Raw genomic sequence first — 72,089 nt, 5'->3', positions numbered from 1 at the left:
AAATTAGGGGTCGTAGTCTCAGGATGAGGAGTCGGCCATTTAGATCATGGCAGTGGTGGGGGGGTGGGGGATGGCGGTGGGGATGGGGAGTGGGGGAGGGGGGTGGGTGGGGATGGGGAGTGGGGGAGGGGGGCGGGTGGGGAGATCTTATCACAAAATAGCAGAGTGTTGTTTCTAGAGAACGCACCAGTTTTCTCTCCAGATCTTACCAAACTCTGCCTAAAAAAATCCAGGGGGGCGTGTCTCACATCGCCATGCAGAGAGGCGGGGCCTCAACATGCCAGTAAAACCCGCTTGCTGAGCGATCAGGGTGCTATCTTTGTAGGGTGCCCTGATTAGAATCTGATAAACCTCCCCCCTCCCCCCAGCCCATCATGGAGGTTTCAGGGGCTCCTCTCTCCATCCTGGATTGGAGTTGGCACTTCTCTCCCCAACACTATTTGCCCAATCACAGGCCCCTTACCCCCTTTCCCACTGACCATTGGGCCTCTACGCGACTATCCACCTCAACAGCCATCACCAACATCCCCTGCTCCGAAGACCAGAAAACCATAAGATATAGAAGAAGGCCATTCGGGCCATCAAATCTGCTCCATCATTCAACCATGGCTGATATTTCTCTCATCCCCATTTTCCTGCTTTCTCCCCGTAATCCTTGATCCCCTTATTATTCAAGAACCTATCTACCTATGTCTTAAAGACACTCAGACCCCCTGTGGTAATGCATTCCACAGATTCACCACCCTCTGGCTGAAGAAATTCCTCCTCATCTCAGTTTTAAAGGAGTGACCCTTCACTCTGAGGTGGTGCCCTCGAGTTCTAGTCTCTCCCGCTAGTGGAAACATCCTCTCCACGTCCACTCTATCTAGGCCTCTCAGTATTCTGTAAGATTCGATTAGGTTCCTCCCATCCCCTCCCAGCCCACAGCCAAATCTGTGCCAGGGGGCAGTGCCAGGGGACATTGAAAGGCCATTGCTTGGAGGTGTGTCTCTCTGCCAGGTCCTATGCTCACCCTTGCACTCCGGGCAGACCCTGTGGCAGGTTCACGTCCAGGTGAGCTTGTTGTGAGTGGCGCTGGCATATTGCCACGTATCTGGTGAGGGGATGAATCCTGGAAAAAGTGTTCACTAATGGCTCACTAATGTGTTAAAATGAGCTTCCTGAGGTCCCGTAGTGTGTTTCGTGCTATTCCGTCAGCGAGGGAAATGGCAGGTGGGAACTCGGAAGCTTGGAAGTCGCGCTTTCCGAGCCTCTCCGGATTTTGAGTGCACGCTGCCGCATCTGCTCTGGGACATCATGGGCTAAAGATTGGCCCAAGAGAAGTAACCTCTTCGTTCCTCGGAATCCTGAACCCAGAAAGGTTTTGGAGGCTCAGTCGTTGGGCAAGATCGTAAAATCTCGCCCAGGGCTGGCGGAGATTTTGTCTTGGGAACCTCGCCCTGCGCTGATTCCGGGACAGGCGAGGTGGTGGGTTTTCAGCCAATGTGTCCGCTCGAGACCCCGAGTTCACAGAACTTTGACAAGGACATTGGTAAATGGGAGTTTACTCAGCCAGGATCTGATTTGTCGGCAGAGCGGGTACGAGGGGCTAAGTGACAGATTGGGGCTCCACCATCTCGAGTTCTAATGTTCTCAATTAACATCTCCGATGCAGACCCGCTGGTCGTTTGCGGTTTGTGGGATCTTGCTGTGCATGAATTGGCCGTCCTACATTATGAAAGAGGCTGCAAACGCGCCCCATTGTCAATATGCAGACATTTCAGGTCGCAAGAGCTTCTTAATAAATATAAACTCCTTCCGGCTGAATCGGAGAGTTGTGAATAAACAGCCGAATTTAAAGGCCTTGTGGCTTCAAACCTGTTGGGGCATTGGAGCAGTTTGCCTCGGCAGCTCTGAGATGTTCCCTCTCTGTAAAGGTAAGCAGTGATTCATGTCATCATACGAGGTGGTCATTAATCAGTGGAATAGATAATTTTTTTTTACAAGATTATAAGCTGAAAGTAAAAACACCCCCAGCTCTCTGCAGTACGGAGTTCCAAATATTTACAGCCCTCGGAATGAAGAGAGGGCCCCTCATCTCATTCCTGTGTTGCCTGACGGAGAGTTTAAATAACCCTTTGAGAACTCTGTCCCTAAGTGCCCCCTCATTTGATACGATTCTCTGTTTCACCCCTGGACAGGTTTGCAGTAGAATGTGTCAGCCTAGTTCACGGCTAAAACATTACCACTGCCTCACCCGACAATTAGCTTCCTCGGAACTCCCCCCCCCGCCTCGGCCTCTCTGCCCCTCCCTCTTCCTTTCAGTCATTTTTGGTTGCCTATCTTAATACTCTTTGGTACTGCTGCCTCGCCGCCAGGGACCCGGGTTAGAGTCACAGATCACAGAGTCATGGAGGTTTACAATGATGGTAAATATTCGTCATGGAGTTCGGTTACGAGTGGTGTGCCTCAGGGATCTGTTTTGGGGCCACTGCTGTTTGTAATTTTTATTAATGATCTGGATGAGGGTATAGTTGGGTGGATTAGTAAGTTTGCTGATGACACCAAAGTCGGAGGTGTGGTAGATTGTGAGGAAGGGTGTCATAGTTTGCAGGGTGACTTAGAAAGGTTGCAGAGCTGGGCCGAGAGGTGGCGGATGGAGTTTAATGCGGAGAAGTGTGAGGTAATTCATTTCGGTAGGAATAACAGATGTGTTGAGTATAGGGCTAACGGGAGGACTTTGAATAGTGTGGAGGAGCAGAGGGATCTAGGTGTATGTGTACATAGATCCCTGAAAGTTGGGAATCAAGTAGATAAGGTTGTTAAGAAGGCATATGGTGTCTTGGCGTTTATTGGTAGGGGGATTGAATTTAGGAGTCGCAGCGTCATGATGCAACTGTACACAACTCTGGTGCGGCCGCACTTGGAGTACTGTGTGCAGTTCTGGTCCCCACATTACAGGAAGGATGTAGAGGCTTTGGAGAGGGTGCAGAGGAGGTTTACCAGGATGTTGCCTGGTATGCAGGGGAGGTCCTATGAGGAGAGACTGAGAGATTTGGGGTTGTTTTCGCTGGAAAGAAGGCGGCTAAGAGGGGACCTTATTGAAACATATAAGATGATTAGAGGTTTAGACAGGGTGGATAGTGATAGCCTTTTTCCTAGGATGGAGAAAGCTAGCACGAGGGGGCACGGCTTTAAATTAAGGGGGGGTAGTTATAGGACTGATGTCAGGGGTAGGTTCTTTACCCAGAGGGTGGTGAGGGACTGGAATGCCCTGCCAGCTGCAGTTGTAAATGCGCCTAGTTTGGGGGCGTTTAAGAGATCTGTGGAAAGGTTTATGGACGAAATGGGATTGGTTTAGATTAGTGGGTTAGTGTTGTTTTTTTTTAAAAAGCTGGTCGGCGCAACATCGTGGGCCGAAGGGCCTGTTCTGCGCTGTAATGTTCTATGTTCTAATGTTCTATGTTCTAACATGGCAACAGGCCCTTTGGCCCAACTTGTCCATGCCATCCCTTTTTTAACCCCTAAGCTAGTCCCAGTTGCCCACATTCAGCCCATATCCCTTTTTTACCCACGTAACTGTCTAAATGCTTCATAAAAGACAAGGTTGTACCCACCTCTACACTATTCTGGCAGCTCATTCCAGACACTCACTACCCTCTCTGTGAAAAAATTGCCCCTCTGGACCCTTTTGTATCTCTCAACTTAAACCCCCATGCCCTCTAGTTTTAGATCCTGGGTTTGATTCCCGGCTTAGGTGACTGCCTTTTGGGGAGCCTGCACATTCTCCCTGTATCTGCGTGGGTTTCCTCCGGGTGCTCCGGTTTCCTCCCACAATCCGAAAGACGTGCTGGTTAGGGTGCATCGACCCGAACAGGCACCGGAGTGTGGCCACTAGGGCATTTTCACAGTAACTTCATTGCAGTGTTAGTGTTGGCCGACTTGTGACACCAATAAATAAAACTTTTAACAATCTTTCTCGGCGTTCCTCTGAGTCACCGTGGCTGGTTTCTAACGGAGCTCTAGGAAAGCTGAAGGCGTGGGGGAATTGGCATTGCTGCCCTCCCAGCATGCCATCTGAGATGGTCATTCACTGGGGGTGTGAGCCAAGGCTGCTCCCGGAGCCCATTTGCAAGAGGTGAAGACAGCTGGAGCTTTCCTTGGTGCATGACCTTCACCTGAACCTGTGAGCAGTCACTTGGAAATAGTAATAGTCACTGTCTGTGAGCGAACAATTACACATGGGTGTTACTTGCTGGAGTGTCTAACATGTCTGTTGCACCATTAACATTGGTATGTAGCTGATTAATAATTAAGACGCACTTTCCATTATCTGTGCCCAGAGGCTTCAAATTCAACTGAGAGCAGAAATAGCGGCCTGCTACAAAGAGCTAAGTACAGCACAGCAACAGGCCCTTCGGCCCTCCAAGCCTCTGCTAACCATGATGTCCCAACTAAACTAAAAAAAAACTCCTGCCCTTACTTGTTCCGTATCCTTCTATCCCCTCCCTATTCACGCACCCATCCAGATGCCTCTGAAATGTTGCTGATGTGCCTGCTTTCGCCACCTCCTCCGGCAGCCTGCTCCAGGCACCCACCACTCTCTGCATGAAAAGTTTTCACCCCCCACACATCTCCCTTAAACTTTCCCCCTCTCACCTCGAACCTGTGCCCTCCTTGTAATTGTCACTTCCCCCCCCACTCCCCAGAACAAGCCTCCGTCTATCCAACCTGTCTACACCTCTCATAATTTTAGTGACCTCTATCAGGTCTCCCCTCGGTCTCCGAGACTCCGAGAGAAGACCTGACGACAGTTAGTGGGAGGTTGGACTACCAAAGCTTTCTTAAATTACAAGTTGAGGATGAAGATGTGGCCATAATCTATGGTGGCACAGTGGTTACATAAGAACATAAGAAATAGGAGCAGGAGTAGGCCATCTAGCCCTTCGAGCCTGCCCCGCCGTTCAATAAGATCATGGCTGATTTGAAGTGGATCAGTTCCACTTTCCCGCTTTCTCCCCATAACCCTTAATTCCCCTGTCTATCAGAAACCTATCTACCCGTGACTTAAATATATTTAGCAAGGCAGCCTCCACCACTTCAATGGGCAGAGAATTCCAGAGGTTCACCACCCTTTGAGTGAAGAAGTTCCTCCTCAACTCCGATCTAAACTGTGCCCCCCTTATTTTGAGGCCGTGCCCTCTAGTTCTGCTATCCTTTCTAAGCAGGAAGAATCTCTCTACCTCTACCCTATCCAGCCCCTTCATTATCTTGTAAGGCTCTATAAGATCCCCCCTCAGCCTTATAAATTCCAATGAGTACAGACCCAATCTATTCAATCTCTCTTCATAGTCCAACCCCCTCATCTCCAGTATCAGCCTGGTGAACCTCCTCTGCACTCCCTCCAAGGCCAATATATCCTTGCGCAAGTGCGGCAACCAAAACTGCGCACAGCACTCCAGCTGCGGCCTCACCAGTACCCTGTACAGTTGCAGCAAGGCCTCCCTGCTTTTATATTCAATCCCCCTCGCTATAAAGGCCAGCATCCCATTCGCCTATTGACCACCTGCTGCACCTGCAGACTGGGTTTTTGCAACTCATGCACAAGGACCCCCAGGTCCCTCTGCACCGTAGCATGCTGCAGCTTTTCGCCCTTTAAATAATAATCCCTCCTACTATTATTTCTACCGAAGTGGATTAGCACTGCTGCCTCACAGCTCCAGGGACCGAGGTGCAATTTTCAGCTCGGGCTGCGTGGAGTCTGAACATTCTCCCCGTGTCTACGTGGATTTCCTCCGGATGCTTTGATTTCTTCCACAGTCTGAAAGACGTACTGTTTAGGTGCATTGGCCGTGCTAAATTCTCCCTCAGTGTACCCAAACAGGTGCCTGAGTGTGGCGACTCGGGGATTTTCACAGTAACTTCATTGCAGTGTTAGTGTAAGCCTACTTACGACACTAATAAATAAAGTTTGAAAATATAATTTTACGTTGATCGGGCAGGCACACATTTGGTCCACAAGTGGATGAAATCCACAAGCCGGGAAAAAGATACAAAAGTCTGAGGTCACGTACCCACTGACTCAAGAACAGCTTGCTGCCTTCAGCCTTTTAAATGGACCTACTTGGCATTTAGCTGATCTTTCTCTACACCCTCGCTATGACTGTAACACTACATTCTGCACTCTCTCCTTTCCTTCTCTATGAACGGTATACTTTATCTGTATAGCGCAATACTTTTCACATGTATATTAATACATGTGACAGTAATAAATCAAATCAAACCAAATCACACGAGAAGATGCCATTGCGCTGAGGTGCCCAATGTAACAGTCAGCAGGCAGGGAGTCGGGAGCGTGCCCACTGAAAATAAAGTGGACAATTTAGCCCAGCAAGAGGGCAATTTGTGTTGATTCTTTTTTCTGGCCCATCCATTTTTACAGTTGGTGGATGGTCCAATTGTTCACGCAATTTGGAGACAGACATGTTCCAGGCCGGCATTAAACATCTGGGGTGATACAAGAGGAAAGATTATGTGTGAGGGCTGTAATACCGTGTGGTCTGCTGTCAGGACCCGACCGGTGGGTGGATGGCACAGCGGTTAGCACGGCTGCCTCTCAGCGCTAGGGACCCGGGTTCGATTCCCGGCCTGGGTCACTGTCTGCGTGGAGTCTGCACGTTCTCCCCGTGTCTGCGTGGGTTTCCTCCGGGTGCCCCGGTTTCCTCCCACAATCTGAAGGACGTGCGGGTTAGGAGCACTGGCCGTGCTAAATTCTCCCTCTGTGTGGCAGAACAGGCGCTGGAGTGTGGCGACTGGAGGGATTTCACAGTGACTTCATTGCAGTGTTAATGTAAGCCTCACTTGCGACTAATAAATGAACTTCAAACTGAAGCGTAGACACTGCTTGCAGCGTTATCACCAGTTCATTTCATTCACACTGCACTGCCGGTCTCTGAGGCAGCTCCACAGTAACAGTCTGCCCTGCGGGGACTCGCTTTACATTCACTTTACATCTCACCCACTCTCTTCCCACCCCCCCAGCCCCCACATCCCTCACTCCTGATCGTGCCGAACCTTCCTCAATCCGTGTTCCACGCTGGCTGCCAGTTAATTTATCAGTGAGAAATCGCAGTCGACGCATATTACACAAAGTGCGTGTGAATGACAAGGCCACACCACCTTGAGGTAGAGGAGCAGAATTAGGCCATTTGGCCCATTGAGTCTGCTCCGCCATTCAATCATGGCTGATATGATCCTCATCCCAATTCTCAAGGGGAAAACCCAGGCCTACAAGGGGTGGCCGTGTGCTCAGTTAACCCATTCCTACATTGCTAGATGGGAGGGACTATTTAAGTATCTTTTTGTAGGCTTGCAAAGAAATTAAATACAAAACAAGAGTGACATTGAAAATCATTCTTCTGGCCCAGTGAGCTGACCACAACTTCTGGGCTCATTGGTCTGCTGCCAATACTGAGGGAATGCTGCACTGCGGGAAGTGCTATCTATCAGTTGATTTGTTTTAAGTGAGATCCCATCTACTCTTCTCAAGTTGACATGATAGATCCCTTAGTGCCATCTTAATGACAACTACTCAGAACATCTGGCAGCTTTTGCACCAAGGATGCACAATGTGTCTTGGGTGACAGCCCGGGCATCCAATACTCTGTTGAAACAGCTTCAGTAAGAAGTCTCACAACACCAGGTTAAAGTCCAATAGGTTTATTTGGTAGTAAACACCACTAGCTTTCGGACCGCTGCTCCTTTGTCAGGTGAGCGGAGAGTTCTGCCCACAAACAGGGCATATAAAGACACACTCAGTTTACAGAATACTGATTAGAATGCGAGTCTTTACAGCTAATCTGCTGTTCAAGTCTTAAAGGTGCAGACAATGTGAGTGGAGGTAGCATTAAGTAGAGATGGCTTAAAGCTATCTCCACTCATATTGTCTGCACCTTTAAGACTTGAATAGCAGATTAGCTATTCAAGACTCGCATTCTAATCGGTACTCTATAAACTGTGTGTGTCTTTATATGCCCTGTTTGTGAGCAGAACTCTCCACTCACCTGACAAAGGAGCAGCACTCTGAAAGCTAGTGGCATTTACTACCAAATAAACCTGTTGGACTTTAACCTGGTGTTATGAGACTTCTTTCTATGTTTACCCCAGTCCAACTCCAGCATCTCCACATCAGAAATAGCTTCATCCATGGAAAACATTGCTTGGTTAACCTTTTAACCCTCTGCGGTCTATTCTATCAATTCTACGATAATTATTTACATGAGATTAAAAAGTTTCAAGAGAGCTGGCAGTTTCACACTTCAAGGGGTCTGGGTGATTGACATTTTTATATGGCTGTAGTAAAAGTAATTTTGTGAACACATTATTGTTTTCTAAGCTTTATCACACCTGCTATAGAGCTCAGTGATTCTGGGTGAACATATGGAAATGCCAGATGTAAAAGTATTTTTTAAGTTTGTTTATTAGGTGTTATTATAACTAACATTGCATTAAGTTAGTGTGAAAATCTTGATATGGAAGGTGTGAAGAGCCATGGGAGTGGGTGGGTGATAAGGTGACATGAGTTGTCATGGTTGAGACATGGGGTGCGTGAGGGGTGAGGGGCGAGGGGTGAAGGTTGTGTTTTGTTTTATAGATTTTATTGTAGCTGGAACAAATTCCCAGAGCATGAGGTGGGCCTGAGCTACACCCTACGGGGGGGTGACTCCAGTTACCTACTGCTCCTTCACAGTGTGTAAATCCTGCCTCTGGAGGCACCTTTTCCCAAGCCAGGTGCATCGAGCTGGGAAATCTCCCAACTCCCACTGCCCACCTTTTGCATGAAGATCCCACCTGTACTAACGGAATGAAGCCATTCATAGAATGCCTACAGTGCAGAAAGAGGCCATTCAGCCCATCAGGTCTGCACCAATCACAATCCCATCCAGGCCCTATTCCCGTAACCCCACACATTCACCCTGATAATCCTCCTGACATTGAGGGGCAATTTTAGCATGGCCAATCCACCTAACCCGCACATTTTTGGACTGTAGGAGGAAATGGAGTACCCGGAAGAAACCCACACAGACACAAGGAGAACGTGCAGACTCCACACAAACAGTGACCCGAGACCGGAATTGAACCCAGGTCCCTGGCGCTGTGAAGCCATGGGTCTGTTCAGCCATTGAATTAAATCAAGGTGGATCTGCACCTTAACTCCATTTACTTGCCTTTCTTAATAACTCATCTCATTTCCTCGCTTTCCACTCCATCCGTGGCAACTGGCTAAATTGAACCGTCTGTGATTTAATGTTACATTTGACCCTGAGATCAGTTTCCAGCCACACATTGTTATCAGTGCTATTTCTGTAACATTGTCCAATTTCACTCCTATTCTGCTCATTTGTTGCTGAACCATTCACTTACCCCTTTGCTACTTCTGGTCTCGAATATTCCAATGCTCTCCTGGTTGGCCTCCTACATTCTCACCTCCATAAAGCAGAGGCCATTCAAAACCCTTCATGCCAGGGTCCTTACAAGCCCATTCACCTGTCACCCCCTAATGGCCAGGACATAACATCTTGGTAGCTAAAGACATGGCCAGCAAAGCGGAAGATTCAAATTGGGGAAGTGGAATGGGTCAGAATTGGAGGCAAGCAGATAACTGGGGCAGCAAGGTGGACAGTGATTAGCACTGCCAGGGTTCGATTCCTGGCTTGGGTCACTATTTGTGTGAGTTTGCACTTTCTCCCTGTGCCTGTGTGGATTTCCTCCGGATATTCCGGGTTCCTCCCACGGTCCGAAAGACGTGCTGGTTAGAAACATGGAAACATAAGAACATAAGAAATAGGAGCAGGAGTAGGCCATCTAGCCCTTCGAGCCTGCCCCGCCATTCAATAAGATCATGGCTGATCTGTCGTGGCTCAGTTCCACTTTCCCGCTTTCTCCCCACAACCCTTAATTCTCTTGTCTATCAGAAACCTATCTACCCGTGACTTAAATATACTTAGCGAGGTAGGCTCCACCACTTCAACGGGCAGAGAACATAGAAGATAGGAGCAGGAGGAGGCCATTTGGCCCTTCAAGCTTGCCCTACTATTCATTACAATCATGGCTGAACATCCAACTCAGTAGCCTAATCCTGCTTTCTCCCCATAACCTTTGATTCCATTTGTCCTAAGTGCTATATCCAGCCACCTCTTGAATACATTCAAGGTTTTGGTATCAACTACTTCCTGTGGTAATGAATTTCACAGGCTCACCACACTTTGGGTGAAGAAATGTCTCCTCAACTCCATCCTGAATGGTCTACGCCGAATCCTCAGACTGTGACCCCTGGTTCTGGACTCCCCCGACTATCAGGAATATCCTCCCAGCATCTACCCTGTCTAGTCCTGTTAGAATTTTATAAGTCTCTGTGTGATTCCCCCTCATTCGTCTGAACTCCAGTGAAAATAATCCTGGTCAATCTCTCCTCATATATCAGTCCTGTCATCCTTGAATCAGCCTTGGAAACCTTCGGTGCACTGTTTTGAGAGAAAGAACATCCTTCCTCAGAAAAGGAGACCAAAACTGCAAACAATATTCTAGGTGTGCCCTCATCAAGGCCCTGCATAATTGCAACATCGAGGCCCTATATAGAACAAAAGAGCAAAGAAACTTACAGCACAAACAGGCCCTTCGGCCCTCCAAGCCTGTACCGACCATGCTGCCCCAACTGAACTAAAACCCCCTACCCTTCCCAGGACCGTATCCCTCTATTCCCATCCTATTCATGTACTTGTCAAGACGCCCCTTTAAACTCACTACCGTATCCGCTTCCACTACCTCCCCCGGCAATGAGTTCCAGGCACCCACTACTCTCTGTGTAAAAAATCTGCCTCGTATATCTCCTTTAAATCTTGCCCCCTGCACCTTAAACCTGTGCCCCCAAGTAATTGGCTCTTAAAAAGTCCTCTTTGTCTCATCCTGCTTAACAACAGAGCCAGCCGTGGCATCACTACTTTGGCTGCTGCTCTAGTATTCCTGATAGCCCATCTCCCCCAACAGTACCCAAAACGGTATACTTATTAGAGAGGTGGATGACCACAGGGGATATCTGCACTGACTGCCTGTCCCTCTGGCAGTCACCAATCTATTTCCCTGCACCTTCGGTATGACCACGTCGCTAAAGCTCCTTTCTATGATGCTTTCCCCCTCCTTCATGCTCCTATAATTTCAACAACAGGTGGGTGCATTGACCATGCTAAATTCTCTCTCAGTGGCCCCATACATAAGAACATAAGAAATAGGAGCAGGAGTAGGCGATCTAGCCCTTCGAGCCTGCTCCGCCATTCAATAAGATCATGGCTGATCTGAAGTGGATCAGTTCCACTTTCCCGCTTTCTCCCCATAACCCCTATTTCCCTTGTCTATCAGAAACCTATCTACCCATGACTCAAATAAATTCAGCAAGGTAGCCTCCACCACTTCAACGGGCAGAGAATTCCAGAGATTCACCACCCTTTGAGTGAAGAAGTTCCTCCTCAACTCTGATCTAAACTGCCCCCCCTTATCTTGAGGCTGTGCCCTCTAGTCCTGCTATCCTTTCAAAGCGGGAAGAATCTCTCTACCTCTACCCTATCCATCCCCTTCATTATCTTATACGTCTCTATAAGATCCCCCCTCAGCCTTCTAAACTCCAACGAGTACAGACCCAGTCTATTTAGTCTCTCTTCATAGGCCAACCCCCTCATCTCTGGTATCAGCCTAGTGAACCTCCTCTGCACTCCCTCCAAGGCAAACATATCCTTGCGCAAGTGCGGCGACCAAAACTGCACACAGTACTCCAGCTGCGGCCTCACCAGTGCCCTGTACAGTTGCAGCAAGGCCTCCCTGCTTTTATATTCTATCCGCCTCGCTATAAAGGCCAGCATCCCATTCGCCTTTTTGATCACCTGCTGCACCTGCAGACTGGGTTTTTGCGACTCACGCACAAGGACCCCCAGGTCCCTCTGCACCGTGGCATGCTGCAGCTTTTCACCCTTTAAATAGTAGTCCCTCCTACTATTATTCCTGCCAAAGTGGATAACCTCACACTTGCTAACATTATACTCCATCTGCCTCGAATGTGGCGATTAGGGGATTTTCACAGTAACTCTAAAGTTTTTAGGCTAATTTCTCCATTTAAACCTGAGAGTAGTTCATGTGGGGGATGGGGATGGGAGGATGAGGGTTGTTGCACTCACTACAGGCCACCTAATGCAGCCTTCCCCAGTCTCCTAACAACCCAACTGCATCTGACCACTCGACTGACAATGTGTCAGTCTTCTCCCAAGCTGTCGATGGCTGCCAGTGACACTAACGATTGCTACTGCCTTTCAGGCTCAGATGGATAGATTTCTGACCAGTAAGGGAATCAAGAGTTATGGGGAAATGGCTGAAAAGTTAATGTGAATAATGTTGGATCATCCATGATTCTGTTGAACAGCAGGCTAGGCTTGAGGGGCCAAATGGCCTTCTCCTGTTGCTATTTGTTATGGTCATATGGTATGCAATACCAGTCCAACATCATCAGTGCACTATTGAGCAGAACAGGCTGGTTAAAAACACTCATGTTCTCACAACATGGGTGATGAGCAGAAAGAGACTGGAGAATGGCATCACCCCATTTTTTCTGGGTCATTTCACCCCAGTTTCCTGGGTGATTTTATTCCCATTTTCTGGGTGATCTTGTCCCCATTTTCTGGGCGATTTTGGCCCCATTTTCTGCATCATTTCACCCCCAATTTCAGGGCGATCTTGTCTGCAATAAGTCTTGCGGAGGCAAAAGTTCACCAAAATTCCTTTGTTTCCAACTCTTAACAGAGGAATTGACACTCATGGTTAAGTACACGATTGGCCCATCAATTGGATCTTTAATCCGGGATGTCTTTTTTTGCCATTTTGTGTCCAACCGAAACTCCACCGGGCCAACCTTAATGGCCTGATTGAAGTCAGTACACGGTCCGCATTTTCTGAGTCATTTCACCCCATTTTCCAGTAGATTTCATCCCCATCTTCCTGGGAGATCTCGCCTCTGTGATGCCGTATTTTCCAGGATGGGATTTCCCATGAGGGATCACTGGGCTCTTTGTGAGGTTTCACCTCTCTTACTGGGAAGCCGTCACTTTTTCCCCATTACCTCATCCCTCTTTATTGAGCAGAGGGTTCACCACTTTTAAATCCAGGCATTTTTTTTTCTTTGCAATCCATTTACTAACAGCTCCGCAAGACTTTTACTGAGAATAGACATGTGACATTCATCAAGTTGTGGCCAGTTACTGCCTGCTGTACACATAAGAAACCTCACCCCAACATCATCTCAGACACGGGTAATGTTGGCAAATTAAATTCCTACCTCTCCCAGCTGCCGCTTCTCACTCCATTAACGTGAACACTTAGCTTTGTGTGAGAAAGCATTGACAACGATGGGGTTCTCCTGTCTGAATATAACGTCACACAGCAAAGGCAAGAGTCAGCTAAAGCATCTCAATGCACAACTGTCACCCTTAAAACAGGGTGTCACGATGACACAGTGGTTAGCACTGTTGCCTCACAGCGCCAGGGACCCGAGTTCGAGTCCCAGCTTGGCTCACTGTCTGCGTGGAGTTTGCATGTTCTCCCCATGTCTGTCTGAGTTTCCTTTGGCTGCTCTGGTTTCCTCCCACAGCCCTAAGATGTGCGGTTTAGCCATGCTAAATTGCCCCTTAATGCCGAGGGGACTAGCTAGGGTAAATGCATGAGGGGACAGGGATAGGGCCTGAGTTGGATTGTGGTCGGTGCAGAGTTTTTGATAGGCAAGGGGATTAAGGGTTATGGGGAGAGGGCGGGAATGTGGAACTGAGCCACGACAGATCAGCCATGATCTTATTGAACGGCGGGGCAGGCTCGAGGGGCTAGATGGCCTATTCCTGCTCCTATTTCTTATGTTCTTATGTTCTTGGGCCAAATGGCCTCCTTCTGCACTTTTGGGATCCTATTCAATGAAACTCCAAATTGCACTTAAAGTTCATCAGTCACTAGGGCCAAATGGGATGCATCCATGGATACTGACACGGGGATCAGTGCTGGGGCCACAATTATCTGATATATATATTCATGCCTTTGACAGGGGAAGTGAATGTACTCTTGCCAGATTACACAAAAACTGGCAATGCATCTTGGGCAGAGGGTACGATGGGCCTGGATTTGATTTGATTTATTATTGCCACATGTATTAGTATACAGTGAAAAGTATTGTTTCTCGCACACTATAGAGACAAAACATACCGTTCATAGAGAAGGAAATGAGAGAGTGCAGAATGTAGTTTTACAGTCATAGGTAGGATGTAGAGAAAAATCAATTTAATGCAAGGTAAGTCCATTCAAAAGTCTGATAGCAGCAGAGAAGAAGCTGTTCTTGAATCAGTTGGTACATGATGATGAATGGGATGGATAGGATAGAGGTGGAAAGACTCTTCCCGCTCAAAAAAGACAGTAGGACTAGGGGGCACAGCCTCAAGATAAAGGGGAGGCGGTTCAGAACGGAGTTGAGGAGGAACTTCTTCACTCAAAGGGTGGTGAATCTCTGGAATTCTCTGCCCGTTGAAGTGGTGGAGGCTGCCTCGCTAAATATTTTTAAGAAGCGGGTTGATGGGTTTTTGATAAGAGAGGGGATTAAGGGTTATGGGGAGAGGGCGGGAAAGTGGAACTGAGCCACGACAGATCAGCCATGATCTTATTGAATGGCGGGGCAGGCTCGAAGGGCCAGATGGCCTACTCCTGCTCCTATTTCTTATGTTCTTATGTTCTTATGACCTCAGACTTTTGCATCTTTTTCCCAAAGGAAGAAGGTGGAAGGGAGAGCGCCTGGGGTACGTAGGTTCTTAATGATGCTGGCTGCTTGCCGAGGCAGTGGGAAGTGTAGACAGAGTCAATGGATGGGAGGCTGGTTTGCGTGATGGACTGGGGTACATTCATAACCTTTTGTAGTTCCTTGCGGGGGGTCTTGGGCAGAACGGGAGCCGTATCAAGTTGTGATATATCCAGAAAGAATGCTTTCTAAGGTGCATCTGTAAACGTTAGTGAGAGTCATAGCTGAAATGCCAAATTGCTTTAGAGTCTGAGAAAGTAGAGATGTTGGTGAGCTTTCTTAACTACAGTGTCGGCATGGGGGGATCAGGACAGATTGTTGGTGATCTGGACACCTAAAATCTTGAAGCTGTTGACCCTTTCTACTTCATCCCCATTGATCTAGACAGGGGCATGTTCTCTTTTACGCTTCCTTAAGCTGAAGACAGTCAGTGCAGACTCAATGGGCTGAATGGCTTCCTTCTGCTCTGTAGGGATTCTATGGCTATAAACAGCTTAACTGAGTGGGCAGGAAAATGCAAAGTTCTGCGATTTGGTAGGAAGAATATTATTCAAATGGAGAAAGACTGCAGAAAGCTGCAGCACAGAGGGATTTGGTGATCCTTTTACACAAATGACAAAAATCTAGTGTGCACTGTGGCACAGCGATTAGCACTGCTTCACAGCGCCAGGGACCCAGGTTCAATTCCAGCCTCAGGACACTGTCTGTGTGGAGTCTGCACGTTCTCCCCATGTGTGTGTGGGGATGCTCCGGTTTCCTACCACATCCTGAAAGACATGCTGGTTAGATGCATTGATCCGAACAGGCGCCAGAGTGTGGCGACTAGGGGAATTTCACAGTAACCAGTAATGCCATGACCATTAGTGCCACCAAAAGCTTTTTGAGGCACTCATACAGGAGAAAATTAGCAGTCATATGGTCCAATCTGATTAATTACAGAAAGCCAGCATGGATTTGATCATGGCACATCATGTTTAAATAACTTCATTGAGTTTATTTCATGAGGTGACAAGTTGAAGAGGGTAATGTGGTGTACATGGACTTCCAAAAGATGTTTGATAGATTTTTTTTATTATTCTTTAATGGGACATGGGCATCACTAGTTGGCCAGCATTTATTACCCATCCCGGTGAAAATAATTCTGGTTGAATAAACTAGGATTGTTTTCATTGGGAAGACGGAGGCTGAGGGGAGACCTGATAGGGGTCGACAAATTTATGAGAGGCACAGACAGGGTGGATAGTCAGGGGCTTTTTCCCAGGGTGGAAGTGTCAATTATAAGCAGGCACAGGTTTAAAGTGAGAGGGGGAAAGTTTAAAGGAGATGTGCGGGAAACGCAGAGAGTGTTGGATGCCTGGAACGTGCTGCCAGAGGAGTTGGTGGAAGCAGGCACATTAACAACATTCAAGAGGCATTTGGATGGGTCCATGATTAGGGAGGGAATAGAGGGATATGGACCGAGTGAGGGGCAGAAGAGTTTTTTTTAGTTTAGTTAGGACATCATGTTTGGTATCGGCTTGGAGGTTCCTGTTCTGTACTTTTCTTTGTTCTTTCCCTAGTTGCCCAAGGGCAGTTAACAACATTGCTGTGGCTCTGGAGTCACATGTAGTTCAGACCAGGTAAGGACAGCAGATTTCCTCCTCTAAAGGGCATCAGCAAACCAGATGGGTTTTTACAACAATTGACAATGATTTCATGGTCACCAGTAAACTCTTACTTCTAGATATTTGTTAGTGAATTCAAATTTCACCATCTGCCGTGGCGGGACTCGAGCCCAGGTCACTCGAACATTTTTTTGGATTTATAGTCTCACAATAACACTACTAGGCCATCACCTCCACGTTACGTAACAGGCTTTTCAGCAAAGTTAGAGCCCATGAAATAAAAGGGACTGTGGCAGCATGGATACAATGTTGGCTGAGGGACAAGGTGTGGAGATGTCGGTGTTGGACTGGAGGTAAACACAGTAAGAAGACTCACAACACCAGGTTAAAGTCCAACAGGTTTATTTGGTCGCAAAAGTCACTAGCTTTTTTTTCAGAGGCCCGAAAGCTTTTGCTACCAAATAAACCTGTTGGATTTTAACCTCAGTAAAAAGTCTGACAACACCAGGTTTTAGTCCAACCTATTTATTTGATAATATACTTGCAAGCTTTCGGGGTTAGTCCCTTCGTCAGGTGAATGGAGAGTTCTGGCCTCAGACAGAGCATATAAAGCACAGACAGTTTAGAGATTACTGATTAGAATGCGAATCCTTACACCTAACCTGCTGTTCAAGACCTGAAGTGGCTGATAATGTGAGTGGAAGGAGCACTGATCACAGTTTAAAGAGATGTGTATTGTCTCCAGACAGTACAGTAAGTGAGGTTTTGCAAACCCAGGCAAGTCACGGGGGTTACAGATAGTGCGACATGAACCCAAGATCCCTGTTGAGACCGTCCTCATGTGTGCGGAACTTGGCTATCAGTCTCTGTTCAGCGACTCTGCGCTGTCGTGTGTCGTGAAGGCCGCCTTGGAGAATGCTTACCCGAAGGTCAGAGGCTGAATGCTTTATCCTGGACCACAATGTCTTCACCTTCAACAACCAGTTTTTCATCCAGACACATGGAACAGCCATGGGGACCAAATTTGCACCTCAATATGCCAACATCTTCATGCACAGGTTCGAACAAGACTTCTTCACTGCACAGAATCTTCAACCGATGCTGTACACTAGATACATTGATGACATTTTCTTCCTTTGGCCTCATGGTGAACAATCACTGAAACAACTATATGATGATATCAACAAATTCCACCCCACCATCAGACTCACCATGGACTATTCCCCAGAATCAGTTGCATTCTTGGACACACGCATCTCCATTAAGGACGGTCACCTCAGCACCTCACTGTACCGCAAGCCCACAGACAATCTCACAATGCTCCACTTCTCCAGTTTCCACCCTAAACATGTTAAAGAAGCTATTCCCTATGGACAAGCCCTCCGTATACACAGGATTTGCTCAGATGAGGAGGATCGTGACAGACACCTCCAGACCCTGAAAGATGCCCTCATAAGAACAGGATATGGTGCTCGACTCATAGATCGGCAGTTCCGATGCGCCACAGTGAAAAACCGCACCGATCTCCTCAGAAGGCAAACACAGGACACAGTGGACAGAGTACCCTTCGTCGTCCAGTACTTCCCCGGAGCGGAGAAGCTACGACATCTTCTCCGGAGTCTTCAACATATCATTGATGAAGACGAACATCTCGCCAGGGCTATCCCCACACCCCCACTTCTTGCTTTCAGACAACCACACAACCTCAAACAGACCATTGTTCGCAGCAAACTACCCAGCCTTCAGGAGAACAGTGACCACAATACCACACAACCCTGCCACAGCAACCTCTGCAAGACATGCCGGATCATCGACATGGATACCATCATCACACGTGAGAATACCATCCACCAGGTACATGGTAAATACTCTTGCAACTCGGCCAACATTGTCTACCTGATACGTTGCAAGAAAGGATGTCCCGAAGCATGGTACATTGGGGAGACCATGCAGACGCTACGACAACGGATGAATGAACATCGCTCGACAGTCACCAGGCAAGACTGTTCCCTTCCTGTTGGCGAACATTTCAGTGGTCACGGGCATTCAGCCTCTGACCTTCGGGTAAGCATTCTCCAAGGCGGCCTTCACGACACACGACAGCGCAGAGTCGCTGAACAGAGACTGATAGCCAAGTTCCGCACACATGAGGACGGTCTCAACAGGGATCTTGGGTTCATGTCGCACTATCTGTAACCCCCGTGACTTGCCTGGGTTTGCAAAACCTCACTTACTGTACTGTCTGGAGACAATACACATCTCTTTAAACTGTGATCAGTGCTCCTTCCACTCACATTATCAGCCACTTCAGGTCTTGAACAGCAGGTTAGGTGTAAGGATTCGCATTCTAATCAGTAATCTCTAAACTGTCTGTGCTTTATATGCTCTGTCTGAGGCCAGAACTCTCCATTCACCTGACGAAGGGGCTAACCCGAAAGCTTGTGAGTATATTATCAAATAAATAGGTTGGACTAAAACCTGGTGTTGTCAGACTTTTTACTGTGTTTACGCCAGTCCAACTCCGGCATACCCACATCATGGATTTTAACCTGGCATTGTGAGTCTTCTTACTGAGGGACAGGGAACACAGAGGATGCTTGTTTGTTTGGAGGTAGTTATACAGTAGTGCTCCCTGGGGTCGGGGCTGCCCAACAGTCTGTATTAAGACCACTGCCTTATCATATTTACCACAGACTCCTTCAGTGCTTAAGTAGAGATATATATTAATAATCTAGACTTGGATGCACAGGGCACAATATCAAAACTTGCAGATGACACAAGACTCTACAGTATTGCGAACGTTGTTGGACAAAAGCCACTTGGAGTTCAGAGTTATTAGTGGATAGGGAAGCTTTATTATGTGCATGCAGGACGGTGTTATAGAAATCCAAAACATCCATGAGAGCAGTTACAATAACATACATTTATATGCATAGCACATAGGACATTACAGCACAGTACAGGCCCTTTGGCCCTCGATGTTGCGCCGACCAGTGGAACCAATCTAATGACCCTCTAACCTAAACTATAGAAGAAGAACTATATAACTATATAAACTATAGAACAACTAAACGCAGTACAGTCGCAGTTGGCCAGGCTGTTTTGTCTGAATGTTCAGTGGAAAATACAGGATGTCAGAAAAACTGGATCCGACTGGAAAACAGCTCGGGATTATCGGCTACAGCAACTCCATCTCCCAAGGAAAACAATAGCAGATGTATAGGCCAAAGGTACAATATCATAAAATACAATGAGGGAGACAGCTTTCAAGAATACAACCTTATAACTCATATAAACCCTTTATTCCACCACGTCAGTGAACTGAGGGGAGGGTAATAAGGCAGATCGGTGGAGTGGCTGGACATGTGATAGATTAAACTTAATGGAGAGAAGTTTGAAGTGTTACGTTTTGGAGAGGCAATATAAAACAAAGGGCAATTTTGAAATGAATAAGGAAGCCTACATGCATATGTGCACAACTCATTGAAAATGGTTACCGAGCCACGTGGAATTCTGAGCTTTATAAATAGGGATTTAAGATGGGATTTTCCAGCTCTGTCACCCCAAGACTGGAAAATCCCGCCCAAGGTCAACGGACCTTTGAATGGTCCAGTCCTGCCTGTTACGAATCTCGTGGAGGGTGGGATGGGAATAGGGTGGGATTTTCCAGCTGTTCCTGCTGGTGGGACTTTCCAGCCCCGCTGAGGTCAGCCCCCCACGCTGCATTCCCCTGGCGGTGGGACTGGCGAGCCACACAAAATGGCACAGGTGCTGGCGGGACTGGGAGATCCTGCCGGTGGCCAATAGCGAGCTGCCTTCGCTGCCGGGAAGCATGCCGCGGGGAGAGGGGGAGCGGCGGAAACCCTCCCCCCCCAACAACAGCAAGGAAGTTACAATTAACCTTCATAAAACACTGTTTGGATCTCAACTGGAATGTGTATCCAGTGCCCAATGTGGACGGCACGGTGGCACAGTAGTTAACACTGCTGCCTCACAATGCCAGGGACCTGGATTTGATTCCCGGCTTGGGTCACTGCCTGTGCGGAGTCTGCACATTCTCCTCGTGTCTGCTTGGGTCATGATTCCAAGGTGGCACTGGAGTGAGGTGACTTCTTGCGAGCTGTGCCCAGCATACCTTTTAATTCTACTTTTTACTCTCATTCTATGCTTCTAAAACTTCATTCTAACTCTTTTCTATGACTGTAACACTACATTCTGCACTCTCTCATTTCCTTCTCTATGAAAGGTATGTTTTGTCGGTATAGCACACAAGAAGCAATACTTTTCACTGTATGTTAATACATGTGACAATAATAAATCAAATCAAATCAAATGGGTTTCCTCCGGATGCTCCGGTTTCCTCCCATAGTCCAAAAGACGTACTGGTTAGGCACACTGAGCCATGCTAAATTCTCCTCGGTGTTGCCGGAGTGTCGTAACTGGAAGATTTTCGCAGTAACTTCATTGCAGTGTTAATGTAAGCCTATTGTGACAAAAAAAAACTTTAAATTTTGCACCATATCCTGAGAATGGGCAAGACTCTATGGAGAATGCGGTACATGGACACTATCAGAAAAAAATCCAACTATAAAAGATCAGGACTTTCATTATTTGCCCCTTCAGTTTACAGTCCAAGGCTTAACTGTCCATTTCAACTGGCTGTGGTGTTATAAAGGACAGGATGCCAAGTAAGGGAAATCATATTTATTGGTGGCAATTTGCTGAGAATGCTTTGGTAATAAGGGTCTGCAGTCTGTACTGAAACACTGAAGGAGTTTGAAGTAAATAGATCCAGTTTGTTATTGTTGTCTTAAGTAGGGGACAGCTCAGTGGCACAGTGGTTAGCACTGAACATAGAACATAGAACACTACAGCACAAACAGGCCCTTCGGCCCACGAGTTGCGCCGATCACATCCATACCTACCAGGCCTATCTATAACTGTCAATCCCATTAAATCCCATGTACTCATCTAGAAGTCTCTTAAGAGACCCCAGCGAGTTCGCCTCTACCACCACCGACGGCAGCCGATTCCACTCACTCACCACCCTCTGAGTGAAAAACTTACCCCTGACATCTCCTCTGTACCTGCTCCCCAGCACCTTAAACCTGTGACCTCTTGTAGCGTCCCTGCCTCACAGCGCCAGGGACCCAGGTTTAATTCCTCCCACAGTCTGAAAGACATGCTGGTTTGGTAAAAGGAAAGTGAAATTTATTTATCAGTCACAGGTAAGACTTACATTGACACTGCAATGGAGTAACTGTGAAATTCCCCTGGTTGCCACAGTCAGGCGCCTATTCGCGTCAATGCACCTAATTAGTCCATCTTTCGGACTGTGGGAGGAAACCGGAGCACCCAGAGGAAGCCCATGCAGACATGGGGAGAACATGCAAACTCCACATAGACAGTGACCCAAGCCAGGAATTGAACCCGGATCCCTGGCACTGTGTAACCCAAGGTGCATTGGCCATGCTAAATTTCCCTTTAGTGTAAGGGTGACAAACTAGGGTAAATGCATGGAGTTACGGGGATAGGGCCTGGATGGGATTGTGGTCGGTGCAGACTCGATGGGCTGAATGGCATCCTTCTGGACTAAAAGGAATCTATGATCCTTTTCTTCTGTTTTTAATAGACTCCGGAGAATGAACCTAAAAGAAAAACCGCTTCCCTTACTGATTGGTGAGGCAGAACAGTCATCCTAGATAGATCCAAGACATGAAACATTTCTTTCATTTATTGTCCCAGATGGTTTTAAACTTTTCCATCCATAAACTAACAATGCACCGGCAGACATTTTGGGGTTTATCAGTTCCTTGAATAATGAGCATTTTTCCACACAAAATCCAGAGTTATGGCTAGGAGCCTCCTGGAAAACCTGTACATTATAGAGCAGTATATTTTAATGATGGAGCAAAAGCCTTTCTGCAACATGATACTTTTCCAGAAAAGGGTTGCCAGGTTGCAGATTCTCTAATTCACGAAGCCTAGATCCAGACCAATGCTTGTGTTTGCGAGGGAACTGTTAGCACGGCCAATCAACCTAATAAGTGTGGTAAGACCACACTTGGAATACTGTGTACAGTTCTGGTCACCTATTATTAAACTAGAAAGAATGCAGAAAAGATTTACTAAGCTGCTGTTGGGATTTGATGGATTGAGTCATAAGGAGAGGCTGGATAGACTGGGACTTTCTTCTCTGGAGCGTAGGAGTCTGAGGTGTGACCTTATTGAGGTCTATAAAATAATGAGGTGCATAGGTCAACTAGATAGTCAACATCTTTTCCCAAAGGTAGGAGACTCTAAAACTAGAGGATATAGGTTTAAGGTGAGAGGGAATGTCCAGAGGGGCAATTTTTCATACAGAGAGTGGTGATTGACTGGAACAAGTATCCACAATTAAGAACATAAGAAATAGGAGCAGGAATAGGCCATCTAGCCCTTGAGCCTGCCCTGCCATTCAATAAGATCATGGCTGATCTGAAGTGCATCAGTTCCATTTTCCTGCTTTCTCCCCATAACCCTTAATTCCCTTGTCTATCAGAAACCTATCTACCTGCGACTTAAATATATTCAGCGAGGTAGCCTCCACCACTTCAACGGGCAGAGAATTCCAGAGGTTCACCACCCTTTGAGTGAAGAAGTTCCTCCTCAACTCTAATCTAAACTGCCCCCCCCCCCCCCCGCTTAGTAGTAGAAACAGGTACGTCTTTTAAAAAGCATTTAGACAGTTACATGGTTAAGATGGGTATAGAGGGATATAGGCCAATGCAGATAATTGGGAATAGCTTCGGGGTTTAAAAAAGGGGCAGCATGGACAAATTGGGCTGAAGGGCCTGTTTCCATGCTGTAAACCTCAATGACTCTATGTCTCTATAACCTAACCTGCACATCTTTGGACTGTGGGAAGAAACCGGAGCATCCGGAGGAAGCCCACGCAGATGCGGGGAGGACATGCAGATCCACACAGACAGTGACCCAAGCCTGGAATTGAACCCAGGTCCCTGGCGCTGTGAGGCAGCAATGCTAACCACTGACTTGGAACATGGGAGATAGCCAGCATTTTGCAAAGTGTAAGACAGAAGGTAAGATAGTGTGCATTGTCATATAGTTTCAGGGAGACTCAAGAAATTATTTTTAAAATTCCAACTCGGGATGTGGGCATTATTCACAGGGCCAGCATTTGTTGCCCATCCCTAATTGCTCTTAAAACTGAGTGTCTGCCTTGGCCATTTCAGAGGGGCATTTGAGTATCGACCACGTTGCTGTGGGTCTGGAGTCACGTGTAGTCCAGACCGGGTTTTTTAAAAATTTTTACTCCAGAGTGAATCAGGCAAACCCAAATGTTAATAATGTTCGCATTCATGTCGAGAGGGCTAGAATACAACAGCAGGGATGCACTTCTGAGGCTGTATAAGGCTCTGGTCAGACCCTATGTGGAGTATTGTGAGCAGTTTTTGGCCCTATATCTAAGGAAGGATGTGCTGCCTTGGAAAGTGTCCAGAGGAGGCTCACAAGAATGATCCCTGGAACGAAGAGCTTGTTATCTGAGGAACAGTTGAGGACACTGGGTCTGTACTCTTTGGAGTTTAGAAGGATGAGGGGGGGTATCTTATTGAAACTTACAGGATACTGCGAGGCCTGGATAGAGTGGACGTAGAGAGGATGTTTCCACTGGTAGGAAAAACTAGAACCAGAGGGCACAACCTCAGGCTAAAGGGACAGTCCTTTAAAACAGAGATGAGGAGGAACTTCTTCAGCCAGAGAGTGGTGAATCTGCGGAACTCTTTGCAACAGAAGGCTGTGGAGGCCAGGTCATTGAGTGTCTTTAAGACCGAGATAGGGTCTTGATTAATAGGGGGATCAGGGGTTATGGTGAAAAGGTAGGAGAATGGGGATAAGATAAATATTAGCCATGATTGAATAGTGGAGCAGACTCGATGGGCCGAGTGGCCTATTTCTGCTCCTGTGTCTTATGGTTTTATGGTCTTAAATCCATTCCTTGCTTGCTCCAAAATCCAAATTCAAAATCCAATTGAATCCAATTCAGGCGCTGGAATTCTACCACCCCGCCAGTCACGGAATCACAGTGGGCGAGGGGTAGACAGTGGAAATGTCTGTTGATCTCGGGTGGGATTTTCCAATCCCCTTCAAGCGAGGCTGTACAATCCCACCCATGGCCCCCACAAGAGAGAGAAGCAAGAGCCAAGCTGACAAGATAGGGCATTGCATCGATCCCGGGTTTAATCTGATGCTTGATCTTAACTAAAAGGCAGTTAAAAGTCAACCACATTACTATGATTCTGAGTCACATGTAGGCCAGACAGGGTAAGGATGACAGATTTCCTTCCCTAAAGGACTTTAGCGAACAGAAGGGGTTTTATGACAAACATTGCCATGATCATTATTAAGAAGTTTACAGCATGGAAATAGGCCCTTTGGCCCAACTTGTTCGTGCCACCCAGTTTTAACTACTAAGCTAGTCCCAACTGCCCGCATTTGGCCCATATCCATTTGAAGGGCGTTCAAATGGTCAGTGGATAGGCATATGGATAACATTGGAATAGTTTAGGTTCGAGGGTCATTAGATTGGTTCCACTGGTCGGCGCAACATCAAGGGCCGAAGGGCCTGTACTGCGCTGTAATGTTCGATGTTCTCTGTACCCATCTTTCCCATGTAACTGTCCAAATGCTTTTTGAAAGACAAAATTGCAGCGGGTATTGTAATTCCAAAAATTCTGGGGCAAATTCTTTGGGATAGGCATGAACCTCGGGTCAGTGGTTTCAGCTGGGGGAGGGGTAATTATGAGGCTATTAGGAGAGAATTAGGAAGCATTGGTTGGACTAGGAGATTACAGGGACTGGGAACGTCCGAGATGTGGAGATTTTTCAAGGAGCAGCTACTGCGGGTCTGTGATAAGTATATCCCTGTCAGGCAAGGAGGATTTGGTAGGCCCAGGGAACCGTGGTGCACTAAAAAAGTTGATTCGTTGGTTAGGAAGAAAAAGGAGGCTTATGTTCGGATGAGGCTTGAGGGCTCAGGTAGTGCATTAGAAAGTTTTAGATTGGCTAGGAGGGAGTTGAAGAGGGAGTTAAGAAGGGCTAAAAGAGGACATGAGATGACTTTGGCTGATAGGATTAAGGAGAACCCTAAGGCGTTTTACAGGTATGTCAAGAACAGAAGGTTGGTTAGGGCAAGATTAGGGCCAGTTACTGACAGTAGAGGGAAGTTGTGTGTGGAACCGGAGGAGATTGGAGAGGCGTTGAACCAATATTTCTCTTCGGTGTTCACGCAAGGGGACATGAATGTAGCTGAGGAGGACACTGGGGTGCAGGGGTGTAAAATAGATAGTATTGCAGTTGATACGGGGGATGTGCTGGATATTTTAGAGGGTTTGAAAATAGACAAGTCCCCTGGTCCGGATGGGATTTACCCTAGGATTCTCTGGGAGGCAAGAGAGGTGATTGCGGAGCCTCTGGCTCTGATCTTCAGGTCGTCGTTGGTCTCTGGTATAGTACCGGAAGATTGGAGGACAGCGAATGTTGTCCCATTGTTTAAGAAGGGGAGAAGAGACTTCCCTGGGAATTATAGACCGGTGAGTCTTACTTCTGTGGTGGGTAAGGTTTTGGAAAGGATTATTAGAGACAGGATTTATAGTTATTTGGAGAGTAATGAATTGATTAGAGACAGTCAGCATGGTTTTGTAGCGGGTAGGTCGTGCCTTACTAACCTTATCGAGTTCTTTGAGAAAGTGACCAAAGAGGTGGATAGGGGTAAGGCAGTTGACGTGGTGTATATGGATTTTAGTAAGGCGTTTGATAAGGTTCACCATGGTAGGCTTCTGCAGAAAATGCAGATGTATGGGATTGGGGGTGATCTAGGTAATTGGATCAGGAATTGGCTAGCAGATAGGAGACAGAGGGTGGTGGTTGATGGTAAATATTCGTCATGGAGTTCAGTTACGAGTGGTGTGCCTCAGGGATCTGTTTTGGGGCCACTGCTGTTTGTAATTTTTATTAATGATCTGGATGAGGGTATAGTTGGGTGGATTAGTAAGTTTGCTGATGACACCAAAGTCGGAGGTGTGGTAGATTGTGAGGAAGGGTGTCATAGTTTGCAGGGTGACTTAGAAAGGTTGCAGAGCTGGGCCGCGAGGTGGCGGATGGAGTTTAATGTGGAGAAGTGTGAGGTAATTCATTTCGGTAGGAATAACAGATGTGTTGAGTATAGGGCTAACGGGAGGACTTTGAATAGTGTGGAGGAGCAGAGGGATCTAGGCGTATGTGTACATAGATCCCTGAAAGTTGGGAATCAAGTAGATAAGGTTGTTAAGAAGGCATATGGTGTCTTGGCGTTTATTGGTAGGGGGATTGAATTTAGGAGTCGCAGCGTCATGATGCAACTGTACACAACTCTGGTGCGGCCGCACTTGGAGTATTGTGTGCAGTTCTGGTCCCCACATTACAGGAAGGATGTAGAGGCTTTGGAGAGGGTGCAGAGGAGGTTTACCAGGATGTTGCCTGGTATGGAGGGGAGATCCTATGAGGAGAGACTGAGAGATTTGGGGTTGTTTTCGCTGGAAAGAAGGCGGCTAAGAGGGGACCTTATTGAAACATATAAGATGATTAGAGGTTTAGACAGGGTAGATAGTGATAGCCTTTTTCCTAGGATGGAGAAAGCTAGCACGAGGGGGCACGGCTTTAAATTAAGGGGGGGTAGTTATAGGACTGATGTCAGGGGTAGGTTCTTTACCCAGAGGGTGGTGAGGGACTGGAATGCCCTGCCAGCTGCAGTTGTAAATGCGCCTAGTTTGGGGACGTTTAAGAGATCTGTGGATAGGTTTATGGACGAAATGGGATTGGTTTAGATTAGTGGGTTAGTGTTGTTTTTTTTTTGAAATGCTGGTCGGCGCAACATCGTGGGCCGAAGGGCCTGTTCTGCGCTGTAATGTTCTATGTTCTATGTTCTAAGGTTGAAATTTCTGGATTTTAATGAGGTGAATTTAAGATTCCACTAACGAGGTGGTGGGATTTGAGCCCAAAGCCTGGGCCTCAGGATTACTAATCCAGTGACATTATCACGACACCACCATCTCCCCTTGAAGGGCTAGATGGTGATGAGAGGGTCGTCACCCTATGCTTGTATTTTAACAGATTGTAGGGGGGATGGAAGGTTGATGAAGATAAGGAACTTTGCAGTGTTAAAGTCTTGGGAATGAATGAGTCAGATGGGCTAACCTGTCAGCTGAGACTCACCAAGTAACTCTCTCTCCTTTCAATCAAAAGGATTATGTTCCTCTCCAGGGACTTGAGTACATCACCGGTGTTGGAGGTGCAACCTTTTAAATGAAATGTTAAACTAAGGTCTGTACATTATTCCAGGCTGATGTAAAAGATCCCATGGCTCTATTCTGAGGTCTCAAAATGAGATTGGTGTTTTCTATTACAATAGTGCAGCTTCCGCTTTGGGTCAGATTGCCAACCCACCCTCCTGGCCCCCAGGGAATGGAATTCCCAAAAATGGGAATTCCATTCTTTTGCCAGAATTTTCCAGCCTCGGGTGCCCGAGGCTTGTACAATCCAGCCTGAGGCTGATGGAGAATGCCATTCTGCGAGCTTTGCCTATCCTGATTCTGGGGTGGGCAAGCTGGTAAAATTCCAGCGTACTATTCTGGATTGGATTGGAAGCTGGGATACCCACATTGTCAGCGTTCCAGCTCAGCATTCCTGGATTGGGCTGGATCGTTGGGTTGCGGATGGGGTGCATGAGCGATGGACAGTCAACTACTGCCTGCCTCGTGCCCCTGTCAACATCCTGAATGATTTATGAATTCGAGATTCTTGACAATATCAATTAGTTGCAGGTGGAGTGATGCTTGTGTTAATTTATTAAAAAAGGACAGCAAACATTTTTTTTTGTCTGTTACACTCCTAGGAAGTATCATGGATTGTAGGATCCCTACAGCGCAGAAGGAAACCCTTGAGCTTGCACTGACAACAGTCACACCCCATAATCCCATGTATTTACCCTATTGATGGTGGCACAGTGGCACAGTGGTTAGCACTGCTGCCTCACAGCGCCAGGGACCCGGGTTTGATTCCCAGCTTGGGTCACTGTCTGTGTGGAGCTTGCACATTCTCCCCATGTCCTCCGGGCGCTCCAGTATCTTCCCACAACCTGAAAGATGTACTGGTTAGATGCATTAGTCATGCTAAATTTTTCTTCAGGGCACCCGAGCAGGCACCAGAGTGTGGTAAGTAGAGGATTTTCACAGTAACTTCATTGCAGTGTTAATGTAAGACTACTTGTGACTAATAAATAAACTTTAATATTTCAAATCTCCCTGACACTGAAGAACAATTTAGCACGGCCAATCCACCTAACCCGCACATCTTTGGAATGTGGGAGGAAACTGGAGCCACCCGGAGGAAACCCACGCAGACATGAGGAGAACATGCAGACTCACACAGGCAGTGACCCAAGCTGGGAACTGAACCTGGATCCCTGGCACTGTGAGGCAGCAGTGCTAACCACTGTACCACCCTGGCAAACATAATCTGCTTAGGACAGAATCTACTTATATTCTATTTATGACAGCAAGTAGAATCTATTTCCTGCAGCAAACGGCGCACCCACGGGCTTCAAAAGAATCTCCCCAACTCGTGGGCAAAACTGTAGCAAACAAATCCTCCTGAGTCCAGCACTGAGTGGACATGAGTTACATAACGCAAATAATCTGCATTGAATCAAATGTGGACTCTTAACAGCAATCTTGAAGTTTGATTGTCAGAGAGGAATTAACCGATCTTCATCATTTTGCCCAGGATTTGTGGTCTTGACTACTTGCAGCCTTTAGATATTGGCATTGAATAACTGACTTGTGACTCAGCTGCGAGCAGTTGCCTCAGAGCAGATTGCACCCATGTCCTGCTGGCTGGTCTGTTAACCTCAATGAGATGCATGTGTCTCGCTGCTGAAGATTGCAGCCAGACATATCGCCAGAGGTAATATATTGACTGGAGCAAGTTCAAAAAGAAAAGAAAACAAGATAGTAAAACTGTGGTAGTAAAATTAATGCTGTTTTGATTGTAATCATATTGACTGTAAACACTAAAATGGTTTTGCAAAAAAACTGACAAGAATTCTAAATCCAACCAAAAACAGCTCCTCATGCACTTGTTACAGGCTTCAAGTCAAGACTGGCTATACTCTGGGATTTCGCATCAAAAAGTTTTAAGTTTATTTATTCGTCACAAGTAGGCTTAACATTAACACTGCAATGAAGTTAACGTAAAAAGCCCCTAGTTGCCACAGCCTGGTGCTTTTCCGGGTCAATGTACCTAACCAGCACTTCTTTGGACTGTGGGACTAAATGCACGCAGACTTGGGAGGAACATAGTCCTTGAGCTGCCCATTGAGTACGGATAATATATTGGTCACAATGTCAGCAGTTATGCAGGGATTTCTATTCATTTATCAGACATGGGTATGGCTAGTTGGCCAGCATTTATTGCCCATCCATAGTTGCCCTTAGAGAGCACCTGAGAGTCAACCACATTGTAGTGGCTCTGGAGTCACATCTAGGCCAGACTGGGTAAGGACGGCAGATTTCCTTCCTCAAAAAGCATTAGTCCTTTAGATGGATTTTTCCGACAATGGTTTCATGGTCATCAGTAGATTTGTTATTCCAAATATTTTTTGTTAAGTTCAAATTCCATCGTCTTCCGTGATGGGATTTGAACCTGGATCCCCAGAGCATTAGCTGAGTTTCTGGATTAATAATCTAACGATAATATCACTAACCCGTCACCTTTCCTTGAATGTATCCATTGGAGTAGCTGGGGTCAGTGGGAAGTGTTGTGGGCACTGGGCAGTTAGCTGTGGTGAGTGGGTAATACCCCTCCCCACACCCCACCCCGCTCTTTGCCTCAGAGTCAGAAGGGTTGTGGGTTCTAGCCCCATGCTTGGGGTGTTACCACATCATTAAGTACTGAGGGAGAGCCACACTGTCAGGGATAGCTGCGGCAAACTCCACAGTGCTCCCAGTCAAAATCAATCCCTCAACTTGTCTTCATAAAACATACTATTTGTCTAGTATCCCGTTGTTGGATCTTACTGTGCATATTTCCCCCTTTATCTCCATCACAATTGTGACCACACTTCAAAAGTACTTCACTGGCTGATGAGGCCACAGCTGGAGTACTGTGTGCAGTTCTGGTCTCCACATTATCGGAAGGATGTGATTGCACTGGAGGGAGTGCAGAGGAGATTCACCAGGATGCTGCCTGGGATGGAACATTTAAGTTATAAAGAGAGGTTGGATAGGCTTGGGTTGTTTTCTCTGGAGCAGAGGAGACTGAGGAGGTGACTTGATTGAGGTGTTCGAGATGATGAGGGGCACGGACAGGGTGGATAAAGAGCAGCTGTTCCCCTTAGTTGAAGGGTCAGTTACGAGGGAACTCAAGTTAAAAGTGAGGGGGTGGGAGGTTTCAGGGGGATTTGAGGAAAAGAGTTTTTGCCCAGAGGGTGGTGACGAGCTGGAATGTGCTGTCTGGGAGGGTGGTGGGGGCGGGATGCCTCACATCCTTTAAAAAAATACCTGGATGAGCACTTGGCACATCAAGGCTATGGGCCAAGTGCTGGCAAGTGGGATTAGGTGGGCAAGTCATGTATCAGTGGCCGAGCCGATGGGCTGAAAGGCCTCTTCTGCAGTGTAGTATTCTGTGATTCTGAGACATTCTAATGTCATGAAAGTTGTGGCAATAACACAAATTTTCCTTGATGGGAAATGGTAGCGTGGTAGTAATGCCAGCTGGATTAGTAATAGGTGAATCCAGGTGAACACTCTATGGACAGGTTCAAATCCCACTACAGCAACTGGTGGAATTTAAATTTCATTCTGGAATATCAGATTAGTCCCAGCAATGGCGACCATGAAATTATCTTGGATTGTTGCAAAAACCCATCTGGTTCGCTGATGTCCTTTAGAGAAGGAAATCTGCCTTCCTTATCCAGCCTGGCCTATATGTGATTCTAGACTGGCTGATCAAAACCTCTCAGTTCAGGGTGAGTGGGAAATAATGGGCAGAATCTTCCCATAATTTGTCTGACTGTCGGATCCATTGAGAAAACCAGTGTGCGGTTCTCTCTCTGCACAGTTGAGTTTTCTCTCCAGATTTCCTGACACTTACTGAAGAGGGAATCTGGGGCGTGATTTCCACCATCGCTCTGGCAGGGCAGGGCTTCCTTGAGCCAACAACACCCTCTACACAGAAGCCGCCATCTTTAAGAGCACCCAATCTGCATTTGAAATAAACTCTCCACGGACATGGAGAACCACTCCCAATTTCTCCCACAAACGTCTGGGAAACCTCCCCACAACCCTGCACCTGCCCGCCATGCCACACAGGCATCAGGTCACCCCTCCCTCTCAAGCATGGGGTGACTGTTCCTGCAAGCCTGCCCCCACCCCTCCCCTCCTCCCCCCTCTCCCACTCACAGGAGTCGGGGCAGCTTCCCCTTCCCAAACACACACACACACATAAGGAGATTCCCCCTTAATGAGGCTCTCCAGAGGGTCCAACCTGACAGTGCCACACCGGCACTGTCAGGTTGACTCTGCCAAGGGGTTGGGTGGTAATTCCCGCCTGATGTGTCAAAGAAGCTTTGGGAGCAGTGACTGAATGGCCTCAAAGAAGGAGAAAGTGGAGAGACTGAATGAGGAAATTCCAGATGTTTGCAGGAACAGATCCCCAGTGGTGGGACAAAAGGACTGGGGGATATGGAAGAGGCTTTATCTAGAGAAAAACGGCACGGTGGCACAGTGGTAAGCACTGCTTCCTCACAGCGCCAGGGACCCGGTTTCAATTCCGGCCTGCGTCTGTGCGGAGTCTGCACATTCTCGCCATGTGTGCATGGGTTTCCTCTGGGTGCACCAGTTTCCTCCCACAGTCCAACCATGTACGGGTTAGATGGATTGGCCATGCTCAATGGTATAAGAGAGATTGGCAGGGTGGATATGTGTGGTTAGGGGGATAGGCCCTGGGTGGGATTGTCGTCAGTGCAGATGTGATGGGCTGAATGGCCTTCTTCTGCATTGTAGGGATTCTAGGAAAGCAGAGTTTTCAGAGGGTGATATAGGAAAGAGGTGATGTCTTTTACTGTTAGAGTTAATAATTCAAACCTGGGAGGAGATGAAGAGAATGAACAATGTCAGTGCAGTGATGAACATTTATATTTTACAAAGCAAATGGGAAAACTGGATTTAGCTCTTTCTACAAGCTGAAATATCAATTTTTCCTGAGTGCCCTTCAGGGGAAAACCTGTAAATTCAGGACATTGCCAGGGAATGACAGTATAAAGGATCTCAAAAGAGCTTGCATTTATATCACACCTCTTCATCCCGTCAGGATGGCCCAAAGCATTGTACTTTTTGGTATATTTAGCTTTCTGTTGGTGTGGCCGCACAGAGAGTAACACAGTTTGCTTCCGAGTTGAAAGGCAAAGTGTTCAGGTCTCACTCCTGAAACATGTAGGGGGGTAGTGGACATATAGCGCTAGACTATTAACCCAGAAGTCACAACAGAAATGCTGGATAAACTGGGCAGGTCCGGCAGCATCTGTGGGAGAGGGAAACAAGAGTTAACCTTTCCAGTCCAACGTGACTCACTGTTCCAGATCCAATTGAATGCCAATGGACTTAAAATGTTAATGTAGGTCAAAATAATAGAAAAATAGTAGCAGGAGTAGTCCATTTGACCCCTCAAGCCTCTGCCACCACCCCCTTCCCCCCCCCACCCCCAGCCCACCACACCCCCACCCCAATAACTCTTGACTTCCTTGGTTAATTAAGACTCTGTCAGTCACTATGATGGAGCTGTGACTTAGTTGAGTTGACAGAGGCACAATGGCTAGCACTGCTGCCTCACAGCGCCGGGGACCCGTGTTCGATTCCCGGCTCTGGGTTCGATTCCCAGCTTGGGTCACTGTGCGGAATCTGCACATTGACCCTGTGTCTGCGTGGGTTTCCACCGGATGCTCTGGTTTTCTCCTACAGTCTGAAAGACGTGCTGGTTAGGTGCATTGGCCACGCTAAATTCTCCTTCAGTGTACCCGAACAGTGCGGCAACTGGGGGATTTTCACACTAACTTCATTGCAGTGTTAATGTAAGCCGACTTGCGACAAATAAATAAATAAAGTGGCGTCTCGTTGGAATCTTGTTGTGTTGCTGGGAGTCTTGCCAGCCAGCTGCAGAGCCAATGAGAGAACTGCACAGTTTCTTTGCGGGGCAGGCCCTCAGAACCACACATCAATCAGGCAATGGCAACAAGCCTACCCCCTGAACTCAACACCCAGGGAGCGGAAGTCCTGCCTCATCAATGCTGTTGGCCAATTGGAGGCCGATAGCTCCTGTGCTCAGCAGTACCATTGGGAAGGTGGTTGCAGAAATGATGGGCACTGGAGCCCCAGGATCACGGAACAGCGGTGTTGTGAGGAGAAGGAGTTGGGAGATGGAGATGGTGTAGGAAGCAAGGCAGGGGGTGGCTCCCAATGGACCCTAACTTTCCCAATGTCCAGTATCTCCATCAGGCACTGAGCGCCTTTGATCAAGTGCCCATCACAGGTTAAACTACCATGCATGTTGCATGTTGACAGGTTCATCTCCATCTGGGTCAATCCAATTTACTAATCATTAATTGGCCACTTGGCAATGCCGAAGCAGAGGGTAGGAAGATCAACCTTCCCACCCAGAAGGTAATTCTGGTGGAAAAGCAGCAGGGTTCCGCTACCCCAACATCCTGCCTAGTTATACACCCCTCCCACTTCCAAACACACCACCAGTGAGAGCCCGAGATTCCACTCACTGAGTGGCAGCATCTTTTGCTTCTTTCATCACTTTGTTGGAGTTCTGTGAAGAAGTAGCTGGTGCTGTGGATGAGTTCCTCAATCAAGGAGGTCATGGCCTAGTGGTATTATCGCTAGAATGTTAATCCAGAGACTCAGCTAATGTTCTGGGGACCCAGGTTCGAATCCTGCCGTGGCAGATGGTGGAATTTAAATTCAATAAAAAATACCTGGAATTAAGAATCTACTGATGACCATGAAACTATTGTCAATTGTTGGAAAAACCCAGATGCTACAGCAACATGGTTGACTCTCAACTGTCCTCCAAGGGCAACTGGGGCTGGACAATAAAAGCTGTCCAGTCAGCGATGTCCCATTAATGAATAAAAAAAAATCTACCTCAGGCGAGCCTGGAAGGACGAGGTATCTCAGAAGTATGACCCACATGGTCAAGCGTAGCTGTGACTATGTGACAGCAACGCGGGCGTTATTCATCACTAACAGACTGCTGCCACAAGCGAAATCTGTTTCTCACACAGATGAGTAATGTGGATATGAATTTCAAGAGCCAGCGTGATGCCAGGTACGCCCCAAAGACTGATGGATCACATCAAACAGCATGTCCCAGCCGCTGTTTACATTGGACATGATACAGACCGCACCCAACCAGCCCACGCGTGTAAAACTCAGAACAGTCTCCAAGACTGGATGCGATTCACCGTTCAACAACATTTGTTAAATAATCCTCAGTGTGCTAAGAATTACATTGACAACCAGTTTAGATTGTCACTCAGGCTGGCGGTGTCGCACATTGAGTGCACTGAAATACTGGAAGCTACATCTCATAATCCGCAGCCTCTTGTTCTTTGCAGACAGAAAGGACAGATGCACACATTGTGCTTGTTTCAGCTGAACAAAATAAATGACAGTCATCCGCTGGTTCATTCCTCAGGGCAATGCCTTAACCAATCAGGGTCAACGTGCCTATTTTAAATTTCCAATGCCAAAAATTATGAGGCTACTATCTCAAACACACAAACTCCGCAATGTCTGACTTACTTCTACAAGGTTTTCCATAGTTATGCAGTGCTGCCTCTAATATACCAGACTCAAGAGCGCGGATACCACTTTGCCATGTTTTTCATGACTTTATCCTTCCTTCCTCCCCTTCCCATTACATGCCCTCTCTACCTTTTGTGGAAATGCCAGGCACATTGAACCAACCACATTGGTTTCCCCCAACAACGATCATGCTACATTGTACCAGTTTGGAGGGTGTACTGCATTGTTTGTAAAAATGGAAAAATTCTCATTAAAATATATTTTAAAACAATTAAAACAGTGCTTGTCAGTTTTCTGTCAGCCATCATCAACTGTTGCATGCTCCATGGCACAATCTACTTGCCAACCAATCAGCACTCTCTTCTCATGTAGTGTAAATTGTTGTTTTCTCCTTATATCGGTATTCTTGCAAAGTGTCCTGATGGGTGCACGATGAAAAGTTTTGACATGTTTCTTTTTTCAACAAAACTCACATTCATATGGGTGGCACAATGTTTAGCACTGCAGCCTCACGGCACCAGGGACCCGGGTTCAATTCCTGGCTTGGGTCGCAGTCTGTGTGGAGTTTGCACGTTCTCCCCATGTCTGCGTGGGTTTCTTCTGGGTGCTCCCATTTCCTCCTACAGTCTTAATGACATGCTGGTTAGATGCATTGGCCCGAACAGATTGCTGGATTGTGGCAAGTAGGGGATTTTTCACAGTAACTTCATTGCAGTGTTACTAATAAACACTATTCATTAGTAGTTCTAATGAACTAATGATTCATTTAATTAACTAAATGAATGAGTTAGCTAATTAATTTGTTAGTAATGACTAATTTATTACTAATTTAAATATTCATAAATATTTACTAATTATTAGTAAATAATTAGTAACTAATTATAGTTAATAGTTAACTAATTATAGTTATAATTAGTTAACTAATTTAACTAATAGTTAAACTAATTATAGTTATAGTTAACAATTATAGTTAACTATAACTATAGTGGAACTTGCTGGGAATTCTATGCCTCTCCCTATAGCTAATACCCTCCACACCAGGGAACACCCTGGTAACCCTCTTCTGTGACCTCTCTAAAGCATCCACATCCTTCTGATAGTACGGCAATCAGAACTGTACACAATATTCCAAATGAGACCTAACTAAGAGGCTATACACTTGCAGCATGACCTGTCAATTTTTATACTCAATGCCCCAACCGATGAAGGCATGCCTTTTGCCTCATGCCCCTTGAACTCTCGAAATCCCAAGTCCCAATTCCCGTCACGTGAGGGAAATTGACCCACAATTCCGGAAGTATCCCTAAACATTGCAATGGAACAATCCTGAGTGCGCTAATAGCTACACTAACAATTCAAGATAATCATTCGATCTTCGAACGTGGTTCATTTACAGTTGTTACAAGCGTTGCACATTTATGCACATGGATACATTCATTGCAAGCAAAAGAGCAGCACGGTAACACAGTGGTTAACACTGCAGTCTCACATCGCCAGGGACCTGGGTTTGATTCCTGGCTTGGGTCACTATCTGTTGGGAGTCTGCACGTTCTCCCCGTGTCTGTGTGGGTTTTCTCCGGATGCTCTCCCCTGGGCTGATTAGGTACATTGGCCATGCTAAATTCTCCCTCAGTGTACCTGAACAGGCACCAGAGTATGATGACTAGGGGGTTTTCACAGTAATTTCATTGCAGCGTTAATGTAAGCCTAACTTATGAGACGAATGAAATAAACTTTGAACATGATCAAGCCTTGTGCATTTTGGGATTACTAGAAAGCCGGGGTGTGTGTGTGGGGGGGGGAGGGGGGGTACTTATAGTTCTCCACTGCTTTCTCCAGAGCAACACCTCAGCCAATCAAAGTCGACTTGCCAACCATCCTTTTCCCCTGTGATGTAAATTGTTTGAAACTTGGCACTCTGGTATTTGCCCTGATGAGTGCGAGGTAGAAAGCTTCGGCAGCATGTGTCTCTCTACAGGAACAGTCTGTTTGCGACTGTTTGAATGCCCAAGTAGTTCTGACTGAGTTGATTAGCTGTCAGGTCCAATTGAGCTGTGTTTAAAAGCACTGTGTAATTATTTACAAAGTACGAGAAAGAAATAGCCGGCTGTAATGGAGTTCTGATTTATTTTTAACCTGTTCCTTCACTCTGTGAGTTAAACACAGGGTAAGAGTTTTCCAATGGCTTTGACTGATTTGCCTGCAGCGAGCCCTATTATAAAATAATTACTTGTACTACACAGAAATACTGCAAACTGCTCTCTTGTGCTTAGTGGCCAAGCAGTAATAAACAGGGCTCTTTAATCTTACCCAGGACCATCTGTCAATGACTGACATCCTCAGGCTGTCATTATCTCTGTCTTTCTTCATAACCCTCTAATGTGGTAACACAGCTGCTTATAGCGTGCCTCAGGATCATAGCTGTAGAGGAATGGGGACTTTCCAATCCTATATCACCCCCCTCAACTCCTCACCCTTCCTCCCCACTCCCCTCCCCCGACCCCGCCACCTCCACCCCTTGCCAAGAACATCTTAATCATAGCGTTGTGTGAACAAAACTAGCATTCGAATGGATAGAGAGAAAAGCTTTAGCTTGAGTTCGACGTCGCGTTCTGGCAGTTTACGAGCATGTCCAACTTCCCCTCCTTCGCTTCCTCCCCCTTTCCTGTCTCCACCCCCTCTCCTCTTTCCTGACCCCTACTTCTGTCCCCCTCATCCACCCTCCTTCCTTGCTCTCTGGGGTGGCACAGTGACACGGTGGTTAGCACTGCTGCCTCGCACCCCCAGGGCAGCTGGGTTCGATTCCCGGCTCGGGTCACTGTCCGTGTGGAGCCTGCACATTCTCCCCATGTCTGCGTGGGTTTCCTCCAAGAGCTCCGGTATCCTCCCACACTCCGAAGATGCGTGGGTTAGGTTGATGGGCCATACTAAATTATTAGAACAAAGAACAGCACAGGAAACAGGCCCTTTGGCCCTACAAGCCCGCGCTGCCCATTTTAACACTTGGTGAGTGCCTCATTCCAATCCTCCTACCTACGACGTTTGTCTACATCTAGTGGACTCCACAATACAGGGGTGCAAATTTAGGGAATTATATGTGCGCCAGATTAAGGGAAATCCAATTTAGGGACAATTTGATAACACCAATCAGCCTAAAAACACGTTTTTGGGGTGTGGGAGGAAACCGGAGCACCCGGAGAAAACCCACGCGAGCACGGGGAGGATGTGCAAACCCCCACAGACACCGACCCAAGCCGGACGTCTTCAGTACGTCAGAATAAAGCTTTGAAACCTCTTCCCAAAACCTTTTCTGGTTGAATTATCCCAGGACACAGGCATCGCCAGCAAGGCCAGAAGTTGTAATCCATCTCTGATTGTCCTTGAACTGAGTGGCTTGCTCGGCCATTTCAGAGTCTACCCCTGCTGTGCGCCACATGTAGGGTGAGTAAGGACGGCAGATTCACTTCCCTAAGGGGACACTGGTGAACCAGATGAGTTTTTATGGCCATTGAAGATAATTCCATGGTCACCTTAACCGAGACTAGCTTTCAATTCCAGATTTACTGAGTGAATTTAGATTCCACCAGCGGGATTTGAGCCTGTGTTGTTCCCCCCTCCCCCACACCAACTCCCCCCTCCCTACCCCCAGAGCATTAGCCTCCAAATTACTATAACAAGAAAATGCTGGGGAAACTCAGCAGGTCTGACAGCACCTGGGAAGAGAGAATAGACTCAACGTTTCGAGTCTGGGTGACCATTTGTCAGAGCTGAAGAGAAGGAAAATCAGACCAGGTTTATTCTACTGAGGGTGGTGGCGGGGGGGATTGGGGTGGGGGGAGCTGTAATTGGATGAAGAGAACGAAAATTGTGATGGTAAAAGTTGAGAAAGATGCTAAAGGCATCCTATAATTGATTGGAATGGTAGAACAGGGATGTTGGGGGACCACTTGAGGAATGTGACAATTGGCCCTGTGGGAGAGGGGTTGGGTTGGAAGTAAGCGAGATGTCAGAAGTGGAAAAATAAGAATAAATAGTGATAAAAATAGATGAATGAGATGAAAAGAGGAAATAAAATTAATGGAAATGGGACGAATATAGAGGGGAGAGTTTGTGCTCTGAAGTTCCAAATTACTAGTCCATTAACATAAATGCAACATTAACTGGGAGGCGATGGCCCTGTGGTATTATCACTAGATTATTAATCCAGAAGCTCAGCTAATATCCTGGGGACCCGGGTTCAAATCCCACCAAGGAAGATGGTATAATTTGAATTCAAATAAAAAATAGTTGGAATTAGAAAAGTCTAATGATGACCATGAAGCCATTGTTGGAAAAACCCATCTGGTTCACTAATGTCCTTTAGGGAAGGAAATCTGCTGTGCTTACCTGGTCTGGCCTACATGTGACTGCAGAGCCTCAGCAATGTGGTTGACTCTCAACTGCCCTTGAGCAACTAGGGATGGGCAATAAATGCTGGTTAACCAATGACACCCATGTCCCACCAATGAATAAAAGAATGTTCCCATATTCCAGCACTTGGTCCATAAACTCGGATGGCACGGATGCAGCTTCTGAGATCAACAAATCCAACACAGACGACAGCACTTTTGAGTCTGTGCCATGTGAGATGCTGCAATGAAGTCACAAGGGTTTTTCAGCAAAGCAGAAAATAAGTTATAAACAACTGTTCCCTGTAGCTCTTTGTTCTCAGGATTTATATTAGACGCTGGCTGTCCCTGACGGCATTTTTCTTATCTCCTGCAGGCCCCAACGTGTCTGGTGGGTTTTGGCATCGCACCATATTTACCTCGTTGGCTGCAGCAGGGATAATACAGTGTGCAAACAACCACTAATTGTTATTCTGCCATGTCCAGTTGTGAATGCCATCGTAGAATCAAAGAAATGCATCACACAGAAAGAGGCCATTCGGCCCTTTGCGCCTGGGGCAGCTGATAAAAAAAATCGAACTTAATCCCATTTCCCAGGTCTTGCGCCTCATCGGTATTTATTGTTTTAAAATACTTTATGATGGCACAGTGGTTAACCCTCCTGCCTCACAGCGCCAGGGTCCCAGGTTCAATTCCCGGTTTCGGATCACAGTCTATGTGAAGTGCGCATGTTCTCCCCGTGTCTGTGTGGGTTTCCTCCAGGTCCTCCAGTTTCCTCCTAAGATGCGCAGGTTAGGTGGATTGGCCATGCTAAGTTGACCCTAGTGTCGGGGGGATTAGCAGGGTAAATATGCGGGGTTGCAGGAATAGGACCTGGGTGCGATTGTGGTCGGTGCAGACTCGATGGGCTGAATGGCTTCCTTCTGTACTCTAGGGATTCTATAAAATGTTCTGCCCCCTTCACCTTCCCAGGCAGTGAGTTCCAGACTCCCACCACCTTCCAGGTGCTCCAGTCTCCTCCCACAGTTCAAAGATATGGGAGTTAGATGGATTGGCCAAGCTAAATTGCCCCTTAGGGTCCCGGAATGCGTAGAGGGATTGGTAGGTAAATAGGTAAGGATACGGGGATAGGGCCTGGGTGGGATTGTTGTGGGTACAGACGCAATGGGCCGAATGGCCTCTTTCTGCACCGTAGGGTTTCTACGGTTTTCTATGGTTCTACAGAAATGGAGGAGAACAAAAGTACCTTTCACAGTAGCTGTGATTTGCGACAGAATCACGGATTGTACCCCAAGCGGAAGCTCTATCTCACTATTCTTGTATTAATTTATTGCAGAATAGATACAGTCATAAGAAAGAGCAAAAAAAAGCTCCATTAATTCATCGTGTTATATCCAAATTCATGCCAAATCAGAACCCATAAGATCGGGGTCTCCCTGTACCTCCCACTGAGTTCCATTTGCCACTTACCTGCCCACCTGACCAGTCCATTGGCATCGCCTTGTAAACTCCAGCTTGCTTTCTCATTAACAACCACACGGTTAATGCTTTGTGTCAGCTGCCAACTTTTAATCGTGCCCTCCAGATTTAGGTCTAAATCATTGGCATATGCCAGAAACCGCTGGCTGGCATGCCTATCGTGGAACAAAGCCTGAGTGGGCTGTCTAGAGAGAGTTTAAAGAGAAAGGCAAAGTTAGAAATTGGAGATCTGAAATGAAGAAAGAGAGGGAGAGAGAGAGAGAGAAAGCGAGAGAGAACTGGATAGAGAGAGAGAGAAAGAAAGAGAGAAAGAGAGAAATAGATAAAGAGAGAGAGAAAGAGAAAAAGAGAGAGAAGGAGAAACAAAGACAGCAATAGGAAGAGAGAAAAAGAGAGTGAGAAAGAGAAAGAAAGAGAGAGCGAGAAAGAGAAAGAAAGAGACAAACAGAGAGAAAAAGAGGGAGGAAAAAAGAGAGAGAAAGTGAAAAAGAGATGGAGAAAGAGAGAGGAGAGAAAGAGAGAGAGAGAAAGAGAAAGAGAGAGAACAAGACAAAGATAGAGAGAAAGAGATAGAGAAAGAGACAGAGAGAGAAAGGCAGGGAGAAATAGAGTGAGAAAGAGAGTGAATGAGACAAAGAGAGAGAAAAAGAGGGAAAAACAGAGAGAAAGCGAAAAAGAGATAGAGAAAGAGAGAAAGAAAGAGAGAGAGAAAGAAAGAGATCAAGAAAGAGAAAGAGAGAACGAGACAAAGAGGGAAAGAGACAGAGGAAGAGACAGAGAGAGAAAGGGAGGGAGAAATAGAGTGAGAAAGAGAGTGAATGAGACAAAGAGAGAGAGAAAGAGATTGAGAAAAAGAGAGGGATGGAAGGAAGGAAGGACGGGTTTAAAGATGGGGCAAAATGAATTTTGGAGATCTGAAAGGGGGACATGTATGTAGAGCAATTCATTCTTTCACAATCTCAAAGTGCAAAAATGAAATGCTTTTCAGAGTGCACTGACTTGTGTAAGTTAGGAAACAAAACAGTTAATTTGAATACAACACAATCCCACAAACAACAAGGTGATAATGACAGGGTGATTGGTGTTAGCAGAGTAGGGTTGCCAACTGTGATTCAATGTATTCCTGGAAGTCACATCACATTAAGTTGATCTCGTATTCCAGCTAATCATCAGCCAACATATCCAACCTTGTGACATACTGCCCCGCTCTGTCAACTGGGAAGCAAAAGGACTCATTATCCAACTGGACAGCGCTTGACTGGTGACCAAACAGCCTGTTTATTCCTATTCAATTTGTTTCTATCTGCTAAAGAGAAAGGAAAATCACAAAGAAACATTTGTTTTTAATGTCTTAATGATTTTTCTCCAGGGTCGCACGCCGCAGTGTCCTGGAGATTGACGTTCAATTGCTGGAGACTCCAGACCAGTCCTGGAGGGTTCGCAACCCTATCGTTGAGGGATAAGTGTTGGCCAGGACTTGTGGCTCAGTGCCAAATGTTGGGGAACTCTCTTGCTCTTCTGAAAAATAGCAGCATAAGGTCTTCTACAGTTCAAGTCTCCTCGGGAAGGTAACATCTCCAGCAGAGTGAAGCTCCCTGCAGTGCGCTGCCAGAATGGTTAAGGATGTTTAACCATTTTGCAAAAGGAGGAAGATAAATAATTTAGTCAGATTGATGGAAGGTTGGTAAAGAAACAGTGAAGTGCCACATTGTCGGAGGTGTTGTTATGTCACAGAGTTATACAGCGCAGAAAATCTGCACCAACAATAGCTACTACTAAAGGTGCAATAATCCCATTCTACAACACTTGTCTCATATCCTTGAATGTTATGTTTCAAGTGCTTATCCAAACATCTGCCCCATGGGTAAGACACCTTCCTCCTTTCCTTTCTCCCCTCTTTCCTTCCCTTTCACTTTTCTCCTTCTCTTTCTCTTTTTCTCTCTTTTTCTGTCTTTCTCTCTCTCTTTGTCTCTCTTTCTCTTCTTTCTCTATGTCTTTCTCTCTGCCTTTCTCTCTCTTTGTCTTTCTTTCTGTCTTCTACCTCTGTCTCTCTGTCTTTATTGCTTTCTCTCTGTCTTTCTCTGTCTCTTTCTGTCTATCTCTATCTCTTATTCTCTGTCTTTCTCTCTCTTTGTCTCTCTTTCTCTCTGTCTTTATTGCTTTCTCTCTGTCTATCCCTATCTCTTATTCTCTGTCGTTGTCTCTCTTTCTCTCTGTTGTGTTCTCTATGTCATTCTCTATCTCTTTCTCTCAGCCTTTCTCTCTGGCCCCACTGAATTGTAAAAGATTCCATGATACTATTTGGAAGAAGAGCAGAGGAGTTACCCCTGAATATCTTGGTCAATGTTTCTCCCTCAATCAATATCACAAGGACAGACTTTCTGGTCATTACCACGTTGCTTTTTGTGGGATCTTGCTATGCACAAATTAGTTGTCTCATTCCCTACATTACAACAGTGTCCACACTTCGAAGGTATCTCATTGGCTGTCAAGTGTCTGGGCAAGAAAAATCAGGAAAATAATGCGGAAAATTAAAACAAATCCGCTCGTCAAATGAAAACCCAAAAATGCTGGGTGCAGACGGTGGAACTGTAGGTCTGGGGACATCTGGGTGGGAGTAGGCAAGTTAATGCCTCATGCCTTCATTAGCCAAGGCATAGAGTTTAAGAGCAGGGAGGCTGTGCTCGAACTGTATAAAATGTTGGTTAGGTGACAACTAGAGTGTTGCACACTTCACAGGAGGGATGTGATAGTTCTGGTCAGGGTGCAGAGGAGATTTACCAGGATGTGAGTTTGAGTGAGTGAGCTTGACTGAGCGAGTGAGTTAATTTGAGTAAATGAGTGAGTTTGAGCGAGTGAGTGAGTTTGAGTGAGTGAGTGAGTTTGAATGAGTGAGTGAGTGAGTGAGTGCAGAGGCGAATGTGACAGAATAAGAGAAAACATGAAAGAGAGAGAATGAGAAGCAGGGAGAATTTTGGGAAAAAGGACAGAATTGTGACACTGAGCAAGAGAGTGAGAACGTGAGTGAGAAATAAAACGGAGTGAAAAAAGCCGTGGACATGAGGGAAAGGAAAAGAGGGAAAAGGACGTGAGCAGAAAGGACGGAATATGACGATTGACAGACGATCCAGACTAGCCACTGCTTTCTTGATATTCCTAGGCTAAAGCGCTGGTGTACTTTACCATAGAGCACCATCAGTGTGTGTATCGGAGTGGGTCAATGAGTAAGTTCACTATCAGCTTCTCAGTACAATACAGGATGGAGAGCAAGGCTGTGTATGCTGCCAATGGCCGGTGTTGTGTGTGTATGTGTGCATGTGTGTGTGTGTGTGTATGTGTGTGCGTGCGTGTGTGTGTATATACGTGTGTGCATGTGTATGTGTGCATATGTGTGTGTGTGTGCGTGCATGTATGTGTGTGTGTACGTGTGTGCGTGTGGGTGTGTGTATGTGTGTGTGTGCATATGTGTGTGTGCGCGCGCGTGTGTGTATGTGTGCATGTGTATGTATGCGTGTGTGCGTGTATGTGTGCGCATGTGTATGTGTGTACATCTGCATGCGTGTGTGCATGTGTGTGTGTGCTGTGTGTGTGCAATTGTATGCTGGGAAGAGGCACAAGTTAATAGTCACCATAATTATCGGAGGCAATGTGTACATTCACAATCATCGCTTGCAGCTGGAGGGAATGTTGTGAATTCCTATCCTGGACTGATGGTGATGGAGTTTAGAAATTTCTTTTGCAGGAAGTTAAACGGGGAGGATTTGCAGATTGGAAGCAAACATCTTTTTCTCTTGAGGTCCATTCCATCTGCAGTCAGCTTGGTGAAGTCTCCTAAATGCCGTCTCACAGCGGTAATGAGAATGCGTCAGAGCTTCCTGCGAACATTAGACTACACTGCCCCAACTAACAGTCACAGTAGTCTACAATCCAGTTACATTGCCGGGATAGTGAGGCTGGGTTCAAAAACATTCACCAACATGACTGTAGTGAAATTTACCACAAAGGAAGGGATCTTAGCTACCCTGCACCCCCCCAACCGTCTCCCAGTCCTTTCCACCCCCTTCAGTCACTCGGAATCTCAGGCTGGGGGATATCTGTGCAAGCATGACCCAACGGGCATGAATAGATGGGTTTGAGTGGCCAGTTTGCATGGCAGTATTGTGTTGGCAGGAGACACAGTGAGAAAATAACAACAACTTGTATTTGCATAGCATTTTGCAAGACATTTTCACCCAGTCAACAAGCGTGACCTTGGCCTTCCTGTCACATCACCGTCCTGCTCTCATTGCTGCCTGCTAAAACATTCCGGTGAAGTAACCGGAGGAACACCACCACATCTTCCGGTTGGTTAGGCACTTTACCACCTTCTAGACACAACATCAAATCCAACAACTCCAGGTCATGAACTCTGTCTACCATTTTGTATTCTTCTTCCCTCCCTTCCTACCAACCCCCTAGTCTGTATCTTATTCTCATGTTTTGTTGTCAGGAGGTGTTGACCCTTCTTCTGCTATTAATACACTCTGCTGTTTCAGATAGGGCTGACCTTTGTATCACTATTAACACAATGCTTCATCATTAATACTATCATTACCACTCCCTTCACCTTGTGTCCATGATATCTTTGCCATTTGGCCTCTCCTGACCTCCAAACTATCCCTGACTCTCCCCTGTTGCTCCATCTGCAAGTCTCCCTCTCTTCAACAGTATAACATCCATGACATTTCTACCTCCCTCCACTTCCAAAGAAGAGTCAAAACATGAACTCTATTTCTCTGTGGCACAGTGGTTAGCACTCCTGCCTTACAGCACAGGGACCGGGGTTCAATTCCTGGCTTGGGTCGCTGTCTGTGTGGAGTCTACACATTCTCCCCGACATGATGTAGAGATGCCAGCATTGGACTGGGGTAAACGCAGTAAGCGGTCTCACAACACCAGGTTAGAGTCCAACAGGTTTATTTGATAGTAATCTCCCCGTCTCCCCGTCTGCATGGCTTTCCCCTGTTCTCCCCGTCTGCATGGCTTTCCCCTGTTCTCCCGGTCTGCATGGCTTTCCCCTGTTCTCCCCGTCTGCATGGCTTTCCCCTGTTCTCCCCGTCTGCATGGCTTTCCTCCGGGTGCTCTGGTTTTGCCCACAGTCTGATAGACGTGCTGGTTAGAAGCTTTGGCCCTGATAAATTGCCCCTCAGTTTGCCTGAACAGACGCCAGAGTCTGGCAACTAAGGGATTTTCACAGCAACTTCATTGCAATGTCAATGTAAGCCTACTTGTGACACTAATAAATAAACTTTAGACTTTAAAACTCTCCGCAGAAGCTTGTAGACCTGCTAAGTTTATCCATCATTTTCTGCTTTTATTTCAAATCTCTAGAGCCTGCGGTATTTTGCTTTTATTGCATTTGTGTGGCACCTTTAACATAACAAAATGACCCACTCGAGGCGTTTAACAGGAAGGTTATGAAATGTAATTTGACACTGAGCTACATAGAGCGACATTGGGGCACCTGGCCAAAGGTTTGGTCAGAGAGGTGGGATAGAAAGGAGAAACGGAAGGTACGGCGGTTTAGAGAAAGAATTCCAGAATAAAAAAAAGACCCAAACCCTATGAGCAAATCTTAAAAAAGAACGCCAACTAAAACTGCCCCAAAGTCTCACCGAATCCAGGAAGATGTTTTTTTCAGCCGATACACAAGTGTTAATCACGCCTGACGGGATCAAAACAACTTATTTATTCAGGGCTGCCAAACATATGCTGCAACAAGCAATCGTACATCGTGTTACTTAAATTTCGGCCTTACCACGAGACATGTAATCAAGTGTATTGTCCCACAAGTCACTGAGAGAATAGCCCCTTCACTCTGTTACAAAACTGCTCTTTTCATCTGAGCCTTTGACAACAATACAGCCCACGATAAATATCCTGGCCTGCCCAAAACCCTGGCAATTGCTCGATTGTTACCCGGGGACGAGGCAACACAATACGCCAAGCTTAAAACTCTTAGGTCAGAGCCGCCTTGATCTCCATCTGTATCACGCAGTCCTCCTCTGCTCAGGTTGCTCGCTATGTTTGTTGAAAAGGAAACAGGGGATTGCAATAGTAAACTTGGCCCAAATCAACTCCATTCTTAATGGATCAGGAGGCAACGGAATCGCTTCCTTCCTGCCAAGGCGAGACTTGTTAGAGATGCTCGCAATTAGCAAAGGTTTTGCTCGAATAATCAAGGAGAAACTGGCAGAAGATTCAGTAAGCAGGGGAGAGAGATTTAAGCTCATTGGCCAAAGAACCAATGGATGGGAAATGAGATAAGGAAACATTTTCATTTAATCCAGGAAGTTATTCTGCCCTGGAATGAACTTCCTGAAAGGGCGTTGGAAACAAGTTTGATTGTAATTTATACCTCAGAATAGAGGAGAAGGCCATTTTGCCCATCGTATCCTTGCAACCCCCATATATTTACAACCATCAAAACATTACATTTTTTGATAAATACTTGAAAAAGGAAACATTTGCAGGATTATGGATAAAAGTAGAGCCATAGATAGACTCACAGGGTTTTACATCTAGAAAGAGGCCCTTCGGTCCATCGTGTCTGCACTAGCCATCAAGCACCTTTATTTGATAGTAAACTTGACCTCTCCTGGCCTCCAAACTATGCCTGACCTTCCCCTGTTGCTCCATCTGCAAGTCCCCCTCTCTTCAACAGTATAAAATCCATGACATTTCTACCTCCCTCCACTTCCAAAGAAGAGTCATAGGGACTCAAAACATTAACTCTATTTCTCTGTGGCCCAATGGTTAGCACTGCTGTCTCACAGCACAGGGACCGGGGTTCAATTCCTGGCTTGGGTTGCTGCCTGTGTGGAGTCTACACATTCTCCCCGTGTCTGCATGGCTTTCCTCCGGCTGCTCTGGTTTCTGCCCACAGTCCGATAGGTGTGCTAGTTAGGAGCTTTGGCCCTGATAAATTGCCCTTCAGTTTGCCTGTGTGTGTGTGTGTGTGTGTGTGTGTGTGTGTGTGTGTGTGTGTGTGTGTGTGTGTGTGTGTGTGGAGTTTGCATGTTCTCCCCGTGTCTGCGTGGGTTTCCTCCGGGTGCTTCGGTTTCCTCCCACATTCCAAAGGTGTGCAGGTTAGGTGGATTGGCCATGCTAAATTGTCCCTTAGTGTTGCAAGATGTGTAAATTAAGGAGATTAGCAGGGTAAATACATGGCATTATGGGAAAGGGTCTGGATGGGATCCTCTATTGGCGAGTCTGTGTAGACCCGATGGGCTGAATGGCCTACTTCTGCACTGTCAGGATTTTATGACTCCATGGTCTCATAGAACCGTAGAGGTCTACAAGAAAGTTTGCATCAAAGTAAAGTCACCTAGCTAATCCCATTTTCCAGCACTCAGCATATAGCCTTGAGTGCCTAAGCATCACAAGTCACATCTAAATAATTCTTAAATGTTGAGATGGTCTCTGCATTCACCACACTTTCAGGCAATGGGTTTCAGATTCCTCTCACCCTTTGGGTGTAAAAGTTTTCCCTCACATCCTCGCTGAACCTTCTGCACCTTTCCTTAAATCTATGCCTCTGGATCATATTTTAAAAATTTATTTGTGGGACATGCTGACCAGCATTTATTGCCCATCCCTAGTTACCCTTGGGAAGGTGGTGGTGAGCTGCCTTCGTGAGTCGCTGCAGTCCATGTTCTGTGGGTTGACCCACAATGCTGTTAGGGAGGGAATTCCAGGATTTTGACCCAGTGATTGAGAAGGAACGGTGATATATTTCCAAGTCAGGATGGTGAGTGGCTTGGAGGGGAACTTGCAGGTGGTGGTGTTCCCATGTATCTGCTGTCCTCGTCCTTCTAGATGGAAGTGGTCGTGGGTTTGGAAGATGCTGTCTAATGATCTTTGGTGGATTGCTGCAGTGTATCTTGTAGATGGTACACACTGCTGCTATTGAGCATCAGTGGTGGAGGGAATGACTATCCCTCTCACAAGGGAGAACTTTCTTCCTGTCTACCCTATCTATGCTCCTCCTCTGTTAATGTAGGAGTAAGCCAACTGACCCAGAAAAATGGGTGTTGGGAAGTAAGGGGTTTGAGACAAACGAGTTGGGCCAGGTACCAAAACTCTGTCTCCATCCCTCAAATAAAATTCCCAAATCTTACTACCCCTGAAGCCTACCATGCTTGTGAAAGACAAGCCCTGAGAACAGTACTGACAATAGATTCATAGAAACCCTACAGTACCGAAAGAGGCTATTCAGCCCATCATGTCTGCACCAACCATAGTCCCATCCAGCCCCTACCCCCATATTGGTACATATTTTACCCACTAATCCTCTAACCTATGCACCTACGGTCAATTTAGCATGGCCAGTCAACCTAACCGGCACATCTTTGGACTGTGGGAGGAAACCAGAGCATCTGGAGAAAACCCACACAGACACGAGGAGAATGTGCAAACTCCACACAGACAGTGATCCAAGCCAGGAATTGAACCCAGGACCCTGGAGCTGTGAAGCAGCAGTGCTAACCACTGTGCTACCATGCTGCCCCAATAACGAAGCCAATGCGGTTCATACTTGCTTATACAACATAATTAACTTTTCCACTGATGTTGACAACAGAAGCAGCCTATTTTTGTACAGAAAGTGGGGGCAATCATTATTAAAACCTGTCATCTAAACTTCCAGTCATCTCCTCTCAGCCAAACAGAGAATGGATTTTATACCAAAACTATAGCACAGAAACAGGACCCAACTAGTCAGTGCAACAGCTTATTCTTCCCATAAACTTCTTCCCATTTACTTCAGCTAACTCCAGCAGCACTTTTTCCAAATTCTCTCATAGGACGTGATTGTCACTGACTAGGTCAACGTTCTCTCCATGTCAGCATGTGTTGTCATTATCTTAATTGCCCTTGAGAAGGCGGGGGTGAGCTACCGTGTGGTCCCTGAGGTGTAGGAACACCCACGGTGGAGGTAAAGGGAGTTCCAGGATTTTGATCCAGTGGCAGCAAGGGAACGGCGATATATTTCCAAGTCAGGATGCTGAGTGACTTGAAGGGAACTAGCAGCTGGCGGTGTTCTCATGTATCAGCTGCCTTTGTCCTTTTAAGTGGTAAAGGTCTTGGGTTTGGAAGGTGCGGTTAAAGGAGCCTTGGTGAGTTCCACAGTGCATCCCGTAAAGAGTATATACGACTAGCACTGCGCATTGATGGTAGATGGGGTGCCAATCAAACAGGCTGCTTTGTCCTGAATGATGTTGAGTTTCTTCAATGTTCAAAGCAAATAAAGATTGTTCCATCACAATTCTGACTTGCACCTTTTCGTGGTGTTATGGAGTTGGGAAGTGAGTTACTTGTTCCAGAATTCCCAGCCTGTGACTTGTTCTTGTAATCATATAGACAGCTTAGCTTCTGGCCAAAGGTAACCCTCCCCCCAAGAGTTTATAAAGAAGAATTCAGCGACGTTAATATTATTGAATATCAAGGAACGATAGTTAGATTCCATCTTGTTGGAGATGATAATTGCCTGGCACTTGATTGGCATAAATATCGCTTGTCATTTATCAGTCCAAGCCTGAATGCTGTCCAAATCTTTCTGTGTGTGGGCACAAACTGCTTCAGGATCTGAGGAGTCACAAATGGTGCAAAATCTGCAAGACATAACAGGCTTCAAGATGAAGGCATGTAAAATCGCCAACGCACCCCTCCCTGATGAGCTCAATACATTCTACGCCCAATATGAGCAAGAGGTCAGCGAGAGCATGCTCTTCACCTCAGGTGAACCTGTGTCTGGATCGCCATTGCAGATGTCACAGCAGCTTTCTCAAAGTCAATCCCAAGAAAGTGACTGGCCCGGATGGGGTCCCCGGCCGAGCTCTCAGATCCTGCACGGATCAGCAGGCGAGAATATCCACAGGCATCTCCAACCTCTCTGTACAACAATCTGAGCTCGCTATAAGCTTCAAGAAGATGGCCATCACTCCAGTACCTAAGAAAATCCAGGCAGCGTGCCTTAATGACTACTGGCCTGGAGATCTGACATCTATCAATATGAGATGCATTTTGGCAGAACCAACGGGATGAACGAGTACACTATTAAGGGCAGAAGTCTGAGTAGTGTTGAGGAGCAGAAGGATCTTGGGGTCCGGGTCCACAGGACTCTTAAATCGGCCTCGCAGGTGGAGGAGGTGGTCAAGAAGGCGTATGGTGTACTGGCCTTCATTAATCGAGGGATTGAGTTTAGGAGTCGGGAGGTAATGCTGGAACTTTATAAGACCCTTGTCAGGCCTCATTTGGAGTATTGTGCGCAGTTCTGGTCGCCTCACTATAGGAGGGATGTAGAAGCTATTGAAAGGGTGCAGAGGAGATTTACAAGGATGTTGCCTGGACTGGGAGGCATGCCTTATGAAGTTAGGTTGAGGGAGCTGGGACTCTTTTCCCTGGAGAGACGAAGGTTGAGAGGCGACCTGATAGAAGTTTACAAAATGTTGAGAGGGATAGATAGGGTGGACTCTCAGAGGCTATTTCCCCGGTTTGAAATGGTCGCTACGAGAGGACACAGATTTAAGGTGCGGGGAGGGAGGTTCAGAAGTGATGTTAGGGGTAAGTTTTTCACTCAGAGGGTGGTGAGTGAATGGAATCGGCTGCCGTCAGTGGTGGTGGAGGCGAACTCGCTGGGGTCTTTTAAAAGACTTCTGGATGAGTATATGGGGTTTAATGAGATTGAGGGTTATAGATAGGTCTGTAGGTTGGTAGGTGATGTGGTCGGCGCAACTTGTGGGCCGAAGGGCCTGTTTGTGCTGTAGTGTTCTATGTTCTATGTTCTATGTTCTATGAAAGCTTAGTCATGGCACAAATCAATTTCAGCCTTCCGGACTACCTGGATCCATTACAGCTTGCCCAGTGCTGCAACAGGTCCGCAGCAGACCTGGCCCTGCACTCAATCCTGGAACACCTAGATAATAAAGACACCTATGTCAGACTCCTATTTATTCACTACAACTCAGCCTTCAACACCATTATTCCCACGAAACTCATCTCCAAGCTCCGTGGTCTGGGCCTCAGCACCTCCCTCTGCAACTAGATCCTGAGCTTCCTAACTCACAGACCACAATCAGTAAGGATAGGCAACAACGTCTCCTCCACCATCATCCTCAACACCGGTGCCCCACAAGGCTGTGGTCTCAGCCCCCTACTATACTCCTTATACACCTATGAGTGTGTGGCCAAATTCCCCTCCAATTTGATTTTCAAGTTTGCTAATGATACCCTCGTAGTGGGTTGGATCTCAAACAATGGCGAGACAGAATATAGGAATGAGATAGAGAATCTGGTGAACTGCTGTGGCAACAATAATTTCTCCCACAATGTCAGCAAAATGAAGGAGATTCTCATCGACTTTGGGAAGAGTAAAGAAGAACATGTCCCTGTCTACATCAATAGGGACGAAGTAGAAAGGCACAAGAGCTTCAGGTTTTTAGGTGTCCAGATCACTAACAACCTGTCCTGGTCCCCCCACGCCGACACTATAGTTAAGAAAGCCCATCAAAGCCTCTACGTTCTCAGAAGACTAAGGAAATTTGGCACGACAGCTACGACTCTCACCAACTTTTATACATGCACCATAGAAAGCATTCTTTCTGGTTGTATCACAGCTTGGTATGGGCTCCTGCTCTGCCCAAGACCGCAAGAAACCACAGAAGGTCGTGAATGTAGCCCAATCCGTCACACAAACTAGCCTAGCAGATCAAATTAAATCAAAATCAAAATCTTGTGGAAATATCAGTGAATATTCCCACTTCTGACCTGATGGCAGTAAACAAGGCAAAATTTTGACCTTCATAGCCTGAGGATTTGAGTATGATAGGAATGTTTTGCTGCAAATGTATAGGGCATTGGCGAAGCTACACCTGGAACATTGTGTGCAATTTTGGTGTCCTTATCTGAGGAAAGATGCCCCGACTATGGAGGGAGTACAGCAAAGGTTTACCAGGCTGATTCCTAGGATGGCAGGTCTGTCAAATGAGGAGAGACTAACTCAGTTAGGATTATATTCACTGGAGTTTAGAAGACTGAGAGGGGATCTCATTGATACTTATAAAATCTAATAGCGTTACAAAGGATACATTCAGAAAGAATGTTCCTGATGGTGGGGGAGCCCAGAACTCAGGGTCTTAGTTTGAGGATAAGTGGTAAAACTTTTAGAAATGAGGTGAGGAGAAATTTCTTTACCCAGAGGGTGGCGAATGTGTGGAATTCACTCCCACAGAATGTAATTGAGGCCAAAATGGTGTGTGATTTCAAGAAGAAATTAGATCTAGCTCTTGGGTCTAACGGGATCAAAGGCTACGGCAGAGCTGGGGGGGATCAGGATATTGAATCTGATGATCAGCCATGGTCAAAATGAAAGGCGGAGCAGGCTCGAAGGGCTGAATGGCCTACTCCTGCTTCTAGTGTCTATGTTTCTATGTTGAAAAAAGAACTCAGGCTTGTTCAATCGTTCCTGACCTTTATAGATCCAGTATTGTTGCAGGAAACCATTGCCATGCCTCCTCAGTGCCTCTTTGTCAAATATGAAGACCAAATTGTGCATTTTATTCCAAGTGTGCTCCAACCAATACTCTATACATGCTTAATATTAGTTCTGTATGCATTATATGGTCTTGTGGGTCACCACCCCATCCCATGAGTCAGAAGCCCCACGTCCAAGTCCCACCACCAGACATGATAGAATCATAGAACCCTACTGTGCAGAAAGAGGCCCTTCGGCCCATCAAGTCTGCACCGAACACAATTCCACCCAGGCCCTACCCCCATATCCCTACATTTTATACACACTAATCCCTCTAATCTATGCATCCCTGGACACTAACGGGCAATTTCTTAGCATGGCCAATCAACCTAACCCACACATCTTTGAACTGTGGGAGGTGTACCTGGAGGAAAGCCACGCAGACACAAGGAGAATGTGCAAACTCCACACAGACAGTGACCTGAGCCAGGACTCGAACCCAGGACCCTGGAGCAGTGAAGCAGCAGTGCTAACCAACGTGCTACCATGCCGCCCCATGATAGCCAAGTAAGGTGCGTTTGTGACATTGAATCATCATATAATCCCTATAGTACAGAAGGAGGCCATTCGGCCTATTGAGTCTGCACTGACCACAATCCGACTCAGGTCCTATCCCCATAACCCACTTATTTACCCCACTAACCCCCAACACTCAAGGATAATTTAGCATGGCCAATCAACCTAACCTGCACATCTTTGGAGTGGCCAAACAGCTTGAGTAGCAACGTGCAAAACCCTTCCAAAACACACCAATGAGGGGGGAGATAGCTGGTCAGCCATGTTCAATGAGATGTGGAGCCTCTCAAGCTATTACAACTTCCTGGTGGCAGCCTGACAAACCGATTGCAGGGATTACTATATCTAGAAATAATCTGCCTTGATGCCCCACGAGGTGTGGGAAGAGATTTGGAATTTGATAAAAGGCAATGCGATAGCCAGAGTGACAGGTTACCCCACACAGGCACAATTCGCTATCCTCGCCTCCTTCAATAACCGTGGGAGGTTTTCTCTCCACTTCCCCCACCCCAGAGCGTTGCAAACGATGAACAAATTTGCTTCTGACACCTTTACGGGTGAAGTTTGCAAAATGATTCATAAGCAGCCCATTTGTGACATGAATGAGGCCTTCTGGTGTAAGCTTCAGCTGGATTTATGAATCATGCTCGGTTTCCGTGGGAATGGTGGCAGGCCTGCGCCTGAAGCTCAAGCTCCTCTAACATCTGCTGGGTTTTAACTTGGATCTTTATTCATTTTTGCGGTGTTGACTGGAATCTGAAACCCATTCACCCCAAACCACGGCAGAATCATTGTTTGGGGTCGCTTTGGTTTGGGTAGAAATGTGGGGCTGGAGGTTGCGGATGAGGGACATGGGGAATGGAGTTTGAAGATAATCCATGAATATTAATTTCCTATTTATATTCCTGCTGCCTAATTACATTTCAAAAAATTCTTCCAGAGATATGGGCTTCGCTGACAAGGTCAAAATTTGATGCCTCTTCCTAATTGCCCTTGAACTAAGGAACTTGCCAGGTCTTTACAGACGGCAGGTAGAACATTACAGCACAGTACAGGCCCTTCGGCCCTCAGTGTTGCGCTGCCCAGTGGAACCAATCTAATGACCCTCTAATCTAAACTATTCCAATATTATCCATATGTCTATCCAATGACCATTTGATCGCCCTTAAAGTTGGCGAATCCACTACTGCTGCAGGCAGGGCATTCCACGCCCTTACTACCCTCTGAGTAAAGACCCGACCTCTGACATCTGTCCTATATATATCACCCCTCAATTTAAAGCTATGTCCCCTCGTGTTAGCCATCACCATCCGAGGAAAAAGGCTCTCACTGTCCACCCTATCTAACCCTCTGATCATCTTGTATTCCTCAATTAAGTCAATTCTTAACCTTCTTCTCTCTAACGATAACAATGTAGAGTGAACCACATTGCTATTATTCTGGAGTCACATGTAGGTCACCAGGTAAGGACAACAGATTTCCTTCCCTAAAGAAGATTAGTGATCCAGATGAATTTTTACAACTACCAATGATTGGTCTATCACCGTGACTATCATTATATCCCAGATTTTATTAATGGAATTTTAACTTCCAAGGTGGGATTTGAACCTGTGTCTCCAGACCACTTCTTTAGTTCATCCGTGGGACGTGGATGTCAGCATTTATTGCCCATCCCCAGTTGCCCAAGGGCAGTTGAGAGTCAACCACATTGCTGTGACTCTGGAGTCACATGTAGGCCAGACCGGGTAAGGATGGCAGATTTCCTTCCCTAAAGGACACTAGTGAACCAGATGGATTTTTCCAACAATTCCCAGCTTGGGTGGCTGTGCAAAGTTTGCACATGCTCCCCGTGTCTACATGGGTTTCCTCCGGGTGGTCCAGTTTCTTCCCGTACTCCAAAGATGTGAGGGTTAGGCTGATTGGCCGTGTTAAATTAACGCTCACTGTCCCCGGATGCCATTCAGTGACCCAAGGCTGGAATTGAACCCTGGTCCCTGGTGCTGTGAGGCAGCAATGCCAACTACTGTGCCACTGTGCTGCCCCATTTTGAGGCTATGCCCCTAGTTCTGGTTTCACCCACCAGTGGAAACAGCCTCCCTGCGTCTATCTTAGCTATTCCCTTCATAATTTTATATGTTTCTAAGATCCCCTCTCAGTCTTCTAAATTGCAATGAGTATAATCCCAGTTTACTCAATCTCTCCTCATAAGCCAACCCTCTCAACTCCGGGATCAACTCAGAGAATCTCCTCTGCATCCCCTCCAGTGTAGGAGGGTCTGGTATCTAAAGGATTAACATCGGACAGCTCATATAATGATGCCAGAAGGTGTATGTCCCAGAGCTGGGGTCAGTCTTGAGAAGAGCAGAGATAGGTAAGACTTAGTATGGAGTCTTCTCCACACCCATACCTTCTACTGTAAATACGGATATAGTTGCATTGTTACAGAGTCATAGAGATTTAAGCATGGAAATAGGCCCTTCGGCCCAACTTGTCCATGCCGCCCCAGTTTTTCCCACTAAGCTAGTCACAATTGCCCACATTTGGCCCATATCCCTCTATACCCATCGTACCCATGTAACTGTCTAAATGCTTTTTAAAAGACCCGCCTCCACTACCACCTCTGGTAGCTTATTCCAGACACTCACCACATTCTGTGTGAAAAAATTACCTTTCTGGACCCTTTTATATCTCTCCCCTCTCACCTTAAACCTATGCACTCTAATTTTAGACTCTTCTATCTTTGGGAAAAAATGTTGACTATCTATTTTATTTATACCCCTCATTATTTTCTAGATCCTATAAGATCACTCCTAATCTCCTACACCCCAGGGAAAGAAGTCCCAGTCCATCCAACCTCACTTTATAACTCAAACCATCAAGTCCTGGTAGCATCCTAGTAAATGTTTTCTGCACTCTTTCTAGTTTAATAATATCCTTTCTATAATAGGGTGACCAGAAATGCACACAGTATTCCAGGTGTGACCTTACCAATGTCTTGTACAACTTCAACAAGACATCCCAACTCCTGTATTCAATGTCCTGACTAATGAAACCAAGTGTGCTGAATGCCTTCTTCACCACTCTGTCCACCTATGACTCCACTTTCAAGGAGCTATGAACCTGTACCCCTAGATCTCCTTGTTTTATAACTCTCCCCAACGCCCTACCATTAACTCCGTAGGCTCTGCCCTGATTCGATCTGCCAGAATGCATCACTTCATATTTATCTAAATTAAACTCTATCTGCCATTCGTTGGCCCAATTGATCAAGATCCCGTTGCAATCCTACATAACTTTCTTCACTGTCCACTATGTCACCAATCTTGGTGTCATCTACAAACTTACTAACCATGCCGACTAAATACTCGTGCAAATCATTAATATAAATGATAAATAGCAGTGGACCCTGTACCAATCTGTTGAAGTGGAAATTTTCCTCCTTCTTGACGGTGGTAGAGAGACTCAACAAAGTTTGTTCCAACAAAATAACTTGTCCTTATTTACAAAACACTGCATGCAGTATTGGCAAAAACTTATGACTTGCTAATCCTTCTTCAAGTCCGCCCTTACATAAAGAATCAACTCAGTATTTATACATAATCATTATCAGTTTGCATGACCAGAGCTTGTTCAGGAATTCGATCAATAATAACATCGTAAGCGATGTCATAAATCATGGTACAACCTGCAGACCCCCTGGAACTCTTTGTCTCATCAGTCATACCTTTATCTTGTCCTTTTGGTAGAACAGAAGAAGGCCGATGACTTTGTCATTTCTGACCTTATCTCGTCATACTCCTACAGCACTAGGTCATGTGGAGTCAGCCTTAGCGGGTCTTACAGAGGTTCAGCACAGCTTAACCTTCTCTGGTCTTATTCAAGTCTTAAGTTATGCGGAGTCAGTTTTCCTTATTTTGTACCAAATACTTGACCAATTTTCCCATCATGCCATTATTTCATTCGTACAACTTCACAAATCCACCTAACCCGCACATCTTTGGAGCGTGGGAGGAAACCGGAACATCTGGAGGAAACATGCAGACAATGTACAAACTCCACACAGACAGTGACCCGAGGCTGGAATCGAACCTGGGTCCCTGGCACTGTGAGGCAGCAGTGCTAACCCACTGTGCCGCCGTGCCGCCCTATTTATGTAGTAATGAGCAAGGGAACAAAGGTGAGATCCTCTCAGTGTCAGTTGGAGGGCTTCCCATTCCTTATCGACCATCTCACTCTCCCGATTTCACTCGCGATGATTCTATTCTTTAGTCTTTGAGTACCAGCCTCCGGGACCAGAAACAATTCATGTTGTCTGATTTTGATAAACTTCAAAATAAACAAAAACTGTCACCATAGTGATTGGATACACTCACATCATAAACATGAAACCAAACAAGGATTGTAACCATGGTGATAGAAGGTTCTGGCGTGTATCATCATTGCGGGGTCAAATTCTGGAACTCCCCCCTGAGCCGCAGTAAAGGAATCTCAGCACATGGGCTGCAGCGACTCATCAGCACCTTCTCAAGGCAACTAGGGACAGGAAATAAATGCTGGTCTTGACAGCGTCATCTCAGGAGCTTTCTCTTGTTAATTCAGTAGCTACACATTTTCTGCTATTGCTGTTGCAGCCCGCACACCAATACCATCAATAAATCCAAAGATGTGTGGGTTAGGTTGATTGGCCATGCTTAAGTTGACCCTTAGAGTCCTGAGACGTGTAGTTTAGAGGGATTAGTGGGTAAAGTATGTAGGATTATGGGGGTAGGGCCTGGGTGGGATTGTGGTCGGTGCAGACTCGATGGGCTGAATGGCCTCTTTCTGTACTGTAGGGTTTCTATGGTTTAAATCACCTCTAACAACTTCCCCCAGACTCGCTTGAATTTAGACTATTTTCCGACTTTGAAAGTTGTGAATTAACACAGAACGAATGGCTTTGATTGGGGATTTATTCCTGCACAACCTTCCTTCCACATTGGCCCCCTTGTCTTCAGCTGCCCTCTCCCACCTGACCCTCCCCGCACCCCCACTCCCCTAGCACTCCACCCCTGACCAGACGTTGCACCCTTGCTGTGGTGGCTTCATCAATCCTGTAGCACCGTGATGCCTAGATAGACACTGTCTGTGTGGCACCAGTGAGGAAGGAGATCCCCCATGCCCCCCCAATCCCTGGCTCATGATGGCAGGCGGGGGGGGCAAGGACATGGATGAAGGAGATGAAAAATGCAAGACAGAGGGGACGACTGATGGAAGGGAATCCAGACCCTGACAACACTGCAGGAAAAGTTCACAATCGAACAGGTCAAAGGAATACTACATCATTTACTGGAAGGGGATGCACAAAGGCTCCAGATGCAGTGGGTAGATGTCCACGTGAGACGGAGCTACCTCCTGGGTGTTGGGCTTGAGAGGAGGGTGCTGAATTGTGGAACAGATTCCTTCTTGAGGTTGCGAGCCTTTCTCCTCTAGTTTGCTGACATCCTGCACAGTCCGGTGTAGAATCATAGGATCTACGGTGCAGGGATTTATTCCATGTATTTTGTACGAATGGTAACCTGCAATTCCCTTCCAGTCCAAACACTGTTCCCAGTAGGGAATTCTCCCATCCTGCCCAGTTTGGCAGCAGGCAGCGGAAAATCCAATGGGAGCCAAAAGATTGATGCAAAATCCCATTGCGATTCTCCCAGTGGTTGTTTAATGGCGGGTCAGCCCCCCAGTTGGCTGGTGACATGAACCCCGGCAGTTTTGGGCGCTGTACTTACGCAAGGATATTTTGGCCTTGGAGGGAGTGCAGAGGAGGTTTACTAGGCTGATGCCGGAGTTGAGGGGGTTGAGCTATGAGGAGAGGCTGAATAAACTAGGCTTGTACTCGTTAGAGTTTAGAAGAATGAGGGGAGATCTCATTGAGACGTATAAGATGATGAATGGGATGGATAGGATAGAAGTGGAGAGACTCTTCCCGCTCAGAAAGGACAGTAGGACTAGGGGGCACAGCCTCAAGATAAAGGGGGGGCGGTTTAGAACGGAGTTGAGGAGGAACTTCTTCACTCAAAGGGTGGTGAATCTCTGGAATTCTCTGCCCGTTGAAGTGGTGGAGGCTGCCTCGCTAAATATTTTTAAGACGCGGGTTGATGGGTTTTTGATAAGAGAGGGGATTAAGGGTTATGGGGAGAGGGCGGGAATGTGGAACTGAGCCATGACAGATCAGCCATGATCTTATTGAATTGGCGGGGCAGGCTCGAAGGGCTAGATGGCCTACCCCTGCTCCTATTTCTTATGTTCTTACGTTTGCATTCATTTGCATCTCATGAATGCTCATTAAAATGGCTGCCAGCCAGAATCCCATCAGGCCTTTCAATTTGGCCACCGGCCAGCGTGACATTACGTCGCTCTGAAGCCCGATTGCAAGAGGTTCCTCGGTTCACAAGAGCCTAGGAGGTCAGTGCAGCAAAGCCTTTCAATTACGGTGTTGCACTATTCCTCACGTGCTCTGCTCACCACTCTGCCAGGGCAGACCGGTTCCTGCCCTCCCACCCCCATGTTGAGCTGGTCTTCATGGACAGCGCCGCCCTGCTGGACCCAGGGATCCTCTTGCATCAACGACTGGTACTCGGCCAGGGATTTGGGGGGCATGGGGGTCTCCTTCCCCGCTGGTGCCACACAGGCAGTGTCTATCTGGGCATCACGGTGCTACAGGATTGATGCAAGGGTACAAAGTTTGACCAGAGGCAGAGTGCTAGTTGAGGCCAGGGGAGTGGGGCTGCGGGGAGGGTCAGGTGGGGGAGGACAGCTGAAGACAAGGGGGACCAATGTGGAAGGAAGGTTGTGCATGGAGTAGGAGGAGGGAGAGGGCTCATGATAGCAGGCGGTGGGGGGGCAAGGACATGGATGAGGGAGATGAAAAATGGAGGACAGAGGGACGACTGATGGAAGGGAAGCCAGACCCTGACAACACTGCAGGAAAAGCTCACAATCGAACAGGTCAAAGGAATACTACATCATTTACTGGAAGGGGATGCACAAAGGCTCCAGGTGCAATGGGTAGATGTCCACGTGAGACAGAGCTACCTCCTGGGTGATGGGCTTGAGAGGAGGGTGCTGAATTGTGGAACAGATTCCTTCTTGAGGTTGCGAGCCTTTCTCCTCTAGCTTGCTGACATCCTGCTCAGTCCGGTGTAGAATCGTAGAATCTACAGTGCAGAGTCTACAAGCCCATCGAACAATCCCACTTATTGCTGTTACTCTCCTAATCACTAAACAGCAATTTAGCTTGGCCAATCAGCCTAACCCACGTATCTTTGGACTGTGGGAGGAAACCAGAGCATCTGGCAGAAACCCACGCAGATATGGGGAGAACGTGCAAACTCCACAACAGACAGTCACCCAAGGCCAGAATTGAACTCCAGGTCCCTGGAGCTGTGAGGCTGCAGTACTAACCACTGTTCCACCATGCCATCCCCAACTCGATGAGTCCTCATCTTCCCTTGGAGCCCTTTGAGTGGCACTTTATTAAATGCTATCTGGAAATCCAGGTATGCCACATCCACTGGTTCTCCTTTATCTACTTGACTAATTATCTGACAAAAAGCTCGAATTGATTTGCTCTTTTGTAAGATCAGATTTAGCTCATCCTGTCACTTTTTCACACAAAGGGCAGTGAAAATCTGGAAACTACCCCCCCCCTCAAAACTCTGAGCGTCAAGAGAAAATTTTAAAACAGAAAGGTTTTTGAAGTGTAAAGACAGTAAGGTTCACACAACCAGTGCAGGAGGATGAAGCTAAGAATCAGTTCAGCTGTCATCCAGCTGAAAGGCAGGGTAGGCTCGATGGGCTGAACGGGCCCCTCCTGCTTTAACCTATTACCATGACATTCGCTTCCTCTCTCCCTTACATGTCTGTCTTGTTCACCCTTAAATGTGCCTCCGTTATTCATCTCAGCCACTCCTTTGTGGTAGCAAGTCCCCAAATTCTCACCACTCTCAGAGTAAAGACGTTTCTCCCAAATTCCTTACTGGATGTCTCATTGGACTATCTCATGTTTAATCCGTGCCGTGGGTTGAAGGGAATGTGAGCTGGAATAAAATGTTTCCACCACTGGGTGGATCTTTGGAAAAGTGGGAGGAGAGCAGCAGGTAACTAGTACCAGCCGGCTCCAACATGGTGCCTCAAAGTGCACTGTGGTAACTCAGTGCAGATGGCTTTAACTGAGAGAGATTTTCATTACAGCAGTAAGTTAGAGAGTCTCATTAAGTCCTTGTACATTGCTGCCAAGTTCTGGTGCAGTTGAGTTGGTTTCGCATTAATTTGAGCAATGTGCAATTTCGCTGTGTTGGGAAAAATGACTTTTCCATATCCCCGCAGGGTTGTCGACTCCAGTTGAACATATTCCCAGAGGATTCGTCACATGTCAACGTCAAATAAAACATCCCCCCACCTCCCCCATACACCTTGAGAAACTTGGCCAGAATTCTCCCTAAAAGATTCTAAGTGTCGCATTCGCATGACAATTTTTCAGTGGGAGTTAAGACTTCAATCTGCTACATTTTTCTTACATTTGTATCGAGCCTTTCACTGTGAATTGCTATGATCCCAACTGATGTTAACCTGGACAAATCAGATGTCAGATTGAATGCTGGCTTGATAGATCCTAACTGAGTTTTTGTGGAACCAATGGAGATCAGTTTTTTAATATATTCATTCACGGGACATGGGTGTCGATGGTTGGCCAGCATTTATTGCCCATCCCTACTTGCCCAAGGACAGTTGAGAGTCAACCACATTGCTGTGGCCCTGGAGTCACATGTAGGCCAGACCATGTAAGGATGGAAGATTTCCTTCCCTAAAGGACATTAGTGAACCAGATGGGTTTTTCCAACAATCGACAATGATTTCATGGTCATCAGTAGATTCTTAATTCCAGAAATTTTTAAATTGAATTCAAATTCCACCATCTGCCATTGTGCGATTCGAACCCACGTCCTAGAACATTAGCTGAGTTTCTGGATTAATAGCCTTGTGGTATTACCATTGGGCCATTACCTTTCCAATAGTTACTGAATATATTCTGTGCTGACTCTACCAGTGTACATTTAGCACAAAGAATAAAATGTTTATTATACACGATATGTGAGGCATCGAGTCATAGAGGTTCATAGCAGGGAAACAGGCCCTTCAGCCCAACTTGTCCATGTTGCCCTTTTTTTAAAAACCCTTAAGCTAACTAAATAAAAAGATTTGAAATATCTAAGTGTGAGCATCAGAAAATGGTTCACGCTCACACTATTTTGTTTATTCCAGCATTACTCTTACAGGCACAAAACCCCAGTGAAGATTTACCACTATCTAAACAGCAAGGCTTGTTTCTTGGGCTGGCATATTTATTCTGACTCTGTTCCCTGTCTGCTAATTAATTCTTAGTAAGGAGTCTCGCAACACCAGGTTAACGTCCAATAGGTTTATTTAGTAGCAACCACCACTAGCTTTTGGGGCTTTGCCCCTTCATCACTCAGCTGAAGGAATTTGGCTGAACAGCCATAGGTGTATAAGGAGAATAGTGGATCACTGTTTGTATGGAGTTTGCATGTTCTCCTCATGTCTGCATGGGTTTCCTCTGGGTGCTCTGGTTTCCTCCCAATATCCAAAGATTTGCAACTTAGGTTGACTGGCCATGCTAAAATTGCCCCTTAATGTCCTGAGATACATAGGTTAGAGGGATTAGTGGGTAAATATATAGGAGTTTGGGGGCAGGGCCTGTATGGGATTGTGGTCGGTGCAGGCTCGATGGGCCAAATGGCTTCTTTCTGTACTGTAAGGTTTCCATGATTCTATAATTCTACTAGGGGGCTGAGAACACAGCCTTGTGGGGCACTTGTGGGTGCATACATCATTTGTCATTTACATTATTGATTTGGATGGGAATATAGGAGGCATGGTTAGTAAGTTTGCAGATGACACCAAGATTGGTGGCATGGTGGACAGTGAAGGAAGTTATCTCCAATTGCAACAGGATCTTGATCAATTGGACCAGTGGGCCAATCAATGGCAGATGGAGTTTAATTTAGAGAAATGTGAAGTGATGCATTTCGGTAAATTGAACCAGGGCAGAACTTACTCAGTTAATTGTAGGGTGTTGGGGAGAATTATAGAACAAAGAAATCTAAATGTGCAGGTTCATAGCTCCTTGAAAGTGGAGTTACAGGTGGACAGGATGGTGAAGAGGCCATTTGGCATTCTTGGTCTCATTGGTCAGACCATTGAAAACAGAAGTTGGGACGTCTTTTTGAAGGTGTACAAGACGTTAGTAAGGTCACACTTGGAATGCAGTGTATAGTTCTGGTCACCGTACTATAGAGGGGATATTATTAAACTCGAAAGAGTACAGAATATATTTACTAGGATGTTACGAGGACTTGATGGTTTGAGTTATAAGGATATAAGTTATAAGGCTGAATAAACTGGGACATTTTTCTCTTGAAGCGTAGGAGGCTGAGGGGTGAGCTTATAGAAGTCCATAAAATAATGAATGTGGTTGATAGTCAACATTTTTCCCCTAAGGTAGGGGAGTATAAAACTGGAAGCATAGATTTAAGTAGACAGGGGAGAGATACAAAGGATCCAGTGAGGCAATTTTTTCACACAGAGGGTGGTGAGTGTCTGGAACAAGGTAGTAGTAGAGGCAGGTACAAATTTGTCTTTAAGTGGTTAGACAGTTACATGACTAAGATGGGTATAGAGGGATATGGGCCGGACACGGGCCATTGGGGCTAGTTTGGTGGTAAGAACTGGGCAGCGTGGACAAGTTGGGCTGAAGGGCCTGTTTCCATGCTGTACACCTCAATGTCTCTATGTAAGATCCCGAGGCGTCTCGACAGGGAAGATGTGGAAACAATGTCTCCTCTTGCGAGAGAATCTAGGACCAGGAGTCACTATTTAAAAATAATAAGATTTTCTAGGACTGAAATGAGAAGAATTTGTTTCTTTCAGAGGGTGGGGAGTCTCTGGAACTTTCTTTCTCAAAAGGCAGAGGAAGCAGAGTTTGAGCACTTTTAAGGCAAAGCTAAATAGATTCTTGATAAGCCAGGGGGTGAAAGGGGGAGGTGAAAATGTAGGGTTGGGGGTTACAATCGGATCAGCCATGATCTTATGGAATGGTGCAGCAAGCCCGAGGGGCAGAGTGGCCTCCCCCGCTCCTACTTCGTATGTTTGTGTGGCCTTTTCTCCTCCAGGCCCTTTTCTGAAATTTTGGTTTTTGTTTGCCACTTCCATTTCAAACAGTCAGCCTCCAGATTCACAGCCATGAGAGATTGTCTCCCAGTTGACCGTGTCGGTGTCTGCAATCTTCACATCTCACTTCCAGGGGTCCTTGCAGTGATGATATGGATGCCCTGGAGATTACAGCGCAACGGCCAATTCCCCACACAAGTCTTTGGTGTTACAGCCGTCACCCATCCAAGGAACATTGCCAAGACAGTGCAGATGTTGCTGGCTTAGTTGCTGATGGAATTGGCTCCACAACCTCCGAGTTAGTAACCTTGTCTTGCCAAGAGATGCTGATGATACAGCTCAGAATCCCTACAGTGCAAAAGACTGTTCGGCCCATTGAGTTTGCACCGACCATAATCCCACCCAAACCCCATAACCCCATATATTGACGCTAACTAGTCCTCCTGATACTAAGGGGGCGTCGTCGGAATCTGTAAGGGGCATTTTAGCATGGCCAATCCAACTGACCAGCACATCTTTCGGACTGTGGGAGGAAATCAGAGCACCCGGAGGAAAACATAAGAACATAAGAAATAGGAGCAGGAGTAGGCCATCTAGCCCCTCAAGCCTGCCTCGCCATTCAACAAGATCATGGCTGATCTGTCGTGTCTCAGTTCCACATTCCCGCCATCTCCCCATAACCCTAATCCCCTTGCCTATCAAAAACCTATCAACCCGTGTCTTAAATATATTTAGCGAGGCAGCCTCCACCACTTCAACGGGCAGAGAATTCCAGAGATTCACCACCCTTTGAGTGAAGAAGTTCCTCCTCAACTCCGTTCTAAACCGCCCCCCCTTTATCTTGAGGCTGTGCCCCCTAGTCCTACTGTCCTTTCTGAGCGGGAAGAGCTTCTCCACCTCTATCCTATCCATCCCATTCATCATCTTATATGTCTCAATGAGATCTCCCCTCATTCTTCTAAACTCTAACGAGTACAAGCCTAGTTTACTCAGCCTCTCCTCATAGTTCAACCCCCTCAACTCCGGAATCAGCCTAGTAAACCTCCTCTGCACTCCCTCCAAGGCCAAAATATCCTTGCGTAAGTGCGGCGACCAAAACTGCACACAGTACTCCAGCTGCGGCCTCACCAATGCCCTATACAGCTGCAGCAAGACCTCCCTACTTTTATATTCAATCCCCCTCGCTATGAAGGCCAGCATCCCATTAACATCCTGACCACCTGCTGCACCTGCAGGCTAGGTTTTTGCGACTCATACACAAGGACCCCGAGGTCCCTCTGCACTGTCGCATGCTGCAGTTTTTCACCATGTAAGTAATAGTCCTACCTACCATTATTCCTACCAAAGTGGACAACTTCACATTTGCCAACATTAAATTCCATTTGCCAGTTCCTGGCCCATTCGCCCAGCCTATCTAGATCCTTCTGTAGACTCTCCACACCCTCCGCGCAATTTGCAGTTCCACCAATCTTGGTGTCATCAGCAAATTTCGACACCATACACTCGGTTCTCTCCTCCAGATCATCTATATAAATGGTAAATAGCTGAGGCCCCAGCACCGACCCCTGGGGCACTCCACTAGTCACCAACCGCCAATCCGAATAGCACCCATTGACCCCCACTCTCTGCCTCCTATTTGACAGCCAATCCCCTATCCACGCTAACACCTTACCCCCAACTCCATGCCCCCTGACCTTCTGTAATAACCTCTTTTGAGGCACCTTATCAAACGCCACGTAGAAACCCACATAGACACGAGGAAAATGGGCCAACTCCACTCAGACAGAGACCCAAGCCAGGAATTGAACTCAGATCCCTAACGCGGTGAGGCAGCCGTGCTAACCACTGTGGCACCGTGCCGCCCTGAGGCTGGAAAGGTGGAAACTGTCCAGCCTTTTCTCCTGCCAGGTCCTTATTGTCCCAGTCTCACCAATGTTGAGGACTGCTCTGAAAACATAGGCTTGGTAACCTCACTGTTCTCACTCAGGTTTCACACAAAACAGCTGGAAATCTCAGCAGGTCTGACAGCATCTGCGGTGAGAGAAGAGAGACGTTTCCGATCTGGATGACCCTTCGTCAGATCTCTCTTACTCAGCTTGGGCATATCCGCTGTAGCTTTGGTGTTGGTTTCAGCACTGAGTGACAGATTGCTGGTATCAACAACATGCAACATCACATTGTTAATGCAACATTCTGGAATATGATGAAGTTCAAAGTTTACTTATTAGTGTCATGAGTAGGATTACCTTAACACTGCAATGAAGTTACTGTGAAAATCCCCGAGTCACCACACTCCAGCACCTGTTCGGCTACACTGAGGGGGAATTTAGCATGGCCAATGCACCTAACCAGCATGTAGAACATAGAACATAGAAAAACTACAGCACAAACAGGCCCTTCAGCCCACAAGTTGCGCCGATTATATCACTACCTACTAGGCTTACCTATAACCCTCAATCCTACTAATTCCCATGCACTCATCCAGAAGTCTCTTAAAAGACCCTATCAAATTTGCCTCCACCACCACCGATGGCAGCCGATTCCACTCACCCACCACCCCCTGAGTGTCTTTTGGACTGTGAGAGGAAACCGGAGCACCCGGAGGAAACCCACGCAGACACGGGGAGAATGTGCACACAGACAGTGACCCAAGCCAGGAATTGGACCCGGGAAGCCTGGCGCTGTGAGGCAGCAGTGCTAACCACTGTGCCACTGTGCTGCCCGTATTTGTCTCCCTGATGCTAACGATTGATCAAAACTCTTTACAGATGTCCCTTTGCTGTTAAAGCTGTCTCTCAGCGTGGAATGTGATGTGACATCATCAGCACAGAGTAACTCTTGGTGTATCTTACCCTGGATCTCAGGTGTGCAAGAATGAACATCTCTCTATCAGGTCCTGTATGTAAGTGCACAGCTCTGTGGATGACCTGAAGGCACATGAAAGCAGCAAAGGCAATATGCCAAAGAGTGTTGGTGCCAGAACACAACCACTAGATTCCAATGATGCCCCATCATCGTTGGCCTTAGCATCATGTTGTTATGGAAAGAGGAGATGGATGATAGTGAGTCAATGACCTATTTTTCTATGGTGGCATGGTAGTTAGCACTGCTGCCTCACAGCGCCAAGGACCCGGGTTCAATTCTGGCCTGTGCGGAGTTTGTACGTTCTCCCCATGGGTTTCTCCCAGGCGCTCCGGTTTCCTCCCACAGTCCAAAAGACATGTGGGTTAGGTGGATTGGCCATGCTAGATTGTCAAGGGGATTAGCAGGGTAAATACTTGGGGTTACGGTGATGAGGCTTGGGTGGGATTCTGTTGTTGCTGTAGATTTGATGGGCCAAATGGTTTCCTTCTGCATTGTAGAGATTCTATGATTCTACTCTCTATTTTAATTCTTCATCCCCTGGTCAATCTTTTCCATACTCTGTCAAAGTCCCCTCACATCCTTCCTGAGGTTTGGTGACCAGAACGGGATGCAATTCCCTCGTTGTGGCCTAACCGCTGTCTTCAGGAAAAGAGGAAAGAAAATTAGAAACAGGCAAAATGGTTGAACTTCAAAGGCAGGAAGATGTGTCGAAATGTCAGAAGAGGAAGAGGCCATTTAGTCCATTGTCCCTATGCCAGTGTGAGTACAGACACGATTCCAAGAAGTTGGCTTTTCCCATGAGAGAAACCTTACTCATCGCCCGTCCAGCTGTGTGGATTACTCTACAGCGGAAACTCATTCACATATTGTCCCAATTAATCATTGTCTCTGACTGTAAAACTTTTCAAGGACATGCCCAATTTTATCACTGCAATTCTTCCAGGACTAATACCCCTCCTGGCAGCTGTTTTATACCAACTCCCCACCATCCTCCATAGTCTCTGGAATTCCCTACCTAAGCGCTGTTGGTTATACACTTCAAAGCTTCTCAAGTCAAACCCCTGCTATGGGGCTTTTGGTTCTCTCTCTGTCTTTAAATATTATGCCCTGAAAGGTTGTTGGCAACCATGGACTTCAGTATTGATCCATGGTTATTTCCTGGCAGGGTACTGTAATTTTTTGCCCTTGTCTTCTGCAGATGGCCGATAAGGAAACTCTCCCCCATCCCGCCATTGGCATATCGGAGGCCAAGTCATCTGTGGCCATCAAATACTGGGCTGGGACGCTGGGATAGGGTTTGGTTCCGCCTCCTTTTTCCTCCCTTTCTGCCCAGTACCCAGCTTCCATACTCTCATCTGCAAAACTACGAGGCATCTCTTAACCTCAGGCTTCGACTTAAATGCAACTTGTTGCTGGGGTTGAAAGAGACAACATTGTTTCATGAAAAGTTATTAGAAATGTTTTGAGGAGGTAATGAGCAGGGTGGATAAGAAGGGACTGGTAGATAGAGGGGGGGGGGGCGATGGCCTAGTGGTACTGTCGCTAGATTATTAATCCAGGAAACTCAGCTAATGTTCTGGAGATCCGCGTTCGAATCCCACCATGGCAGATGGTGAATTTGAATTTAATAAAAAATACCTGGGATTAAGAATCTACTGGTGACCATGAAACGATTGTCACTTGTCAGAAAAACCCATCTGGTTCACTCATGGGTTTTAGAGAAGGAAGGCTGAGAGAGTCTACAAAATAATGAGAGGTGTAGACAGGGTGGATAGCTAGGGGCTTTTTCCCAGGGTGTAAGTGTCAATTACAAAGGGGCACAGGTTCAACGTGAGCTGGGGAAAGGTTAAGGAAGATGTGTAGGGGAAGTTTTTCATGCAGAGAGTGGCGGGTGCCTGGAACGCGCTGCCAGAGGAGGTAGTGGAAGCAGGCACATTTAAGAGGCATTTGGTTGGGTACGAGAATGGGGAGGAAATAGAGAGAATTGCATCTAGTTCTGGTCACCAGACCTCAGGAAGGATGTGAGGATTTTTGACAGAGTGCGGAAGAGATTGACCAGAATTGTTCCTGGGAAGAAGGAACATAAAATCTCGACAGTGCAGAAGGAGACCATTCGGCCCATCAAGCCTACACCAAAAACCATCCCACCCAAGCCCCATCAGCATAACCCCACATACTTACCATGCTAACACCCCCCTGATGTTAAGGGACAATCTAGAGGAATCAAGTCAGGGCAGAAGATGTGAGCATCATAATCAGTATAAATGTTGAGGGCCGAAAAGCCTGTTCCTGTGCTGTACTTCTCTTTGTTCCTTGCTCTTTCTTCTCTTTGAAGTCTGCTATCCTTACCCATTCTGGTCTTCATGTGACTCCAGAGTCACAGCAATGTGGCTGACTCTCAACAGACTTCAGGCAGCTAGGGATGGATAATAAATGCTGGCCCAGCCAATGACGCCCATGTCCCATGAATGAATCAAACAGATAATGCTGAGATCCTTTAGAATGATCTGGACAGGTTGGGTGTGTGGGCAAATCAGTGGCAGATACAGCTTAATTTAGATAAATGTGAGGTTATCTACTTTGTAAACCTAAACAAGAAGGCAGGTTACTACCTGAATGGCTGTAAATTGGGAGAAGGGAGTGTGCTGTGGGATCTGGGTGTCCTTGTGCACTGGAAGTAAGCATGCAGGTGCAGCAGGTGGTAAAGGAGGTAGATGGCATGTTGGCCTTCATGGTCTGAGATTCTGAGTACAGGCACAGGGATGTGTTTTTGCAGCTATACAGGGCCCTGGTGAGGCCACACCTCGAAGATTATGTGCAGTTTTGGTCTCCTTTTCTGAGGAAGGATGTTCTTGCTCTCGTGGAAGTACAGCGATGGTTTACCAGGCTGAGTCCGGGGATGGTGGGACTGATGTACGAGGGAAGATTAACTAAGTTAGAACTGTTTTCACTGGAGTTCAGGTGACTGAGGGGGAATCTCATAGAGACTTATAAAATTCTAACAGGATTAGACAGGGTAGATGCAGGGAGGATGTTCCCGATGGTGGGACAGTCCAGTGGCCACAGACTGAGGGTTTGAGTAGACCATTTAGAGTGGAGATTAGGAGGCATTTCTTTACCCAAAGAGCGATGAACCTGTGGAATTCATTAGCATAGGAAGTAGTCGATGCCAAAACATTGAATGTATTCAAGAGGTGGCTGGATATAGCACTTGGGATGAATGGGATCAAAGATAATGGGGAGAAAGCAGGATCAGGCTATTGAGTTGGACGATCAGCCATGATCATAATGAATGAAGAAGCAGGCTCAAAGGACCAAATAACCTCCTCCTGCTCCTATCTTCTATGTTCCTATGTATGGGCGGAATTGTTCCAAAAACTGTTTGAGTGTGGACTTCACAGGAAAACTGGAATAATTCACACTGTCTTTTTCAGTGGGAATTCAGACTAGAATGTCTTACACTCATACAATATTAACACACAAGAACATACATATTGTTTCTTGCACACTACGTAGACAAAACATACTGCTCATAGAGAAGGAAATGAGAGAGTGCAGAATGTAGTGTTACAGTCACAGCTAGGGTGTAGAGAAAGATCAACTTAATGCAAGGTAAGTCCATTCATAAGTCTGACAGAAGCAGGGAAGAAGCTGTTCTTGAGTTGGTTGGTACATGACTTCAGACTTTTG

This window comes from Carcharhinus amblyrhynchos, chromosome 11 (assembly GCF_965287045.1).
Source record: "Carcharhinus amblyrhynchos chromosome 11, sCarAmb.v2.hapA, whole genome shotgun sequence".
Classification (NCBI taxonomy): domain Eukaryota; kingdom Metazoa; phylum Chordata; class Chondrichthyes; order Carcharhiniformes; family Carcharhinidae; genus Carcharhinus; species Carcharhinus amblyrhynchos.
The sequence above is the reverse complement of the archived record's forward strand: the minus strand, read 5'-3'. Positions refer to the sequence as shown.